General features: G+C 35.4%; 1 protein-coding gene and 1 non-coding gene across 3 annotated transcripts; both read right to left on the reverse strand.

Moving 5' to 3' along the window:
- Nucleotides 1-21,796: 21,796 nt before the first annotated feature.
- On the reverse strand, nucleotides 21,797-29,524 carry LOC132630654 (uncharacterized). Of its 2 annotated transcripts, XM_060346210.1 has the most exons (12): nucleotides 29,191-29,523; nucleotides 28,406-28,621; nucleotides 27,212-28,303; nucleotides 26,577-26,699; nucleotides 25,276-25,457; nucleotides 24,956-25,187; nucleotides 24,664-24,873; nucleotides 24,124-24,252; nucleotides 23,385-23,453; nucleotides 22,846-22,965; nucleotides 22,337-22,390; nucleotides 21,797-22,250 (listed from the first exon to the last, which is right to left on the reverse strand). In XM_060346210.1, exons 1-12 carry the CDS (start codon nucleotides 29,419-29,421, stop codon nucleotides 22,083-22,085), a joined length of 2,826 nt encoding a protein of 941 aa, XP_060202193.1. In that variant the 5' UTR covers nucleotides 29,422-29,523; the 3' UTR covers nucleotides 21,797-22,082. The 2 variants fall into 2 exon arrangements, with proteins under 2 accessions (XP_060202193.1, XP_060202194.1); XM_060346211.1 differs by lacking the exon at nucleotides 24,124-24,252 and having other exon boundaries at nucleotides 29,191-29,524.
- Nucleotides 29,525-50,298: 20,774 nt separating this feature from the next.
- LOC132634435 (small nucleolar RNA R71) lies at nucleotides 50,299-50,404 on the reverse strand. The gene has a single exon (XR_009580159.1). It is a non-coding gene; the product is annotated as a small nucleolar RNA R71 (small nucleolar RNA).
- Nucleotides 50,405-72,089: the final 21,685 nt, after the last annotated feature.

Here is a 72,089-nt window from a genome sequence, read left to right on the forward strand (position 1 = left end):
CTACAAAATGTAATTGTCGCAAAAGGTGTTATTATTAATAATTACCTCTTAAAAGAAGCTACACCAAGTAATTTTTCTTTTTCGTTTTTACTATCCTCTTTTTTCGTTGAGAAATGCTGAAAGTTACTCTACTTTACTCAGGTCTTTTTATTTTTTTATTTTCTTAGGCTTAATGCATATGTGGCCCCCTAAATTTGTCCTTTTTTCCATTTTGGCATCTCAATTAAATGTTGTTGCTATTGAACCCCTGAATTCGTCCTTTAGTGTGTCTATCAAACCCCCTAAATCTGATTTTTATTAGAAGCAGATATTAAATGAAGGTGGGTAATATTTTAGACATGTGGTAAGCTATTTTTTAGGTCATGGATGTATCAATTTCTGCTGGTTCTGCTCTTCCACTGCCATTAAGAACTATTCTTTTTTCCCTCTCAATTGCTGCTAGTCTTAACTAAAAGATGACATAATTAAATTAAAATATATATTAGCATGTTGCTACATTAAAGATGACATACTATGTAAGTTTTGATAGACATACTTGAGGATGAGTTCAGCAGTTCAATAGGAACAACACTTAATTAAGTTGCCAAAATGTAAAAAAGGTGCAAGTTTAGGAGGCCGCATATGTATTAAGCTTTTTATTTTTTAATATTGTAACTTTTCCTCGTAACACCAAAAGGCTTTTGGTTACTTTTTCCCCTGCTCAGTTGGCTATTTTGTTTTTTCCCGCTCAATGTTTTACTTTAATGGGTTTAATTTAGGATAATTTTAATAGTATACTATCCAGCATAAAATATTACATCAATATAACCATATTTTTTATATATAAGCATAGCCAATTTTTTTTTTTTTTTTGTAGTGTTTATACTCACGATATACAACATTATACACTTATTATAGACAATATATAAACCTGTATAATGATGTATAAAAGGGTCATTTCGGGTACAATTAGAAATATGACCATTTCGGATAAATATTTTCTCCAAATAGACATAGAGTGTTATTTTCCCATTTGAATTTTGTGTGCTGATATTAATATAAGAAATGAGGATATTTTAAAATTGATCTCATAAAACTGTCTGTGTTATTTATTGATTTCCTTTGAGGTGAAGGAAGCCACTCTTTCAAAAATTGAATATTGATGGATCATAGATGGAAAAAAGGAACTAATTTGCATTTGAAAGAGTAATAAATTACAAGAAATAATGTTGAAGACTTTTTTTTTAAATCTTTTGAAGTAAAATTTATATTGGTCAAAATTGTCATTTGATTTTTTTTTAATAATGAAAATTTAAAATTAATTAATATGTTGCTTATTAAAACTTTTATTGAACTATGTAGGAAATTCTAATATTTTGGATTTTAAAATCAAAATTAAAAGTTTACAGTATATAAATCTTCTAGATTATTTGATAATCTGAAGTCTGAACTACGTAACATAACTATAATTCTCTTCTTGTTACTTTTTCTAATGTTTGGCACCTGAAAAGCAATTAAAGTTCAGCTTACAAATTTTTTATGGAAACTATGTCGCAAGCCCTAATATATAAGACTTTAAATTTAACTTAATTTTATATAAATTATTTTATTCTGTGAACAAATTAATTATAACATTTTAAAATGTATCGTCAATTTCCTAACAACAAGATCTCTGGCGTTTGGGGCTCGAGGGTCAGGTTAGGAGGTACAGCCGTGTCGGTTATTTTGTTTCTCTTTGATAGTCCTAGTTCGTTGATCGACAGGCAGGGGAGGTAGAACAACTCTTTAGGAGCAATCTTTAAAAGTTGCATTTAAGATTTGTGTTATTTGATAGATTACTGAAGAATCGCGATAAAAGTATATACCGATTATTCAATCATTTTAGCTACAATATTAGGTCAAAGAAATAAGAACAATTCTCATAACATATTTTCAAAGGATATGCCCCTCTAGATCAGATCACACGAAATATATGTGCAACACACATATTAGTGACTCGTATTTTGAATAGGTCAGAGTTTGGACAATGTCCCAAATGTTTGGTTGAAATTGGAAAAAGCGATATTGAAGTTGAGGTTGAAAATAGTATTTGGAAGAGAATTATCAAAATCAAATAACTTACAATAAAATATGAGAGATACAAAGATTATTCACATCTAACAGAGTTGGGAAATGAACCAGAACAAAATATAGAGAAGTCACATAGTACTTGTAAAGAATTGAGCCAGGGGAAACATTATGTGTTCCACTAATATTGTACCAGTCATAATCTTTAGTTTGTTAGATAGTATATTAATTCCTACTTCTTCAAATATATTTGTTGCATCACAAAGACACTTTATAAGATCACTCAAATTGCAAGCTTTACCTGCTGATTTCACCTCATTTAACTAGTCAATCTGAATGAACTAGCAGGGTAACAAAAGTGTATCCGGTAGGCAATACAAACTGTATTCATCATGAATTGACTAGTTTTATTCTGGCTATTAGCCTACTACAACCGTTTTCCTTTATCCAGACCTGCAACCGGCAACACATAAACTAACAGAACAAATTTGGTATAGCCACCAAGCCAAGTGCTTTTGTAGTTTGTAGCATTTTAGTCCTTCTCTTGCTTCTGTGTTTTCAAGAAAGAGCTCAAGGCAAGTGTTAAAGCAGATGATGACCCGATTAAAGCCGACTGCAGCAAGCACCCTGCCTGTCATAGAAATCATGGTGTCATTTTTCGTTTCGATTAAAGCAATGCCTAATTAGCCGTTATGTTGAGTCAAGAAATTACCTCTGCCTTACCAATGGAGATTACTTGCTCTTCAATGTTAAGAAGGTTTTGTAACATCACCGGAGTTGCAATTTGTTTTCTGTATCAATTTCCTCTTTAGTTTTTACCCTTTATATTAGATTGGACATCTTAAACTGATTTTTCTTACCTTCAAGATTATCCTTCATCTGAAGGTGCTTTTACTCTCACTAGTTTCTGGACATATGCGTTGCACGTGTATCCCACGTTAATCAATACAAGCTTTTCAAATGAAATAAATGTAAACTAAATATATTTGTGAATATAACACACAATTTGAAGGAAAACATATAAACTCATATTAATGAATTATGAGCCTATACGACTAACTTGAAAACTGAACATGAAATGATCAGAAATAGTATAAAAGTGTGTAGCAAAACAACTATATTTTGTTAGATAAATATGATGTCGATGCGTAATGACAAAATATAAAATAAAAATGGAAAAGATCCAGAGCCCTTCACATACTCCAATTTAATCCAAACGTCTCCCCTTTTATGTGATCTTGCGTTTTTAAAGTTTTTAAAGCTAGCATGTTTAGTTTCAAATTATTTTGAAGCAAATCATGTACATATACAAAAAATAGAGAAGGAGAAACTTTTATCAATGAACTGGTCCCTTAAAACTCAAGGCAACAGAAGCCAATATGGCAATCTCCCAGTACACTTTATTACATTCTCACTCATGTAACATCACTTTAACCGATTAGCAATGAAGTTCTTATACCAGTTACACATGAATAACTTCTATATGGCCCAAGAAAGTGTAGGCTTCTCTGCTTAAAGCATAAGAAGGACAAGCAAATTTCAAGTTTTTTTTTTTTTTTTTTTTTTTTTTTTTGTGGAAACAACGGGTCTAGAAAATGAAATCAAGAAAATGTTAGATGACGTAATTGACAGCGTAAAATTCAGATTTAGTCATAAAATTCAAAGTATAACCAAAACAACCATGCTCATTATAAGAACCAAATAAGTTGTTTACTAACCAAACCTCTGCATATCTTATGGAACAAACATAAATATAATCAAAGAAAAACATTTCATTGAAAACTGATTACATTACAAAACAATTAAAAAATGAAACTTGTTGTAACCTCAACCTGATTAATTAATATCAGATTCTTAACATTTTAGGAGGAAAGAAAGATCCTATTCTCGTGAACATACTCTTGTGGCTTCTAATTAGTCCCAGGCTTGTCTGGCTTTCTGCTGCACATGCTATCTTTCTGAGAATTGGAGAGAAGAAGTTCAAAGTTATGCAATGGATACCAATGCGGGCACAATCACCAAATCCTTCCTTCTGTAACTGAAGATTTATGCAAATTTTTTGTAGAATCGATCTTAAATAGAAGGAAGACAATTAAGATGGAAAATTGTAACTGAAAACTTTATGTAAGAACATAAAGTGAATTGAATGGAAAAAGGGAATGAGGAAAAGTATTCCTTCAAACCGTTATGCATGGATATGCTCTCCAAAGTCCAAACGTCTAAAACTTGAACAAGATAACTGTCTCCAGATTTTCATTATGTATCAGCATTTAATAGATGAATTGGTCCATGAATTAGATTAGTTAAATGAATTTAGTGTATTAATTATTCAGTTCAACTCCTCAACTTCTTAAGATTTTCTACGGCTGCTCAATGCACAAGTTCTTTTAGGGAGGTAATATATGTATTTTTTATGGGCATTATGGTAATCTAACTTTGCACTAAGAGGCTTTCCACTTTTATAATAACTAATAATAATTTCTAAACACATGCAATGCAAGTGTACCCTTTATCATTGTCACAAAATATATCAAAATAATTTATATTCAAATATTCTTTTAATAAAAAATTTGAGCTAGAAATATAAACTAAACTATATAAAACGTTACCGTTCATCATTTTTATCATGTCATCTCAGTTTACTTTATCATAACCACAACACTTGTAGTTAACATTAATATCCCTTTATAGTGCAATATATAGCTGTTTGTCCCGAATTACGGGTAACAATTAGATTTGTATGTGGTGAAATAGGATATGTGGATGAACTTTAATCTTTTAAGTTGGTATGAAATGTCTATGGATATGTATATGGTTATATTTATATACATGTGTATAAGTAATATATCGTAAATTATATGTGCCAACTTTGCTTAAATAATGAAAGATGGATTAGATCAGTTGTGGATGAATAACACAAATCCGGACCAAAATACTTTGAAGGCAGCTTTTATATTTCAGATGGTTACAATATTGTGATATGAGAAAAAAGCTAACCTAAAAAGAGGGAGAGAGAGGGGGGGGGGGGGGGGGGGGGGCGGGGTTGCCCCCTATTTATAGGTATTCCTCATGGGCCCTTAGTACAATGCGAAAAGCCTTTATGAATAAACCCTAAAAAGGATAAGGTTGATCCGTACGGCCTGACACCTGTACGGTTGTCAGCGCGAATAGCGGAACGGTTTTATGACGCGTAGCAGCCTCACAACTGGTTATCCGGACCAACGGACACGCTTATTTTGTCTCGGGCCAGTTGTATCTGGTACAACACCCTTGGTGTGGAGCAAGATTGAACATGTTCGTGTCCATTTGCACCTGTCTTTAGCTCCGGTCTCATCGGTCATATGTTGACCCGGTTTTTACCGTATACAGATAGTCCCCACACTTTCCGGATCAGAGTTTCACCAAAGTGGCGGGAAGTGGAAGAGTCTCAAACCAGTGGTCTCATAAGTCCATTCTTATCTTCAAAATAGGCGGGAACTGCAATGTCATGTCCTTCTGACTTTGGCCACGTGTCCCATTTCGAATGGCCAACTTCGGAAACTGCCTTAAGCCATGTCGCTTCAAATCACGTCTCATTAATTCTTGAACACGTGTCATCTCTCGATTGGCTGGCCTCGGTAACCGCCATGGTGAATTGTCTATATAAGAGTTACAGTCGCATTTTCACCTATCACTTTTCACTTTCAACTTCTCTGATCTTCGATTCCTTGGTTAATATTCAACTTGTTCACTCTTTAAATCTTTATCTTTTTCTAAACCGTAACCTTCATATCTTCAACCCGAAATTTCAATCATTCAAACCTTCAAGCTCATTCTTTCATCTTCGCCTTCAAATCTTCATCTCGATCTTCAAATCTTCTTCAAACCTTCAAATCTTCATACTAACTTCTTCGTAAATTCATAACTGACAGAGATGTCAACTAACACCGACTCTGCTTCCCAGAATATACCCTCAGTTTCATCTCCGGGTACCGCACCTGCTCCCAAACCCGGGGGTAAGACACTTCCTCAACCGACGGCCACAGATATAATACCGATAAAGCCCAATTATAACCACGAATTTGCAGTCGAAAAGGCGGTGCAAGCATCAGATAGGGGTTTCGACGTGAGACGTTATCCCTCATCAATTAAGGAAGATCGCTTCCCTCGGGTTCGGGCTGAGTGTAGATGGGACAAACGTCCAGTACAAGTGTTTTCTCCCGGTGATGACGAATCCATCACCGATTATAGGGAAGGGTTTCGGTACGTTTATACGTACCCGTTCACTCTCAAGCTCGACCCTTCTATTGATCCGGTCATTCTCGAGATGTGCCAGACGTATAATGTGTGCCTTGCCCAAATTGGGCTGATTATCTCGAGGATCATGGCCTGCACTATTTGCCATCTCTAAAGATAATTTAATCAAATATATCATACAACATAAAAAATATATTATTTTTTCACTAAAACACACACAAAAAAAAAATACAAAATCTTACCAAGTTCAAGTTCCTCAAGATGATCCAAACTTTCTTCCACACTAATAGATTTAGTCTCTTTCCTAAGCCAATCTTGAACACAAATAAGAGATTTCCCACATTTATGAGTCAATGAACTTCTAAACGAATCAAGTATACGACCACCAGTACTAAATGCACATTCCGATGCCACACTAGAAATCGGAATAGCCAATACATCACGAGCCAACTTTAAAAGAACAGGAAATCTAGGAGCATTAACTTTCCACCAACCTAAGATACTAAACTCAATAGCGGTTTCACTTTCATCTATTGGCTCTTGTTCTTCACCAATGTATTTATCCAACTCGGATTTAGCGCACCCATTTCCAGAATCTTCCTTTTGTTTCTTCAAGTGAAGCTTAGTTCTCAAAGCATTTTATTTCACACTTGAAGAGGACGCAGACTAGAAGTTACATCAGATATATCATGAGATGAAGTAGATACAGATGGAAACGATTGATGATGAAATGCTCTTGAATAATTTTTTAGATACTCTCCAAACAAAGATTTCATGTAATCGTACACTCCTTTGCTTACTTTATTTCCAACTTCCTCCCCAAATAGATCTTCAAGCGCAAAGCTAACATACATAAACTTATTGTAAGGATCCAATACAGAAGAAATAAAAATCATTTTGTTCATCTTTTAAGGATCACCCCAATACTTCTTAAACTTTTCTCTCATCTGCTTAGCCATTTTACTCAAATTAAAATCTGCACTTGCTACACACACTTTCAAATATACATCAAGCTCACATATATCCTCAAAATGAATATTAGAAGTAACATAATGTGAACCTGAAGCCTTTACGGTGAGCTCGTGAAATCTTTCAAGAAACTTTACCACATTCCTTACATTCACCCAATCATCACGTTCAAGTGTAGCTGCAACACTTCTATCTTCACAAACATGAGTAGCAAGATAAGTTTTAATATTCTCATAAAAAAATCAATTCTATCAAAGGCCTTCTCAAAATTTTGTGTCGTATTCAACATCGAGTAGGTGGAATTCCACCTAGTAGGCACATCTATGTCACGACCCGACTAGGGGCCGTGACGAGTACCCGATACTTGTACCGAGCACCCCTTACTTATCCTTTTACTTTTTCCTCTTAGCAGGCCGTATGAACTGTGCCATATTTTTGTTTTTGAACATTAGCAACATCATTATGAGCATAGACTAGTCAACTTCATTATCACTTTCTACAACAACATTAACATGCTAGAACACCATATATCTAACTGTACCTGACTGACTGTACATATCTGTCTACGAGCCTCTAGACATAGTACACTTATACATAGAAAGGGTCGAGTACTGTCGTGCCCGAAAATACATACACAAAATAGTACCACGAAAGTGGGGCTCCGGAACAACTGGAGCGCTGTCAACACTGCTGGTAAGGCTTTTAAGGATCAAATCCGCCTGTCTGCTGACCTGCGCGACATGAAACGCAGCGTCCACAAGAAGGGACGTCAGTACGAATAGTGTACCGAGTATGTAAGGCATGAATAGTAGCACACGGAAAGTATAAAACGGAAATAACGACATAAGAGGATAATAGCACATGTCCTGAGGTAAAAACATAACCTGTATATATATATACCCTTGGCAGGTGCTATGCGTACTTAGCTTTCCTTTAAGAATCTTTCCTTGTTCATATACATATACATATAAAATAGGACATCTCATATTGCCGAGGCGTCGGCAGCCGATCCATTTAACCATAAATATACACATCCCGCGTCCGGGCATCCCGCGTCCGGGACGATATCATATCATGTAATGCCAACTGATCAGGTGGATATGCGTTCATAACGCTCTGCCCTTACCTCCATTTCCCCCGTATACATATGCATATATCATGTACATATATCAACGTCTATAGCGCTCTAGCTCTTTTATCATATACATATACGTGTGTCATGTGCATGTATCAGCGTCTATAGCGCTCTAGCTCTTTTATCATATACATATACGTGTGTCATGTGCATGTATCAGCGTCTATAGCGCTCTAGCTCTTTCGTCATGTGCATATTTTAAAAATATATACACATATCTTACATACATTTACATGTCTTATATGCATTTACGTATCCTATATACATATGTCTCATAGGCACGCAGGAAAGCCCAAAGAAGAATCATGTAGTCATCAGAGTGACGTAAGGTCGGTGACCTCCAATTATATTATAGAACACTCGTGATCGCTTTGTCTCACCTTGAAGGAACGAGTATTTTAAGGTGAGACTATCAACGGGGAATAATATTAAAGTAAACGTAGAATGAAATCGGGGCATCATAGATGACAGTTCATAGACTTTGAAATCTTTTAGAAAATAAAGCCATAGCTAGGAAATATAAATAATATTCAAAAATTAGTTTATCATTTTCATGTTTACATAAGATACTTAGCTTAGTCATCTTAGTCATAGAGTCGTTCCGGTAGTACGTATCATAGACATATTCTCTTATCTAACATCATTGTTATCATTATCGTCATGGAAGTGCCCTCGTTAGAGGAGTCATAGTATTTATCATTTGGTAACGAAATCGGGATCAAAGGTTCCCTTTGGATTCACTTCAAGTAAGTCAAGCAAGACTGTAAGGAAAAATCCGAGAGTAGCGGGCCCACCTCGGGCCGGATGAGGTAGCGTATACGATTTACGTATGTTACGTGTCATAGCGTTACTTGTGAGGGTCTTAGGGTAATCGGGTCCCATTTATACAAGTTCTAAGGGTGTAGGAGGTTTTTCCAACAATTGGCACACTTTCTAGTTCAATTCTATTGAACAAAAAGTGGAAACCTTTAGGTGCGGATTCCGGGGAACCGAATTGTCCCCGAGGCTCGTACCCAACTTATTTCAACTAAGACATGCCATAGAAAGAAGGGTGAAGCCTTACATACCTCTTTCTGCTTCTTTTGCTATTCTGAATTCAAGCTGCAAATCCGCCAAAATCTGCGATTTGGTCACATTTACCCAAACTTTCATTAGGGTACTTAGAGTTAGAATCTTAAGGAAACACTTGGCTACCGAAATTTCGGCAGCATTTCCTCTGTAAATACACCATCCTCAACATTTACCTAGCAAGTTTTCAATCAACAACAACCCGGGAATTCAAACCCGGCCAAACTATTAACATAACTCAACCACACTAACAATTTCCATATTCAATCCAAGATATATTATAACAACTTAATCAACTTACTACTTCTTTCAAAACCTTCCAACTCCAATGAAAACAATAACAACCTTATAATATATATTCCAACAACACCATACTAATATCATTATCTTCCATACATGTAAGAACATAATATTCAATTTACATAATCTTCCAAGACAAGCCTCTAACTACTAATACTTCACTAAGCTCATTAGGCTTTTGTTTGCAATATAAAATCCACAACACAACAACCAACATACTAAATAAAACTTGCTCACCATGCATTCATGATTCACCAAATATACACGGCTATACATGTGATATACAACTCACCGCCACACAACTATATTCTTGCTATTCATGAATTTCACTCACTTTTGCACACTACAACATGCAAAAATATCCATAACATGTAAAGAATAAGTTCTTACCTTCTTCCTTGATCTTTCACTTAGCTAAGTCTTGCAACTTGCTAGAATATGAATTTTTCTTGCTCCAAAGACCACTCCACCTTGCTAGGAATCCTTTAATTGGTAGAAAATAATTTTTGAAGAAATGTTTGTCAATTTTCTTGTCAATTTTTGCACTTGGCCGAAATGGCCTTGGAGATTTCTCCTTCTTTCCTTTTTCTCAAGTGTTCTTGAAGTTTCTAATGAGATATGACTCATTAATTGATCCTTTATATTAATTATCACATGGATAATTAATAAAATCATGGGCTTGGGCCATGTTGGCCGGCCATCCCTCACAAATTTGGGCCTTATTATTATTTTTTGATTTTTTTGGGCCAACCCGGTTGGTCCCGAGTTGGGCCTAGCCCACTGACCTTTCGACCTTAAAACGTCCATATCTCCTTGTACCGACGTCACCTAGGGACCCACGACCTATGGTTGGAAAGCGAATTCAATTATCTACAACTTCTATATCTTGGTACTCTTCCAAATTCCAAACTTATAATATCGTTTTTGCCCCTTGAAGTCAGATCACCCGAAAACGTTTTCTTAAAAATATTCGTTTGGAGGACTTCCACTTTGATTTGGCCCAAGGGTCCTTCTTGAGTCGTGTTTAACTTCTCATATGTGATTCATATGAATTTTTTTAGATGTCCCAAAAAAAATCTCGATGTGTGGGTCCCACCTCAGCAAATAATCTGACGTTCAAAAATACGGGATATAACATTCTAGAAGTAATGTTTTAGCACATTCCACCTTTTGAACTTCACAACATTTCTTAAAGCTTCTTGTTTTTGCCGAAGATCCTCTAACATATCTCACCATTTGCCTAACACGTTTGACAGAAGCATCAATTTCCTTCAAACCTTCTTGCACAACTAGATTAATTATGTGAGCCATACACCTCACGTGAAGATACTTACCATCTATTATATTAGTTCTCCACATATTTAACCGTTTAGACAATTCTCTAACTGTAACATCATTTGAAGAAGAATTATCAACAGTAACAGTAAATACCTTGTCCAAGTTCCAATGAAGCAAGCAATTACTAATACTCTCTGTCAAGTGCTCACCCTTATGACTAGTGACAGGGCAAAAATTCAGTATTCTTTTATGCAACTTCCAATCTCTATCAATAAAGTGAGCAGTCAAACACATATAATTAATTTTTTTCAATGATGTCCATGTGTCTGTGGTAAGGCAAACTTTTGATTGTGCTTCTCCAAAAGACTTCTTCAAATTTTGTCTCAGTTCATTGTAACGTTCATAACAATCCCTTGTTATTGTTCTATGGGAAGGAATTTGAAACAGAGGTTGGGCTGGACTCATAAACTTCTTGAAGCCTTCCTTTTCTACAAAGCTAAATGGTAGTTCATCAATAATTATCATCTCAACTAAAGCCCTCCTAATTAATTGTTGATCAAATTCCCAATGCTCCTCTAGCTCATGCTTATCCTTAGATGAAAAATTTATTTTTTTCTGAGTGGGAGGTTTAATAAGGGATTTATGTACAACGCACCTCCCTAAATGTTGTTTCAATCCCGTTGTCCCATTTGCAGTTGCACCAGCAAGATCTTTTTTACAATACTTACACTTCGCTCTATCAATACCCTTTACGACACCCTTCTCATAATGATCCCGAACAACAGATCTAGATTGCATTTCTTTTCTTTTCTTTGTTACCTAGGTTTCAAGTGAATTATCATTGCTATTAGTATCATCTGTATTAGGTATGCTATCAGTTGAATCAGCAACACTTAGCTTAGTTTCATCCGCCATCTACGAAAATTAAAGAGAACATATGAGGCATTGTAGGCCAGCATGTTAAAAACCAAAAGCTCAATGAAAAATAACAACAGAACAAGATAAAAGTCTTTTTCTTTTGTCCATATACATAGAGATCAAACAACTACCCATTTAATTACAACAAATTCACAACCACCAGATAATTATCATGTTACATCAATGAAAACAGTAGCAAGAAGGTCACATCAACAAGATAATAACACAAAACAGTGAAACACCATAAATTCACCATAGACGACATAACAAGCACCAACAAAAGATACCAAAAAGCACCATAAATTCACAATTAAAAGAGCAAAACAATAACGACCCAATTGACAACAAGTAGAGACTTAAAAAGCACAACCAAAACATATACCTTGCTAATACATCAAAACCAAAACACAACAACACAACAAGAAAGAACAGATAAAGTCGAACTCGAACTCGATGAAGTCGATTAGAAGAAGTGAGTGAGTGAGTGAGTGAGTGAGTGAGTGAGAGAGAGAGAGAGAAAGAGAGAGAGAAGTCGCTGCCGAATGCCTGGAAGTGAGCACTGAGGATTAGGAGAAGAGTGTGTGTGAGTGAGGGGGAGAGAGAGAGAGAGAGAGAGAGAGAGACTTACTCCGTTACCGGAGGTGAGAGGATTAGGAGATGAAGTCGCTGCCGAAAATTGGAAGAGATGAAATCGCTGCTATGAAGTGCGAAGTCTCTGCCAGTGCCTATGAAGTGTGAAGTTTGAAGTTGAACTCTCTGAACTGAAGTAGAAAATTAGGCATACAAAAGCAAAAGAGGGCTTGATTTTTTTTTGGGGGGCTTAAAGTTAATGGACTGGACTATTTTAAATTTTAATTTTTTTGGTAATGTATTAAATTTAGGTTTAAACCGAAATACCGAAGAACATAACTCTAAAAACCGAACACCGAACCAAACATCGAAATTTCTAAAAACATAAACCGAATCGAAAAATCAAAAACCCAAAAAACCAAATTAATTCGGTTCGGTTCGGTTCGGTCTGGTTTTTCGATTTTTGGTATTTATGCCCAGCCCTAATTTTAACCCCTTGTAACATTTTTTCAAAAAAGAAACCAACTCTTTTTCCTTAAAGAAATGTTTTTCCAAAAAGATGGAGTTATGATATTGATATGACAAATTTTGCAAGAAAGAAAACATTTTAGCAAATAATTACAATTAATCGCACATTGAAGCTCGAAAGTCAACCTATTCTATGGATCCTTAATACTAGGGTGCTTAAAACCTTCCCTAGGGGATGACCAGAACCCTTACCGCAAACTCTGGTTCTAAAAGGAATTTTTCTCTTGTTTAATAAACCCTTTTAAACTTGGTTTTCCTAATTTTCTTATAAATTAGGTGGCGACTCTAAAAAATATAAAATCCGAATAGAGTCCACAATCTCTTAGTAGCTTTTATGCACCCGTGTAAAAGTGAACTGTAACATGTATTAGAAGGGTATTAGAGACTTGAATTCAACCTAGAAACATCATAGAATTTACCCTGGAGGGTTCTTGAGGCTTGGGGGCCTGTTCTTTCTTTCCTTACGATGATTTTTCGTGATTAGGGGTATTAGGAAAATAAACCCAAACTTAAATATAAGAAAAATGCGAAAATATGAAGTTTTGACCCGAAACCCGGTCCATTCGCGTTAGGCCCGTGATGCAGGGCCACTGCGAGACACCTGCAGGTCAAATGTTCAGAGAAAATGATTTCTCGTGCTGGGCCCGCGATGTGGAGCCATCATACGCACCTCCACACGCGGCACATGGCCAACGCGGGTGGCCCGTGTCAGCTTCTATGCAGTCAGTAAAATGGGCTTAACCTTTTATACAGAGCTCCGTTCGGGCTCCACCATATACCATTGGAAAGTTATTTCAAAGATCTACAACTTTTATACTTTAAGTTTTCTCAAATTCTCAATGGATTTTCACGTAATGGGGCTGGAAGACAGACCTACCGTAAACTTAGCCGATTCTATAGAATCTTAAGCACCTCACTATTCGTCTTGATTTCAAAATAACTATTTCCACCCAAACTCATCCCGATAGAACTTCACATGACTAAAATGTCACATTATTATTTATTTAACACATCCACACCTAATCAAATTTACGGAGTGTTACACTTAACAACTAGTGGTATCTTAAACAAATAATGATTTCTTATAATAAACAACAAGAAATTGCTCAAGCAACTCCTGATTGCTTATACAATAGCTTCATATCTCGTAAAAAATAGGTAAAAATAGTGGTTGCTTAACAAATAATGATTTCTTATAATAAGCAACAAGAAGTTGTTCAAGCAACTCCTTATTGCTTATACAAGAACCTCAATTGGACATTAATTGATTGATCACAATTGAAAATTAACTAATGCAAGAACATTGTTTCTTGTAAAAACAAGTCGTTTGATGAGTGATTAAACCCAAGTTATTAATTTGTTCATAATTGATCATCAATTGATCGACTCTACTAATAGTTTAACAGTAACTTATTGATCTAGTGATAATGGAGTCAATGTTGTTTGATTATATGAATATTTGAAAATCAACTTATTGACTAGATAACAATTAAATATCAAACGAGTCGTTCAATGAGTAATTAAATCCAACTTATTAAATTGATCAGAATTGATCATCAATTAATTGACTCTACTAATAGTTTAGGAGTAACTTAAATGGAATCAATTTTGTTTGATTATATGAATATTTGAATATCAAATTATTGACTTGATAACAATTAAACATCAAACGAGTCGTTCAATGAGTAATTAAACCAACTTATTAATTTGATCACAATTGATCTTTTTTTTTTTTTTTGGAAATAATTTAATCACAATTGATTCACTCTACTACTAGTATAACAATAACTTATTGATCTAGTGATAATGGACTTAATGTTGTTTAATTATATGAATATTTGAACATTAACTTATTGACCTGAAACAATTGCACATCCAACGACCTGTTCAATAAGTTGTAATGTAAATAACCAACAGTTGCATAAACGTCATGTTGTTTAGCCTAAATAACTAATATTTTCTTAAGAAACAATTGACTGTTTGTTGAGTTTTAGCAAGAATTGGCGTTTTGTTGTAAGCAACCACGAGTTGTCGGAACAACTTCTTGTTGTTTATTGTAAGCAACCATTATTTTACGAGAAAATCACTGGTTGCTTACCTATTTTCTATGAGATATGAATTTTTAGTGTAGATAACCAAAAATTTCCTATAATAGCGTTTTTTTTAAACAACCACTGATTGTTTAAGTAACCACTAGTTGATTACTACTTATTACTAGAAATAAGTTTCTAGTGTAAATAACCAAGAAACTCTTAAACAACATCATGTTGTTTTAGTAAACAACCATATATAAACATCACAAGAAAGACGGCCAATATAGAAAGAATTTTTTATATGTCCATAGCATATTATAAATTATCCATATATAGACATCATACTTCCATATTCAGAAATAGTCCAACAAAAAGATCCACCTCAAAATTTTCCCAACATCAACATAACTTATCCCAACAAACACATCGATAGTTTATGGTTCCATTTTTTTTAGTTGTGATGCAAGTCGTTCCATGAAGTGTTGTTAAGTATCCTCCACAAGCTGATCGAATGTCATTCTTTGGGAGGCTAGGAACACGTTTATAATCCCAAATTTCTTTTATCATCACATTAGGATACTTTTCACTTTATTGGATGAATTTTGGAAACAACACGATGACGAGTAGTACACACTTCGCAAAAACATCATCTTCGAACTCTGTCACGTTGCAATCATACACTTCTATCCTTTGCTCATCAATCAGAAAAACAATAGTGACAAAATGCTTTTGATCCATGTTTAAAATAGTGAATACCCATTGTACTCCATCACACTTCCTCCCACCTAGGTAGAGAGATGCACTAGTAGCATACTTCATCAAATTCTCATCAAACTGATACAAAGCCAACATATCTAGTAATGAAGGTCTATCAGCAACTTTTGGAGCAGCAACATCACAACATCCCTCACAGCAACGAATCAAGTGCTGGGAAAAACTACAATTTAATATCAAATTAGTATTTGTGTAGTGTCTGGGAACTCTATATGTCGCAACCACATTAGTGTTAATACTCCATAAACATGCTGCAAATAAAATATTATATTAGAGTATTTACAGATACATTAAAAGATATAAGTAAGCAGTACAAACAACATTAGATTGTTTAAACCACCTGGAGTTGTTTAGCTAAAACATCATCGATTTGTTTAAACACTCTGATGTTGTTTTAGACAAATTAAAAATCAAAAGTACACACAAGCTGAGTTAATCTGTATATACCTTATCAACCATCCGCTGACGCATATCAATCACATTCTCAAAGTCCTCATAATTATATTCAACTCCTTCAAACATACTTCTTTCCTTGTCCTTCAGATCTAGGAAAGCTTGAAGGTTCTCTCTCTTATATTGGTCAAGAGGTTTGTAAATATCAACAGGCAGTAGATTTGTCACTCCTGTCCTCTTCTTCGTTTTACATGCACCAACAATTAGGGGTGTACATGGACCGGATTGGTTCGGGTTTTCAAACACCAAACCAAATCAACTATGTCAGATTTTTAAATCAATTAACCAAACCAAACCATTAAGAGTCGGATTTTTCGACCTCGGACTTTTTCATGTTTTTCGTGGTTTTTTAGATTTTTTTAATACAAAATATAATTTTTACTGCAAATATTTCTTTAGTCCTAGTAAGACACAACTATATAATTAAGGTGTCTCTTAAGAAAATAACAAAAAAGTGAAATGAGTGATGACATTGTAATAAAATAGTCAAATAAAAAGATAATGACATAGCATAAAATAAATATTGCTAACTAATAAGGCAAATGAAAATGGTCATCATCTAAAAATACTAAATCATGCTTAAATAAGTTCGGCTAATAAGTATTAATTACATGACAAAGAAAAAAAATGAAATTAAATTATGTATTTTCATTGTTTAAATTAACAATGCAAAACTAAAGTATAAATATCCAACATTATTGTCATTCTTATTGTTAGGATTAAATTAATTTTGTTAGCATTAATATTGATTTGGTTTTATTTGAGCTACTAGCATTTATGGGCTATAAAACTTATTGGAAAATTTTAAGCCCAAGCTTGAAATAATATGTTAAAAGACAAAAATGATGAAAAAACTTAAGAAATATTTATAAATTACATTATAAGTAAATCTTTTATGTATAAAATATTTTAGAAATTATACATGTAATGTCGGGTTGGTTTGGTTTGGTTCGGTTTTGATTTTTTTTTTTTAGTTAAAACAAACCAAACCAATTATGGTCGGTTTTTTTTTTCCATACCAAATCAAGTCAAACCAAACCACTAGTCATTTTTTTTTCTCGGTTTGATTTGAATTATCGATTTGGTGCGGTTTATCGATTTTCTTTGTAAACGCAACAGTAAATGGAGTTCTTATATGTATTTTGAATCCCTTAATATCCTCTTAGGCTCCAGTTTTTTTATTCAAAATAGATAGTTCTGCTACAAATATTTTGACAGTCTGTCCCATATTTTTGAGCTCCTTCTCCATATTAGAAATTTTCAATTCCAATTATCTTTGTTTATCCGCACAGGCGACCCATTCAGAGGCACACCAAAAGTTCCTCTACTAACACCTCCTTCACTATACTGACCACCAAAATCATAGTCCATCGGACTCCCAGCAATTATGTCATCATAATTTTTTAAAGGGCTCCGCGGGCTCCTTTCGTCACCGTGCCTCTTGGAGTGCTTCTTTTCGCACAATACCCCTTGGTGGGCTCGTTTCCTCACCCCTACTCCTTACGGGGATCCTGTCCTCACCACCAACCTCCCAAGCTCCTACTTCATCAGTTGTGATGGTTGTCACCCCACCAAATTCTATTTTTAACATATCAATTTTTTGTCCGCTTTCTCACTGGCAAATGGCTCAAAGTCTTTCATGTATTCTTCTCTCTTTTTTGCATTTGTAGGAACCAGGAAAGAGTGCAGTACTTGCATAGAAAGAACAAAAAAGTCAATATTGTGATTTTTCTTTATAAACAACATCATGTTTATTAAACAATTAAACATTATTTAGTTCAAACAATCTCAAGTTGTTTAAGCAAGTCTCCGGTTGTTTTTGACGTCTTTTAGATCCTTACTTTGTTATATTTATCTTTTTCGTCAATAGTATTGAATGGATTTGTAGATTTTTTTGAAGCCTCCATACGACATCCACCTGATCATCTGTGGCAATGTCCTCTCAGGGAGGACATTCTTAGCATTTTATTGAACTTTCGAAATAGCTTCAAAGGGCCAAGCCTGAATTGAGTAATAATTAAGTGCAATCAATATAAATATTAAAAGTAGAATAATATAAATAAAAAAATATTTATTTAGTTGCCAGGAATGCCCACAGGAAGTCATAGAGATTTTATTTAGATATTATTAGCTTCGCAAGATACTCAACAGTCAAAAGGTAGCTTTTGAGACCCCATATATATTCGTTGAAGGCAGAGGGATTGCAAGCTAGCTTGATCATGTCGGCATCAACACCTTTTGATAAATCTCTTGCACATAGAATGCAGTGATAGAACCAAACCAATGCAAGTGAAAACTTATAATCTTTTGGTGTGTTAGGTGATTTGATATTTTCAAGGAGGAAGTTAGCATTAACAGTTCTTCCTTTCTTGGAAACAAATTACCACGGTGATTTACCCTTCTTTAGCAGAGTAGCCAGTGTTATTCCAGAAGAACAGGGGTGACACCTCAATCCCATCATCAAGGCCAATTTCCTCTGGCCAAAACCAACTAATATATTTTCATGTTCAAACTGTTGTTCCATCTTTTCTCACAAATGATACGTCGGAGTAGAATAGCATGAACTATCAGCGACCCGAAATTTACTTGCTGCATTGAAATATAAAGGAAACGCCCAAAACAACTTTTTTTGAACCTCTCTGAAATACTCTGTTTTAACAAAACTTCTCTAAATTCGACAAATGTTTTTCCTCCTAGAGTTGACTATACATAAATCTTTCTCGGAAAATCACCGTGCTCGGAATGATGTGTCTTAAAGCGATACTTTATAAGAGCAATGGACTTGATGCATTCGGGGATCACACTATCAGAAGCATCAGCAAACTATATATGATTTAGAAAGTTGATTAATTAAAAGAAAGCATAAAAAGCCACAAACATCTATTGTTTGTTTACCATAAATAACTAGTTGATGCTTAAAGAACAACTGTTTGTTTACAACATACAACTAATAAGTGTTTAAGTATTATCACGTGTTTGAACTGGTAGTAGTTTCATAAAAAATACTAAGAGGATGCTGAAACACCTACACTTTATGTTCACTAATGATAGTTTAAAAAATACTTATATTTAAAAAGTACTTATATTTGATCTTGAAGGGGCAGCATTCTTATCATGTATAACTTTCCTTCTTTTTTCGGAAAGCACATCATCATTTGTTTCTTCTTTACTTTCTTCTCCCCTTCCATTTTCTTCTTCCTGGTCCACTGACATTTTATCTTCTGCACTTTCTTCTCCATTTTCATTTTCTTCCCGATCTATTGATTCCTCATATTCTACACTTTCTTCTTCTTAGCTGAACCATGAGCTGATGAGATTATTTCTTCTTTTTCTCACTCTCTTGATTTTCTTCTTCTAATAATTGATTTTACTTTTTTTCTTTCCGCGTTTCCCAGGAGCCTTTCTTCCTCTACCACTTCCTCAGTTGCTTGGTCGTTTAATATTTGATTTTCTTCTTCTATTACCTGAGCTGTTGGAAGCCTATCTGCATCTCTAGTCAGAGTAGACTCCTCTTCCGTTGTCCTAGCCTTTTTTCTAGGCCTTCTTTTATAAATTGTTTGATTTTTCTTTGCCATTTTATCTACATACATAAAACATCTCAAAATCGTCAATAATACAACAATGAATAATGTTCTCCAAGTTATAAATAACTGCAAATTGTTTAAAAAAATGTGATTGTTTACACATAGAACGTGTGTAGGTTCAGATTTCATATATAAACAACAATAGATTTTTATAAATTAAAAAAAACTAATACAACAAATTAATGTTTTTCTCAAAACTAAATAGGTTTACATAAACAACAACAGGTTTAGACATGAAACCTGTGCAAGTTCCTTCCCAATATGTAAACAACAACATGTTTACACATCAACTAGAAATTTCCAGGTTACTAATAAAGAAAAAGTTATTGGCAGAAGGAACCATCCCAGATACAAAATGACTAACATCTGAAGTTAAACTTCTTTAAACACATCTCAGGATAACACTAACATTCTTTGAAGTAATTAGTTTGCAAGATGTTGATACGTTGATCAGACCAAACCTAGGAGGTATAAGAATCTAGAAGCTTAATAGAAAACCAATTCTTTTTGGAAATTTATCAAACACCTTGGGCACAAATAGCTTCTCTTAAGGAGTTAACAATACTCAATTCTCATCTAATAACAATACTCAATTTTCATCTAACAAAAAATTGAATGCAGAAGAAATGAATTGAAAAGTGAGAAAAATCAATCATATATCCATCACAATCCAAGTACTTATATAAACAAGTCAACTTCCATTATTAATTCTAAGTACAGTTATGTCCCATAGTATACAATATTTCACTAATTAAAGAAGAGGAAAATAGAAAAAGAAACGAGATTATCTTGAAACTACAATTGTCTTCAAAGGTGAACTTGAAGGCTGACAAAATAATGTTGATCTACCTTCGATATTCGAACAAAGGAAGAAGAATATAGAAAAAAGAACAGAAGAGGAGAGATGAAGAGAGAGAAATCAAGAACAACATTTGAAAAATGGAGAAATGGGTAGGGCTTTTGGGTTTATTACAAGTTTTTGATCTTTTAATTTTTTTACTCTAAGTTGTTAAATATTTTAATTCAGCCCAACAACAACAACATACCAGTATAATCCCATCAGGTGGGGTCTGGGGAGTGTAGAGTGTATGCAGACTTTACCCCTACCTTTTGACGGGTAGGTAGGTTGTTTCCGATAGACCCCCAGCTCAAGCAGAGATGAAAAAACATCATTAACAATAACTAGTAATAATAAGCAGTAAAAGCAACAAGATAATAGGACAATGTATCAAATGAAACAATCAAATAGTGTTAGAGGTAAGAGCAAGCAATCCAAAGCAGTATAGTAAGGCATAGCAAAATACTATCGAAAGACAAGGACCTATAAGAGTAATAGACTACTAGTATGCAAGGATGAGACAACCCTCAAATACTTACTAATCCTCTACCCTAATTCGTGTTTTCCATAACCTCCTATCTAAGATCATGTTCCCGGTAAGACGAACCTATGTCATGTCCTGTCTAATTACCTCTTCCCATAGCCAGCCTCTCACACCTTTGTGATGAGGCATCCAAGCATCTCCTCTACACGTGCCCGAACAATCTCAATCTCGCTTAACCGCATCTTTTCTTCAATAGAGGTCACTCCCACCTTGCCCCGAATATCTTCATATCTGACCCTATTTCTCCTAATATGCCCATACATCCTAATTCAGCCCCATCTATTCATAATTAAATGATTGTAACCAAAAAAAAAAAAAAAGAGAGATGAAAATTCTTATCCTTCATTCCACCTCTAAGAGCCCTTTTAGCTCATTTTCCCACCAGGTTGTACCCTTGGGGACAACTACTGAAAGAATGAATCACATTGAACCACAAAAAGACAATTCTAAAATTTGGCAGTGAAGAAGAAATATGCTCCAGCAATAGAAAAAAGAATTCTGAAGAAAACGGTAGAAGTTGCCTAATTGGAAATCACAGAATCTCAGAAAATAAACTAGAAGTTTTTCACAATTATGAAACGAGAACATGTAATGGACTTCAAAAATCACAGGTGGCTGCTGAGAATCCAAATTTCTCTTCTAAACCTTACCATTTGAATGTTCTATTATCAGTACAAAGCTCTTGTCATTTAAGAATTCAACACCATCACAGCTGCGATTCATAGTTAGGGCTACAAAAGTCTTTACAACTCAACAACCAAAATTAGATACAAATTTTAAATACAAGTTTAGTTGAGGTTATAATAAGTTATGACCAAACATGTCCTCCGTCAATCTTCTTCTGTTTCTTCTTTCTCTTCTTTTCTTGTCTTGTGTCTGCCCTTGCTTCAATACCTTTTGTGTTGCATGAGCGTATCTCCCATAATTTAGTCATTGCATTTCCAAATGGAGCATCCGACCGTGAAGACATCAATTGCTGAGGACATCAGAAATATAGTCTATTCACACCTCATGAACTTGGAAAAGAGTCTCGACACAAAATCAAAATCGCAAAAGACCTACCGTGCGATGATGATCCATTGCAGCAGAGTTGACACCGAGGATATCTTTGCGTTCCTGTGATAGTCAGACGATTCATATCAAAAATAGAATCCCCCATGAGGACAGTGGTTCTCCATTTACAAACTTAATTTATAAAATGGAAAAGGGTCAAAATGCCCCTAAAGTATGCGAAATTCACATCCCTTCATTAATAGTTAGCCCAACCATGTCCCTGTCATTACTTATTTGGGCAAAAAATGCCCTTATTGCACATAAAACTTAACTGAGCATAATTAGAAGAATAATAGGGGCATATTTGGTCCACTTTAGTCCCTAACTGAATTATGCAACCACTTGTGAAGTCAAAATCTTTATAAAATGATAACATAATGGGATGATGTGTGCAGGTAGTGGAAGTCATGGACATGGTTGAATAGTTTCAGTGTTTAGAGAAGAAAAAAACAAGGAACATTTTCAACTTTGCTAAAATCTCTCAAGAAAGGCATAGCAAATGTGGTCATCGAACTTACCTTAACTTTTGCACGAATGTCTTTTAGTTTGGTCAAGAGGGGTCTAGCAGAGACAGTTGAAACCAGTTGGTGGTGATAAAGTTGCGATAGCAGTGTTGCTATCCTAATAACAAGCTCCACCTGCAAAAACAGTATAAGGATAACTACCGTGAAATTCAAGATTTGACAAAGCGTGTAAACAGCAGAAGACAGGAACTTCATTCAAGCAAAGCATACTTTCTAGTTTCTACATTTACAAGTCCGAAGACATAATATTACCTAGTTGATGTTAACAACAACAACCCAGTGAAATCCCACACCGTGGGGAGTTGATGTTGACGTGCAAAAATTTGCTGATTGCTACTTATCTTACTTTGTACAGACACATAAGAAAAAACAATTGTTGATTGCTACTGAAATTACCCATTCTCCACTCTTTTGGAGATTGACCTTAATATCAGAAGATCCTATTCAATTATTTTGTTTTACAAAAAAGCACAATATTTGCGTCATAAATATAAATGCAACAAATTCAACATCTCCTTGAAAGAAAATAACACCTTATCTGGTATAGAGGCCCAATTCTCCAGGTATGACATGAGCTCCAAAGCATCAGAAAAGGGTAAAGGCTGCAACGATTATTTAAAATATAATCAAATATTTAAGACAAAATCAAAATCGACAGGATACAAACCATTTAAACTCAATTGAAAAGCCAAACTCAGAGAGATCCAAATGTTAATCTATCTAAAGCTTGGAAAGTTGAATTATGGATTCTGTGAGATTGAGAGGATAACACGCTATTGGAGTCATTAGAGACATTAGAATAAACTAAAGCTTGGTTTTCCAATGATGTCATTCTACAAGATGCTAACACAAGCTAGATGATATAATTTAGGAAAAACATAAGTATGGAAAAGTTATAAGACCCTCTTTGAGATTGAACTTAAGATTTCCATTTTGGGCTAGTTTCAAATTAATTTCACTACCCTCAGAAGAAAGTTTTATATCTTATTACGCACCATCAGAAGTTAAATGGGACGGACCAATAAGCTTCCCATTATAAAAAATAAACCTAATCTGGGCCCCACATTTAGGCACAGTGTCTCCAAGTAGCAATTTGCAAACTTAAGCTCAATAGAATATACATGGTAAAAGCTATAACCTCAAGCGCATGGAATCGCCAAGATGACATTTGAATTGAAACAGTTGAATAACATTTCAGGTCAGGAAATACTAACTGAGAAAAACTGATTTTCCTAACTAAAATGATATCATTACTTCAAAATAATCAGTTACCAGGAAAGCTTGCTCCAGATCATTAGTATGAACACTAGATAATGTACGAAGAAGATAATCAGACGGAGAAAGCCCAAGCATGAGAATATTCGGCCTAAATTCTGAAACTCTGCCCTTTGATTTATCCTCCTACATGTAAAAGTAGTATTCAGCATTCATCAAATTACCAAGTCAAAATTCATGATGACAGTTTCCTTTCCAAAAAAAAAAAAAAAAAACTAGCCACTTATTACTCTCCACATCCAATCACGCAGTTTCAAAGAAAAAGGAGAGCAAGGAAAAGACACATATTTTAGATAACCACCTCTTTTGACAACCTTTATTCAGCATTTTCTCTATAAAAATCTTGTTCATCAGTTACACTAAAAATATTTGGATAATTCAATTTTTTTTTTATGAATGTTGTATCAAGTAGGTCTCAGTCTATACAAATAGATTACATCAAACTAAAACTACTCTACTTTATTTTCATTCTTTTAACTCTTTTTCCAGTAAAGGTAGAACAATCAGAATATGCCTCCAGGTAAGCAGAAACGAAACCTGATGTTCAGCAATTCGCTTCCGCTCTGCATGTGCCATGTCCAGTGCTTCTATGATAGAATCTGTAGCAGTAAGAGTTTCTTGAGTCTTTTTCCCCACTAATGCCACAGCTCCCTCCTCTGGAAGTTCTTCCTTTGGTCCATACTTATTCTCAAATCCATTGTCAATGTCTGATTCAAACATCTCTTCCAATCTCTTCTCTTTCTCTTCCTGCAATCCAAGTAGCAAGTAAAAACTTTGCTAAAACTGTCTAAAGCTGATGCAGTATTTCAGCAATTAAAACACAGAATACCTCAAGAAAAAAAAATTCTTCAATACGATCCCAACGACGTATGGACCGATCATGAGATCCTGTGACAATAAAATCACCAAGGTTGCTCATAGCAAGACAGCAAACTTCAGCATGGTGACCTTCAAGGTTTAAAAGCAACTCAAACTTGTCAGCATCCCAGTACTTCACCAAGCGATCTCTCCCCACAGTAAAAAAGTAATGGGTGTTGGGCACAAACTTAACTCCCGTAACACTGCCACAAAAACAGAGTATCAGCATTTGTTATTTGTAAAACGTCACCTAGTTGAATACTAGATTACTTAATACTGTAATCAAAGCACCTATCAGCATGCGCAAAAAGTGACTTATGACAATCCCCGAAGTCTAGACCCCAAATCTTCACATTTTTGTCTGCAGAGCCACTGACAAGCAGATCCCCATCTGAAGAAATATCCATACACAATACAGGCAGGTTGTGGCCGTAGAGTGAAATAAATAACTTGAGTGAATCCATATAGTAGACCTGAAAACATATGGACATAATAAGTATTAGGACTAAATAAGATCAGACAGAAACAGGAACCTTGACATGAACTATAACACAAATTTATTCAGTAGACTACAAACAACAATGATGCAACAGAAAAACAACTGATTTAAAAGATTTAACAGTGTAATGAAAACAAGCTAGACAGAAAATTTGGAACCTGATTATAGGATCTTGTCTCAGTCACAAACCTTTTCAAGACTGTTCAAATGGGTCTAAGTTTGGGAACAAGATATTTTAGGAAGTAGGTTGACTTTTAATAAGGACCTTAAGGCTAAATATCAGGTTTCTCTAGTCAGCTTACTATCATATCACTTTAACCGGAGAAAAACATTGTTTGATTTTGCTTGAGAAGTTCGGTCTTTAATTATTTTCACATCCTACTTCAATGCATAATAGTTTCCTGCTTTCAGCATCACCAACAAACGTAGCTCACACCAATAATGAGCTCTGCGATAAAACATCAAATATATCCTTTATCAAGATGAAAGGCTAAAACATTGGGAAAATACTGGGTGTAATGATGAAAATTGCTTTTTTCTATGCCATAAAGCATAGATGTAGCTGGTAAAGCATAAAAAATAAACATATATTACTAAACAAGAAGCAATGAGTAAGCCAATGATTAAAATTAAACTCAGAATTGAACAGAAATATATATGGTGAACAACGCGCAAAGCCTTAAAAACTGATACGACAAGCAGCATTTGTTTCTCAAAACATAAACATAGGTACCAAATAATGTTTCCACCCACCATCTTAAGGAAACTGAAAATGGAAAATGTAGTTGACTGTTGTAGGTAACATTGCTATCAACGTCAAAGAAATTACTGAACAAGAGCTTAACTTATAATGTTACACAATACCTTTTTTTTTTTTTTTTTTTTTTTGTGGGGGTGTGTTGGTTGGGGGGGGGGGGGGGGGGGGGGGTTGGAAGGGGATAAAACAAAATGTTACACCAAGATATTTGATCAGATAATTTCACAAATACTTTCATAAAGAATACTTCCATGTCCTAAGAGATGAGGATTTCCAACTGTAAAGCTGTTCTTCAGAAATCATAACATGGACAATTCAAATAATTTAGACTCTTACCTTTACTATGTTATCCAACAAGGCAGCAGCAATAAATTTACCATCAGGGCTCGCAGCAACCACTAGAACATCATCATGCATTTTTAAGCTCCTTGTAGGAGAAACAGTTAAATGCTTAGACCCCTGTATGTCGATAAATAGAACCCATCATTATTCACCAGCAGGAATACAGGTTCTTTTATCCAATCAGAAACTAGTGCATGTCAAAAACAAGAACGTGGTTGTAAGAATCCAATCCAATTTTGTATCAAGGACTTGACATATTTATATTAGATTAATCCCTATTCGGCTGAGAACCTCAGTATGCTGATCACTTCACAGAAGTACTAAAATACAGCAATCAATTATCCTATGCTACTATTTCTTTTGTTTAAAGGCACTATTATAGCCTACTTTTTAAACAAGTATAAGAGCACCATTATAGCAGTTGAGCAATTATACTAATATGTGGTGAAGTGTAAATAATCTTTTTCATAGGAATCCAAGGGTCTCTCTCCTAAACCAACCAACATGAAATCCCAACATTTGGAATCATAGTGCAGATAACAGCACTACCCTATGCAGAGTAATTTAGCATGAGTTATCCGTGTATTGACAATTTGGTATCTGTTTCTATATAGAGAAAGATTACGTACTTTACCAGCCTTTTGCACCGTTTGACATTCCCAGAGTTTAATGTCGTGATCGGCACTGCTGGTGAGAAAACCTGTTCCATCTGGAGTTAAACTGGTGAGAAAACCTGTTTCATCTGGAATTAAAGCAATTGACTGAACAGCACCGCCATGGGCTTCCACTACTTCCACACAAGTACCGCTTCTAACATCAATAAATTCCAGGGTCCCACCTTTTGTACCAACAACCGCATACTTGTTACCTCGAAGAAATAGTCCACAGAGACCGTATCCTGAATCAATTGTGTGGAGGCAAGAACCAGTCGTAGGGTTCCATATTTTAATTGCACTGTGACTAGTCGACATCAAAAGAGTGTTATCTGAGCTGAGAGTAACACTTCTGACAACAGCACGATGCCCCAGAAGCTCAATAGCATTCAATTTAGTAGTTGAACTGCTTTCTATAGCATGAAATTCCAATAAATTATTGTTCAACGACAATGCTAAGGTAGCCAGTGAATTCTTTGAAGTTACTGGGGAGAAAGAAATTGAGGAGATCTTCTTTCCAGCCCGTAGAGTTTGATGAAGCTTGAAGATATCCAGAACTGTAACAACAGGATTGCTGCCTCCTTCAGCTCCAATATCTGCCTCTCCTTTTTCTGTTGCCTCGAGGCCTTCTTTGGCAGCTTTCTTCTGCTTCTTTCTACTGACTCTTCTTTTCGCTTTGTGTTTAGATTCAGACTCGTCCAGCACTCGGAATATTTCCACTATCTTCCCTGCAACTTGACAAGCCAGCAGGTTTCCAGACTTGTTAAACCTCACTGTTGCAACTCTATCCTTGCTTTGGCGTTGAATTTCACCAAATGACTTCAGTACTTCCCATTTGTTTTCTGTAGGCAAGTCCTTATTTATAGTGTAAAAGCGAAGATCGGGGTCAGCAGAACCAGTGACTAGATATCTTTCCTCAGGGTCAATATCTATGGACCAAATTTCAGTATGGTGGCCAATTATAATCTGCATGCAATGTTGAGTATCAAGATCCCATACCCTTAAAAATTTGTCCTTAGAAGCCGTTACCAGTTTTTTGCCAGAATCTAAGAAAACGAGATCAGTAACCTGCAACATATAGCAATGGAACAAAATTAGAATTTCATAAGTAACACAAGATGAAGTCAGAAATGAAAAATACGTTATGCCTAGATTGAAGATAGTATGAACCTGATCACGATGTCCCCGAAGGCGAAACAGGCCAGTCTCACCCACCACATCCCATAAAATAACGTCATTATCTTTGCTTCCAGATGCTAGTAATGATCCAAGCTTATTGTATCGAAGGGCCGTCACAGCCCCTTTATGCCCATTCAGTGTGGTTTCACATATCCCTTTCTCGGAATCCCAGATTCTAATGCTTCCTTCAGCATAACCACTTGCTATCTGCAATTAAGTCCAATTTTATCGCTACTAAAAACATGAAAACAAATCATAAGTTTGACAACCTTTTCCTATGAAATAACCACTTTAAGAAACAAATATATTGAATCTGACCCACAAACAGAGCACAACAAAACATTGACCTCAGAAGACATCTTGATATTTAGCTTTACCGCTTCCCTACACCCAAATTATTTTCTATAATACCTTACATTTTAGATATAACTATATTTTAGACAAAGGAGTAACGTGACTACAGAACCTCTATCACTACAAAATAAATCATACATGAAAACTATTTTAATAATAAAGAAGTTCATTGTTTTCAGTTTTGAAACTCAATGGATAATGTAATTTCTCATGTACGCTTCTCCACGTATATATTCTTCATAACAGCATTCGTTATAGCAGCCAAAAAACTATCAAAACAAACGAAGCTATAGAGAGGTCTAACTGTATCAAACAAAGCACTATTGCAATGACAAATACAACTGAAATTTCGAAACTATATCTAACACTTTAAATAACAGTTACAAAAAAATGCAGAAAAAGGGAAGGAAAGAGAGACTTACATGGGATGATGTAGAAGAGGAAGCAATTGCTGTAACTGCAAGGAAAGGTCCTTTTTTCGAGTTAGATGGAGCTAGGATTTTGGTACAAACACCTTGCCTCACATGCCATAAACATATTTTCTCTAAAGCTGCAGCTAGCAAGTGTTTCCCTGACCTGTCATACTCAATAACTCCTGATGTTATCACTCCAAACGACAGCGCCGGCTCGTACCTCAAGTAATTCTTCACCATTGATTAAATATACTCTGTTTTCCCCTCTTCTCCACTTTGTGTGATTTCACTCTCTTCTTCACTTTGTGTGATTTGACTGAGTATGTTAAATTGGCTAGGGTTTTAATTCTAATTGGGCTTTCTTTATATGCTTTTATTTTCTTTTATTTAAATTACATTTTTGAATTTTAGGCTAAAATTATCCCTTATTTATAAGAGTTGGTTCAATTTGGTCCCTTAAATATAACTCTGAGCATATTTAACCTCTTATTTATTAGAGTGGATTCATTTTGATCCCTCAAATATAATGCTTAGTATATTTGATCCTTTAACTATACTAAAGTGGAGCATTTTTTATTTCTCTAACAGAACCTGTTTAAAAAATAATGGCGCTAAAAGAGGCTAAACCCATCAGACAGTAATACTAAACTCATTCGCTTTCCCCTCGTTTAATATGAAGAAACACGTCACTGGAAAAAGTCCTAACCTCTTTGTAGAAAGCTTCAATTGGCTGGAAGAAGAAGAAACTGCAAAAATTTTATCAAATCTATACTATATTAAAAACACGAATGGCCTTAGAAATGTTGATTGAACTTTTTGCCCTTCATTTTAAAAAACTCTAGACAAAATCGTCATTTACTATTTTTCTCAAATTATTATTTAATTATTTTACCTTATAAATTAATGACAATTAATAGGTTAATAGGAACCAATTGTCGTACGTTAAGTTAAAAAAGGAAAAAGAAGAACAAGTAGGTTACTGGGAATACAATTGCGTAGGTTAAGGGAAAAAAGGGAATAAATGGGAGAACAAGTAGGAAACTTATTACTACTATTTAGTATCCCTATTAAAGTAGAAGTGAGATTGGCGTAGGTTCAAAAGGAAAAAGAACAATAAGAAGGAAACTTATTAGTATTTAGTATCCCTATTAAAGAGGGTTTAAAACTTTCATTAATACCCAATTTTTATTCTCCATGGATATGATTGCTCCTCAAGAGGTAATTTCTTTAAGCTATATTTATGTCATTCTATAGCATTTGATAATTTTTTTCTTGGTTTAGTTCGTCATTACTTCTGTTTTTAATTCTTTTATATGGTTTTAGAAGAATTGTTTTTCGTTTGTCTTTTTCCTTTCTTATTGACCATCCAATTCAATTTCTTTTAGTAATAAAAGACTGTGATGTTTACTCTCTTTAGGTTAAAAGAGGATTCACGTTTGACAAGATATCTTAACATCAGCTTAGTATTATAATTTTTGTTGTGGGTCAAACATAATATGAGTATGGAATTATATATCACAAATATTCATGTTCTCTTTCGTAGCCAATAGCTTGTTTCAAATATTTGAGGCTGTCGTCAAATAATACTAGAACACTTTAAACATAAAGGTATATAATGTTTTGTTTTAACTTTTATTGTAATTTTATTCAATACCAAATAATCTTTATTTAATAAGCAACTTAATTTTGTAGGGTATAAATTTCGCTCAATGTTTGGGGATATTTCTATCGGTCAACATTTAATAAAAGCGTAAAGCCCTTTCACGAAATGTTGATCGACTATTATAATTTTTTAAAATAAATTTCACATTATACAAAATTATAATTTAATTATTTTTCAAAGATTTAAAACTTAGAAATTAACTAAAATAATAATTATTAGATCTTTGCTTTAAATAATTGATAGGCTACACGTGCAGGTTAATGGACTTTATTTTGCACGTAATTCTGAAATTTGACATTGTATTAAGGAATTCTTTTTTTGCGTGAATTGTTTCCTTGGTCAAAATCTTTCTACAAAACTTAATAATATTTTTACATAATTGGAATGAATTCACAGCAGTTTTAATCTTTGTTTGGCCTTGACATAATAAATAAGGGGTTTTAGACTTATAGTCTATTTGGCCAAATTTTTAGGAAGTTAAAAATTGTTTTTTTAAGAAAAAAAAAAACTTATTTAATAGAGTTGATGTATTTGGTCAAAGCTTTTATGAAGAAAATAAGTGTATTTGAGTAGTAACTTAAGATAAAAGAGTAGTTTTTTCCCGATATCACCTTTAGAACCTTGACCAAGCATAAGTTACTGCTTTAATATTAGCAAATGTGCATTTCAAATTAATAACCAAACACAAATTGCTACTCTCCAAAAATACTTTTTTGAAGAACACATTTCCGAATAAGCAGATTTTGAAAACTTGATCAAACAAGCTTTTAGACCAATAAATATTAAGGATGGCCATCTATACAACATAACACATTGGTATCTCATATGGTCCAATAGGTCGACTTATAATTAATGTACAACTAATTTAACCATTTTCATCATTATTGCATGTTTATAAATATTGAGCTCATTTATTGGGTCAGTGTAATAAATTTTATTTTCACCATTTTAAGCAAATATTATACAAACATCAATTTCTATTCTTCAATAATTTGTTCCATTTTATAAATATATGCGTTATACACGTGCAATGCACGTACGCTAAAACTACTATATTGAAATTTGCATTCACATGGTTCCAAAAAGAAAATTAGAGCGGCTCCACCAATTAAGATAATTTCTAACAATCGTTATTTTTTTTTTATTTTTTTTTTTGTAATATTTAACAAAAAAAAAGAAAACATTATATTCATATGCTTCAAAAATAAGTAGAACGGTTCCATATGTGCTGCCAGATTACCGTTTAAGAGTTGGTTACCAACCATATGATTCAAATATTATGAGTTGTTTTGCCAATATCTTATATGAGTTGCATTTTTTAGAGAAATACCATTACTCTGCTTTGCTTTTTGTCCAATGAATTTGGCCTCATATAATTTTTTAGAAGATATTGATTTTCTTAAAAAAAAAAATATTTTTAATTATGTGTCTCAAAAAAATAGAAATATATATTAAAAGTTAAGGCCTCTCGTTAGAATTTGACCTTAGGCCCCTGATATAGTTGAGTCGCCCCTGTATCCTATCTAATCACTTCTCCCTAATATTAATTTTTATTGCTGTATAGTTTATTACTGTAATTCCTAATATTAATTTTTATTTGTATATCCATTAAAGCAAAAAAAATCAACTTTTATGTTACATGCACTCAATAAGAATTTAAATACTTGTATCCTTATCAATAAAATTAATATTGGAAGCATCTTAGCTTCTACCTGTACGAATTTTCTAAATTTTGATGTTAGATTATATTATTTAACTTTTTCTTAATTTAAACTTCAAACCTTGAACCGTAAAACCAACTAATATATGTATTTTTTGTGTTTTTTTTCTCGAATGTTCCTCGCTTATTTAGTTTTTAGTTTTGTGGCTTCTTCCTTTACTCTTCGAATATATTTTACTCTTATTTTTGGCAATTTACATTTGCTTTTCTTGTTTCCTTTTTAACCTCTCTATTATTATTATTTTTGTGGTACACTCCCATTTAACAGTCTAACATAAATATAGTAGAAAAATAGTTTTCTCCCTTGTATCTTGTATTTTCTTTAAAAAGCGTAAGTCACAGTTATAATATGAAAAAATATTAATGAACTCAAATTACTTTTATTTCATGAAATACCTCTTTTGTCCCAAAAGGAGTTGAGTTTATAGAAGTTGAGTTGGTCTCTACTGCTGCATGGCTGTGTCAGCGTGTACACATTATATGGCCAAACAAAATTCAGTAGTCTTTTGGAATCGGACGTCCTGTTTGGTGCAGGTATGTGCTATCCTGATTTATGTATTGTCTTCTAAACTTTTATGTATTTGGTGATTTCATCATGCGTATGCAATGTTTACATATGTCACGCCCCAAACTAGGGTGGAACGTGATTGACCTCTAGCCCTTACTACCTATTGAGCGAACCCTATCCTATCTAACTGAATGTTACATATGAACTCAACCTTTACTGAAAAAGCCAACAAACTATTTATTTAATGGTATTTGAAAACTAATAATAAACTCAATTAAATATTGTCTAAAAACGTAACCCAATAGCAGTCATGAGCCTCTAAGAAACCGATATCTAACATAGTACATAGCCAACGGGGCATTCTACGGGAATAATATGAAATGTCTAAAATAGGTGAAAGACTGAGAAGGATCCCCCACCCACTGGGATGAATCAACAGAGCCTGCTAGCTGATTCTAGAGCGTCTACCTCTAGCCACGGGTTTCGTCATCTGTACATTCAAAACCTGCCGCACGACGTGGCAGGCCCAAACGGGCTAAGTATGACCAAGGGCACTGTAAGATGAACATATAAGCAGATAACTGAAACTTGAAACTTAATGTAATAGTTAAATTGTAACAGAACCTGAATTACACATAGTGGTCGTGTGGTCTGGAAACAAGCACAGGGAAGTGTCGGCCCATCTCCCCAGCAAACAATAGCCACTACGAGCGCGTGGGTAGCTAACCCTTGCCTTCATGGCACTCTCGCAAGAGGAGGTTGGCTAGCTCTCCTGTCTGTATGTGATCGCATTAATGCATGAATGAATGCTAAAACTGAACGTAAGTATCACAAAAAAGTCGTGATACACATAAGCATATAATACCATCACAATTTCATGTAAAGTTGTATTGAATAAGAATAGCGTGAACTTAGTACTGGAACAGAAGAAGACATGACTTAGGGATTTATCAAACACATGAAGCACGTGGGTTCTAATGAAATTTCGTATTAGAAGAGTAAGTCTTAGCTTACATCAAAAGTATAAATCAATCCCAAGTCAAATATCCCTTAAAATCAGAAATTGCCCATCAACATTACTACCTGTGATTAACGCCACTTGATAATTCTTCTTGAACAGTAAATAAAATCAATGAGTTTAGAAGATTGCATATTCATGAAATCTAATTCAATAAGCAATATATAAAATATTGCTCGTATAGTGGAGGTCTAAAACATACCAAAATGAGATGGAGGATCACTGATTATATGAACTCAAGACCAGCTTTTTTATATCTCTATTTCACATTGCAGCCTTAAAATTCCATTGAAGCATCTTGGTCCTTTGCACTTTGTCGTCTTAATTACCAAGGAATTACTTGGTTTCCCAATTCATAACTTTACTCCTAAAACTCCATTGCCTTTTTTCTTTAAATTTTCATGTTTTTCTTACATTTTTGGTAGCTTTTAATAAAGCTATTTTATGCCTCTAATTAGCTAATGTTGATAGCCTTAGATGACACCTCATCTTGAAGCCTAAGCATTTGTTTGTCATGAATTGTTTACAATTCTTTTGTCTAGTTGCTAGTCATGTAAAGCCACCTTTGTTGCGATCTAGAAGACTCATGCATGGATATGGAGTCTTCCATGTATGAGATAACCTAGTTGACTTACAATAGGTTAGCCTAGCTTAAGTATATATGCAACTGGTATACGTGATATACAAGGTGTATTAGGAGTGTACTTCCTAGTTGTTTAATACTTAGGACTCTACAATTACTATGTGTATAAATAGAGGTAATTGTACATGATCAATTCATCAACAATACTCAACCTTCTCTCATCTCTACAGCTTTGTAATTTCTACATGATATCAGAGCTTTAAACACACACAACTATGCTGCAAAAGTCTGTTATCAGTAATCACAACAATGGCCTCAAACTTTGCCTCCTCTTCCTTGTCCCTCTCTGCTTCCTCGCTGCATCACTTTATGGTTGCTTGCCCTATTAGGCTAAAGCCTACCGATTACCTTCTTTGGAGAACACATATCATGCAGTTGATGCAAGTCATCAAAGTGACAAAAATAGTCCAAGAACATAAGCCTGAGATAGGTCCATCTGAGGACAAAGAAGATAATGGAAAGGCTACTGATGGAAAGGAGAAGGAGAAGATTTTTTAGAGCAGTTGGGATGAACAAAATGTTCTTGTAAGGACTTGGATATCAGGAACAATGACTGAGGAAAGTATATACCTCATTGTTGGATGCAACACTACCAAAGAGATGTGGGAGTGCTTGGAGGAAGCTTACCTTCAAGCAACAAAGTATAAAGAGTTCCAACTTAGGCAACAACTTCAAAGCATTAAGTTAGGGACAAGGAAACTTGATGAGTATTTGAAAGAATTCAAGGGCATATGTGATGGTCTTGCTGCTATACACAAGCCAGTTGATGAAGATAGCAAAGTCATTAACTTTGCTACAGGTCTAGGTTCAAAGTATAAGACCTTTAGGACTGTCATGTTGGGCAAAGCTCCATACCCCACTCTGAATGAATTTGTCAACTCTCTTAGAGGTTTTGACATGAGGGAAGAAGAGGAGGAGATGCCACAACAGAACTACAATATGGCTTTCACTACACAAAGAGGTAGGGGAAGAGGAAACTATAATCAGAGAAGAGGAAACTCCAACTACAATTCAAGAGGAAGGGGTTTCAGACCTGCAGGTCAATCTACCACAAACCAAAACACTCAGAATAACCAAGGCAAGCAGGGTTCAAATAATGGAAAAGGAAGAACTAGTACTGAGGCCTGTCAAATTTGTGGAAGAAACAATCATTCAGCCTTAAAGTGCTTTTACAGATGGGACTATTCTTATCAGCCTAAAGAAGATCTTCCTCAGGCCTTAGCTGTTGTCAATTTGTAGAATTCTACAGGTGAGGATGAAGCCATGTATATGAACTCAGGTGCCATTACACACATAACAAATACAACAAGTAATCTGTCTGATCTCCACACTTATAAAGGAACTGATAAAATAATTATTGGGAATGGTGCACAGTTAGATATTACACATGTTGGCAATACAAAGAAATCAGGATTGCATATTAAGGATATACTTGTAGTTCCTAACATTACAAAGAAGCTTCTGTCAGTTAGTAAAGTTGCAAAGGATAATTATGCAAAACTGGAGTTTGATGAGTTTGGTTTTTTTGTTAAGGACAAATAGTCAGGGACACTACTGGACAAGGGACCTAATACAAAAGGACTATATCAACTGAAAGATAACAACCTCTATGCCTTAGCAGTAACAGAGGATTGGAAGAAGCCAGAGAGTATTTGGCACTCTAGATTAGGTCATCTTAGTTTGAAGTCTTGAAAATTATTAAGTAGTAGCTAGAATATTGATGTTAGAAGTTGGAACGAAGTGCCTACTATCTGTACTAGCTGTCAGTTAGGGAAAAGTTGTAAACTTCCTTTTGATTCAAGAAATAAAATTGAGCAGTTTCCTTTGCATAAGATACATTGTGATCTCTGAGGTCCAGCACCAGTTGTGTCCTCTCAATATATGAAGTACTATGTGGTTTTTGTGGATGATCATACAAGATATACATGACTTTATCCCTTAAGAAAGAAATCTGAGTTTTATGAAGTGTTTCTTAAATTCCAAAAGATGGTTGAAAAACAGTTTTCTAACACTATTAAGATATTCCAATGTGATGGAGGTGGTGAATTCATTTAGGCTGAGTTTGTCAAGTACTTGGAAAACTGTGGTATTATCAGGCATATATCTTTTCCACACACCCCAGAACAAAATGGCATGTCTAAAAGAAAGCACAGGCATATAATAGAGATTGGATTGACACTTTTGTTTCATGCTAGATTGCCTCAATTCCTGTGGGTTGAAGCTTTCTTGACGGTTGTGTTTTTGATAAATAGGATGCCATCTTCAGTTCTAAAGAATGAAGTTCCTTTTGTGAAGTTGCATGGTATTGAATCGGACTATAATAGCCTAAAAGTCTTTGGTTGTAGGTGTTATCCTTATATGAAGGGACAAAACAAATTTTCACCTAAAATATACCCTTGTGTGTTCATTGGCTATAGCAGTCTACACAAGGGATATAGATGCTACCATCCTCAGAATAGGAAAGTCTATGTGTCTAGACATGTTATTTTTGATAAGCTTACTCTACCCTATGTTCAAACAGATCAACCAAGTTCCGCAATGTCCTCACCTCACGCCTAGCTACTTTCCATGAGTTCTTTTCTAATATGCAGGAACAGGCTAAGCTTTTAGGTGACAGTAACATCTCAGGGGAAGTGTTGCCAGAATCTAATAACAATGCTGAGACAAATGCTGAGGTAAGAGATGATAATCCTAATGTGGAAGAACTGCAGAAGACTAACACAAACACTGAGTTTATGCATGAACCTATTCAAGCTGCTGCTCATGACGTGAAAGGAACTGTGACACAATATGATGATCCTAACAGCAGTGAAGATGACACGAACAGTGTCACAAGTGATGACAATGTTCATGCAGGTGATGTTCATACACGTGATGATAATGCTCATACATAAGCAGATGGTGGAATTCAAGGTCCTAATAGTGTTGCAGTACAGGGTCCACAATGCATACAATTGGAGGTTTGTTAACACCCAATTTTGTCCCTCCTTTATTTAATTTTATTCACTCGGGCGTCTAAATTTACTGACGAGCTAAATACTTTATTTTCACTACTATTATTTTCGCTACTTTTATTTTCAACATTACGAGCATTACTTTATCACAAATTTTAAATGTTGGTCATCGTTTCATTTTCGGGTTTGGAATCGTTAAATTAATTACAAGACAACACTTTGTGAAATCTTTTTTTTTCTACATATTAATTATTAATTGTCTTTACAAGGTATATATTGTACTAGTTGTTAAATTAGAAGCCTAAAAAATAATTAAAATAAAGAAAGAAGAACCCATATTTTCGGACCAACATTTGAGCCAAATCAGTCCACCACACGGCCATCCCATTTGTTCTACTCGGTCCAGCCCATATCCTAAATTACCCGGCCCAATTTTTATTTCCCTAAAACCTAATCCCTTCAACCGGCCTCCCTCTTTCTCTCTTTACCCTACATTCTCTCTTTCTCCCTCTTCTCACAGTCGCCGCTCCCCTTCCCTTTTCTCCCTCCTCTCACGCTCTCTCCCACTCACCCCTGTCCCCCACGTTCTCTGCCACCTCCACACTCACCTGTCCCCCACGCCTCTCTCATACGCTCCTCTCTCTCTTTTCTTAATCAAACGAAACCCTATAAATCTGGTGGAATTGAATCTTGAAAGAAAAAAAAAGGGGAGAGATCGAAAAAGGTGGAAGATATGGAAATAAAAAATCTCCCCACAAAACATAAGTTTTAATCACCTCAAATTTCCGAGAAAACGGACAGTTTTCATCAATTGGGTTTAAAAATATTTTCTTGAAATTCAGCCGAAGGGGGGATTTTTCAGTATTTTTAGAGGATTTTATTGAGTGTTTTGAGGGAATGATTCAGTGTTTTAAGGGATACAATCAATCTTAAAACTCGATTTTCCCTTTTCCGGTAAACTTTAACTGCGACCAAGGGGTTCGACTCACCCAACGCTAGTTTCGAAGTCGCTCATACGAGAGAGTAGATTCGAGACTTCGTCGCCTAGTTCACTGTACCAACAAAAGGTAATAACCGAGACTATTGCATTTCTTTTAGTTCCTGAAATATATAGAAGTGATGCTTATTTAGATTGTTGAAAGCCATTGTTTAGAATTTTGTTTCATCAGGTTTAGGTTTGTTGGGTTCTTTGTTTTGTTTAGTCAGTCTTTTATGGCCAAATATTATGTCGAAGTTCGGTTCAGAGTCATTTTCATATAACCATGATATTAGGATCTAGGTAATAGCTCGTTTGTGCTTAGTTTATGATAGTTCATACATGATAGGTTGTTATCTGGTTTGTTCTTAAGTGTCGTTTGAACCGCTTTATACTGGTTTTGACTCTTTGATAACTCACTTGGGACTGAACATCGAAGTTTTATGTGCTAGTAAACTCATTTGAAATATGTAATGGTCTGTGGTGCATTGTACTGACCATAGTTGTTTAGTTTATATATGTGTTTGTTTGAGCATGTTCTGTATGGCATTTTGACCACTTTACCATTTACAACTTGGTCTAAACTTGTGCATCTGCTGTTTTAGTATGTTTAAATAGGTTCAAAATTAATATGGATCAATCTCATTACTTGTTTGGCATGGTAATCATGTCCTGATTAGCACAGTCATTATGTTCAGTCGAGTTTCAGTTTGTTTATCCCCTCTATGTGGTTGACAGTATCCCTTAACACATCTCGCATTACCTACGACTGTTTAAAAAGGACGAATATCCCCTGCCTCATCATATGACTATTTGCTTATTCAAAACAATGACGAACTTGATTTAGCTTCAACTGTTATGTTCATGGACTGTTTTGTGATAAGGTTTGTTGGGGTTGTCTATATGATACAGCTTACTTGTATTAGTTTAATCTGTATATTTTAACATAAAACTCAGCATGTTAACTGTGCATGTTTAGTCTACTTGATTCCTTTCTAGTTCAAGCTACTTATATGTCGGTTTTCGTAAACATGTTCACGTTAGGTTGAACTAGTCAAACATGGAAATTAGCTCATTTAGGTGTACTTAAATGATAGTCCAATTTAGTTAACCAAACCACTGCATATCCGGCTTGTCCCCTGTATTGAGTTTGTCTGGTTCAGTTGAGCATGTTCACGTATTAATTTAGTTTTCTAAGTTGAGGCTACTTTGCAAAAAAGTTTAGGCAGTTGGTTTGAAATAATCAAGACATAGACATTTCCAAATCTTGTAGTTTTAAGACTAGTTTCCTTTGTTCCTTAAGTCACCTGGGCGTGTCATTTACTTTCTATTTGTTAGATGTGTTTTCTGGTCAGTTCAAGATAGGATAATGACATTGGATGGTCTGAACAAGAGATTATGGTTGCTGTTAAAAAAAAATAAAAAAAAATCAGTAGTTCCTCTAAATAATACGCTGTGAAAGCAAAGACATATGCATACCTTGTATAAGTATACCAGTGTATATCTTCTGTATAACAAGCGATACTTAGTATATATATTGGGCTGATTTAGTATGCATGAGCAAGCGATGAAGTATTACACTTTAGTCGTTGCTGCTTTAAATACAATCACGAATTGTTGTGATATTCAGCCACGCTTTTTTTTTTTTTACTTCTGGGCCATGAGCTACTGCCCTTTTTGAATTGAATTCCTGCCACAACTTGAGTTAAATTTCAGTTTCATTCTAAGCTGCATTATTATTGCATTTCGAGGTCGAAAACACTGCCTTTAGATTAGTGTTGCTTTTGGATTAAGTTGGCTGCTGCAAGTTTGCAGCAAGTGTTTGCTATAATCAGCTAGACTGATTCTTTGTTTTAGTGCAAATTTTGAGACGAGATTGCTGTTGGTGTTTGCTACACTGTTTTGAGGGTATATTTTACGTGTTTAGTCTTATTCGTCGATTATATACTAATCCTTTTCTTTTCATTTTTTATGCATGACATCTCGCATCCGAGTCCAAGCGACTCGTCATCTCCTTCCGCATTTAGCGTTGGGCTAAAAGCCCAACATGACTCCTCTCGTGTCCAGCCCCTGTCTGCAGCAATACATAAAAAATCTGGGCTGAAGCCCAATAGCATGAACAGTTCGCAGCAGTTGGCCTTAATAAATGGGCCAAACCCATTTACTCTTTTACTCTCTTTATTTTTATTGTTGTGTATTTTATTTGCTTTGTATGACTAACATCTTATCTTATTTTATTTTTCTAACTTAGATGAATTTTAACAAAATAGTGGGGCTTAGTTTAATAATGGGTAATTAATTTAAGGAAAAACCAATCAATCCCATAAGATTCACTTGTTTTCTTGTTATTGATTTTCAAGAGCATGTCTTTATAATATTTCAAGAAAAAATTAAAATGTATGTTCTATGTCCGTTCTCGCTCTATAGTTCACGTTACAAACAATTTTCTAGAACTCACATTGTAATGCAATATATTTTCCGATATATGTAAATATAAATTCAAGTATATTTTATGAATACATTTTCAAGAATTATGCATATTTTAGTTAAATAAAGCTAATAAAAGAGAAAGAACACTCACTTCTTTTTGCGTCCTATTTATAAAAACAAGTATAGATTTTTCTACATTACAATATAACTTTTTATCTAAAGCTCACGTTTATTGAATCTCGTCTATAAGTATTATTTTAAACAACACTATTATACTTTCGTTTAAAACCTTAACAACATTTATAAGTCGTATTTTAAAATAGCATTAGAAGTACTTTTTATACAAATATTATTTTCTAGAAGTTCTATTTTTCTTACATGTCTATCTATAATTTTAGCCATATTCACAAAGTTACGTTATTTTTCTATAATACTATATTTATACTTATCCTAACTAATCGTAAGTCCGGTCGGTTAACCATTGTTAATGGGTCTTAAAGGGTGCCTAATACCTTCCCATTAGACTAATTGAACCCTTACCTAGAATCTTAAGTTTCGTAGACTTAAAACGGAGTCAACTTTAAAAATAACTTTAATAAACTTTAGGTGTCCTAATTCACCGTAAATAATTAGGTGGCGACTCCTTAACATAAACAAAAAATAGGAATCACCAATATGTCGTACTTCTACTTTAACCCGGTTAAAATGGGGTATGACAGCTTAGCGACTCTGCTGGGGACTAATTAGGTTCTAACCATAACAGACTTAGTTTAAATAGGTTTTGTGTGCTTATTTTAATTACTTTATTTATTTGTTAACTGTTATTTACATGCTATTAATTGTTTGTTTGATATAAACTGTTTGTTTGATATAAACTGTTTATGTGTTACGTGCTTTGATAAAACTGTCATTCCGTTCATACTTCCTTCACTCTTGGAAAATTCACAAAAATTCACACACTTAAAGCGGTTTCGCGGTTCGCGGCCGTGCACTACTAAATTACCCTTTAGTTGAATCGATCTTGTGGATTTAGTCGATCGGCGGTGCAGTCGACGGCCACGGACTTTCCACTCCCAAGTTGTCCACTTGGGGGAACCTTGCGTCATAGGAAACCAACTCTTAGTCAGCCTAAGATAGAGCTAAACCAACACCTTTATTAGGAGCATACATCTCATGACCTAGGAGGTTTAATACCCTCATTAGACGACTTTACCCAAATGTCCAAGCGGGTTCACGACCCCGAGTGACACCAATCATACTTTATATGCATGTTTGAAGGATAGTTGTGCCTAAATATTGACTATTTGCTCTAATTAATTAAACTTTAGGAGGGAGGGAATGACTAACGTTTCTATGACAGGTATGGATTTGCATTGGAGTACAATGAATGACGAAGATCAATGACATCAAAAAACGGAGCTGAAATTTAGACATAGGAAATTGTATTTACTTTACTTAGATTAGGAAACACTTTATGTTGTATTCATTTGACATGTAATAAATATTACACTACTTTTGTACTTTATTTTGGGGAAATAGAATTTGTTTAAATTAATCAAAGCAACGGGATGACGTATTATGACACACTTTACCCTTCAAACAAACGTTAGGCCTACCTCTGGCACAAAGAGGTCACATGCATATTAGGACGCGTTATTATTATAATCATTTACATTTGTTTGACAACTTGTTTGACTTTATTTGACGAATTATTTGCTACATGACTTACTTGACATTACATGATCATGACTTTACCTAGATATGTTGTGAGACTGACACCATTTACACTATTGTGTTTCTTTTTATTTTTATTCCCAACAAAAGAGTTGATTCGTGTTGATTCTCGATGGCCAACCGTCCTTACATCACAAGGTTAAAGACGTCATCGTTACCTGAACGTAGTTGGGCTGTTCAAGGAAATGAAATTACTATGTCTGATCCGACCGCACCTATTTCAACTGGTGTGGAAAACATCGTGATCTCTAGTGATCCCCCCGAGACTTCCGAACATAGAACTACTATTCAACATGATGAACATATCGCCCGCCTGACTTAAGAAATTGAGAATCTACGTGGAGAACTAAATCGGGTTAGGGACTTGACCAATTTATCCATCACACTCCAAAGTTCACCCCCTGAACCTAGAAATACTGCACCAAACCCACCTCGTTTTCCATCACTCGAATCTCCAGTTCCTGAACATTTTCTCCACAAAACAATGCACCTACCAACAACTTACCTCCAATCACCTTCGTCAACCCACCAAATCAATCACTAGGTCATACTCCTTACATTCCTTTACCCACCAACACTAACCCACCACCTACAACTACTCCCCTAAACCCACCAAACCAAGCCATTACATACTTTAACCATCCACTACAGCCTTTCTACCCTTACCACTACGCTGAACTCTATCAAGCTCCACTAACTGCTTACCCTGTCTACAATGCCCGACCAAATTACTACCAACCCCGAGCACCTCACTATCAAAACCCACGTCCATACCAAACTGTTCAAGTTCCCACTTACCAAAATCGACCACATACCGCACATAAAGCCCGTCCAAACCATGACACCAAAAACACCCGTAATTACACTCGGTTCGCTGAACCCTTGGCTCAATTGTTTGAAAGAATGAAAGTAGCAGGCGTGATACAACCTATTGAAGGGAAAATTCTCAATCCTATTCCAAAATGGTTTAACGGTTCCAAGCGCTGTGCATACCATTCTGGAGTTGTTGGGCACGACACTGAAGATTGTTATGGGCTCAAAAACAAAATTGAATCCTTGATAAGCAGATAAACCAAACAAGCATAAGACAATATAATCAATTTCAAGTATCTGTCATCGCCTAGGTAAAGCATCAAATCCCAATATGTCAAGTCCGAATATATCAGATCCCAAACCAACATCACAATACAATCACTGAATATCTCAATCAATCATAATGCAGTGCAATGCAATAATGTTATGAATGCAATGCAATGCCATGCAAATACGGTGTACACATATGCTCCGAATGGGAATATTGATATCCCAGTAACACAAATCAGCGTGATTCGTGGAATCTAAGTGCTACCGCTCTCGAATCTTCGCCCAACAGACAGATGGGACCCCGAATCTTTGCCCAAGGGGGGATTCTCACTGGCACCACTATGAGGGACCCGCAAAGTTCATGCACTAACAATGATTTCAGAATAACATCAGATATCGGGCATGCAATTCATAATTCCGGGATGATTATCAAACATCGAACTCTCACATCACTCAAGTAAAAAGGTTTTCTGAAATGTCAATTTCACTCAGTCAACGATTTCGGGATGAACATCGGACATCGGCCTCTCACGTCACTCACGTAAAACTGAGTCCAGCTCATCAAGTATTTCATAAAGTATCATCAATATCTCAACAGTGTATCATGAAAATGAGAGTGCGTGCAATGTATGAATCACATCAATAATCATGCTCAATATCATCGGTACCAATAAATCACAATACCAATGGTGGGTACGCCAACAATATATCTGAATCACAATACCAACTGTGAGTATGCCAATAATACAACCGAATCACAAGTACCAACAGTGGATACACCAACAATATCTCTAAGTATAATACCAATAATGGGTATGCCAACTATATCATAATCAAGGTAATAAAACATAATTCAATATCTACCAATAACCCATGGCATCAAGCCAGCATAATAAAACAATCAAATCACATATAACGGGGTGGCTGGTACCAACACGCAACAAGGCCCAACCTAAGGCAATATCCAACCCAACTTCGTACCCGAAGGTCCACATGTTGTCTCCGACAATATAATCTAAATATATGATTCGCTATACGAAATCTCACCAAGGGTAATCCATAACCTACCTGGATGGCCGAACCGCAACACCAACAACTCACTCCTTTGCCTTACCCTTCCGCTGAACCTCAGAACCAAAATAGTCTAAGCATAATCAAAATCTAGATTTGAAATCATGAAGAATGATACTAATATTGTCACTATTCATTTTAGGTCAATTTCAACCCTAGAAATTGGAGAAACGGGCCCGCAAGGGCAAAACGGAAAATTCGGAAGCAAAATATCAAATTAAGCACTAAGTGATCACAACCCAATCTCTAATTACTAATTAACTCAAAGATTGGCCTAATTCTAATTACAAGTAAAACCCCCTTGGGTATAAACCCTAAGTCTTCAATGCCGAAATTCAACGCTAAAAGTGGAAGATATATGATTAATAAGCTTAGATTAGTCAATATCTAACATAAACATTATCAATTTCCTCATACATGAACCAAAGGAAAAGTTCATCAAAACCTTCCTTCAAATTCCATCACTAAGGGATTGTTAAAGGGAAAGAGAAAATCTAAGATGATTGTGATTAAGAAAGAGTAAGGGATTTGGCAAGATTTACCTTCAAGAATGTCTCCAAAATATCTCCAAGAACTGTTCCCCGAAGCTCTAATTTCGAAATGGGAAATGATGAGGGTCTAAGGCTTATTTAAATCACACTTAATGAAAATAACTAGTCTGTCACAGCCACAACGGTAGCGCGGCCACCACAACAATGCTGCTACAGTGCCCCAAAATGTCGCCATAGCAGTCTGGCCAGATATACGAGTCGCCGCCCCAGCAGCCAACACACCGAAACAGCGGTCCGCTAGGACGGTACTCGTCATTGCGGGCACCAAGTACTAGAATTCCCTAATTTTTTTAAGTCTTCAATCGAAATCCCGGGCCATTCCCGAGGCTATCTAATTACAATCCATACACACAGAACCACAGAAAAAATTTCGCTACGAACGCGTTTGTGGCCTCGAAATTTCCATCAGAGGCCTCATTGACCGAGTCAACCCCCAATTCCTTAATTCCAATTTCCCAACCCAGGTCCCAAAATGCATCCGAGTACATTCGGAAACCGAACCAATTACGCCCACAAGTTCTAAACGACTATCCGGACCTCTCGGAATCGACGGAGTTCCGAAAAAGGTTTGCTTACCCAAAATCAACTTTGGGTCAACTATTTTTCACTTTAAGCCTATATTTCACAAAAGTTTCCCAAATGCGATCTAGATACCTAGGGAAGCGTGCCAACGGTCCCCTTAGATCAAAAGTGAGCTAATCAATGCTCGAAAACGGGCGAAAATATCGCAGTGTCTATAATGACCAAACAGATCGTTACAAGCACCAAAATAAAGACCCAAGAAGCCCCTAGGAATCCTCAAAGATAGGAATTCGTGAAGGATGCAAGGATCGCTAAGCACCTAACTGGGGCAGAATTTATGAGAAAATCTCAAAAATTCATGCCATCAATCAACCACAAAGAGTCAGCCAACCTAGAATCTCAAACCGGAGAAGAAATTTTGAGAATATCTCAAAAATTTTGTATCTGTGAACTGGAGCAGCAATTTTAAGGGGACCTCAAAATTTCCCGCAATTCGAAAGATTCTGCACGAGAATTCGTCGATCAAGATTTAAAGTGGGGCAGAATTTTTGTAGAAATGGTCTCAAAAATAGATTCCATCTATAACTACTGGAGCCAAAGGAGTTTCGAGTCCAGAAAAACTGAAAATGCGACAGCGCCAATATGAATCAACTTTGAATAGGAAAAAATTAACCTATTTTGAGGCAGGTCTCCAGGACGTCTAGAGGACGACCCTTTTTTCTAACTTTGTTTCATGTGCAGGAAATGGTTTGCTAAAAGAAGGATCGGACAGCTGCGAAAATTAGGTTTCAAGACGAATATTTAGCCACAAGGGCTATAAGGGTTTATTGCCATTGGGGCAAATACCCAACCACGAGAGATATAAAGGATTTGAATGCCACAAGGACAAATACCCAACCACGAAGGCTATAAAGGATTTGAATGCCATAAGGGCAAACACCTGGCCATTACGGTCTACAAAGAACAAAAGGCCATAATGGTAAAATATCCGAATGAAGGGTTCGTAGTAAACAGCACCGCATATTTGACCACGAGGGCCACAGTCAGCATAAAAGATAAAAAAAAATACGATTTAGACAAAGGGACCATATCAGTCATTCGCACCACTTCTTCTTATTTGTCACGAAGGTCATTGCATATCTATTTTCCTGCAGAGGGCCATCACTTCTTCTTATTTTTCGTAAGGGCCATTATATGTCTATTTTTCTGTTGCCGAGAAGGCCATCACTTCTTCTTATTTGTCATGAGGGCCATTTCATAGCTATTTTTTTGCTGCCAAGAAGGCCATCACTTCTTCTTATTTGCCATGAGGGCTATTGCATGTCTATTTTTCTGTTGCTGAGAGGGCCATCACTTCTTCTTATTTGCCATGAAGGCTATTGCATATCTATTTTCCTGCTGCCAAAAGGGTCATTCATACAAACATGACAAGAGAGCCATTCATACAGATATGCCAAGAGGGTCATTCACACAAATATTGTCGTGAGGGCCGTTCATACAAACATGCCAAGAGGGTCATTCATACAAACACAGACGTGAGGGCCATTCATAGAAACATATTCATGAGTGTCATTCATACAAACACTGCCATGAAGGTCATTCATACAAAACACTACCATGGGGGCCATTTCATACAAACATTGCCGTGAATGCCATTCATATTTTTCTTATTTTCCGAGAGGGCCATATTCATACACACATGTCGAGAGGGCCATATTTATATAAACATATACCGTGAGGGCCATATTCATACAAAAATATGCCGTGAGGGCCATTTATACAAACTTGCCGAGAGGGCTACTCATAGAAATACGCCCGTGAGGGTCATTTCATACAACATGCCGAGAGGGCCATTCATACAAACACAACCATGAAGGACATTCGTATAAACTGCCGAGAAGGACATTCATACAAGCTACAAGATATAATCAAAGGATTAAAAGCGATGTCAAATCGTTCAGATGACTACAATATTTGCTCCAAGGGTCAAGGCGCTGTAAAATTGATCGCAAGACTGCAGTATTCACTACGAAAGTTAAGACGATGTAAATCCAGTCAGGTGGCCGCAGTATTCCTCAGCAAAATCAACCAACGTCACTCAGCAAGTGGAAGCACAGCTACAGCCGCTAGATGGAGCAGGCTAATCAAATCAAATCCAGCTATATGAGGAGCAAACATGGAACATTTTATTGCGCAGCTGATCGAAATAGGGTGCCCATGAGAGTCAATCTCTCCGGCCAGGACTTGGAAGACTGCTCCTTGATGTGCTTGGAAATTATGGCCAATCCAAGGCCTTTTTATGAGAAGCTTTACTGGTATGTGAGAAAGTTAGTGTCTATTTAATGTGTTTTTAGTGTTTTTCAGGTAATGGAACAGTTTTGGAATGAAAATAGTTAAAATGCAGAAGTTGGCCGTAATTTTAATATACGGACCGTATTCTCAAATGCGGGCCATATTCCATGGGCGTATTTAAAAATAAGCAGAACTAGAAAGGCATGCTAAGAATATGGTGAAATATGAACAACTTTTACGGACCGTATTCCACTTTACGGTCTGTATTTCAAAGCGTATTTAATCATTTAGACACTTGACAAAAAGTTGAAGTTTTGCAAGTTGAAAGACAATCAAGTAGAAGACGGACCGTAAAATAAAATACGGTTACGGTCCGTATTCCAGGAGGTTGCAGTTGCCCATATCTTGAAGGAAACCCTAGGCGTAAACTGGTTTACGGTCCGTATTGTGAAAAACCGGACCGTATTATGTACCGACGGGGAAAAAGTGTAAATCTGTAACTTTTACATTTTTAGAACCTATAAATAGCCCATTGTAGTGTTTTAATTATTATTGGTTGCTTTTTTTTTTTTCTCTTGACTTAGAATAACAAATACTCTCTAGTTTTTGGAGATTCAAACATTAATTCAAGTATTATCAATTCCTCTTTTCTTCCAAAGTAAGCAATTATGAATTCTTCAATTTCTTATTTCTTATTCTTTGTCATGAGTAGCTAAATTCTCTTACTAGGGTTGTGAACCCAATGATGGGTGTTTTGTGATTGGGTTTGTGATTGATATATGCATAATGGATTGTTAGAGTTTATTTATTATTCACTCTTCATTTATAATTAATGGTTGCAAACATTGATTAAAGCCATAAATCTTGATTTGTTTGGGAAAACAATTAGGGTTTGGTAAGAATAAATAACAAGAACTCAAAGCTTTAACTTTGTTTGATAAATTCACTTAGGAATAAGAAAATTTTACTTAGCATAGTTAACCATTCTTCATATCACTTTCTTATATTTGGGAAAATTATAGAAAGAAATAATCTTTATTTATTGAGAAATAGTAGAGATTCACATAGAGGTTAAGTGCATTCATATAGCAATCCATTAGAAGTATATCAAGATCAATATCCATGATCATACACTTTATCTAAAGGGGACACAACCTAGGTTTCTTTTACCCTAAATTACACTCCAAAGAAATTAGTTAGCCATTAGTCCTAAACAACCAACTTTTACCAAAATCATCGGATTAAGACATTAGACCTAAATTAAGCATTCTATGATTGTAGTAAACGTTTCACACCATATTTCATGTGGGATTCGACCCCAACCTAGTTGGGTTACTATATTTGAAATCATCCGCTTTACGCTAATAAAAGGTGTAATTTGAGATATAAAAATTTTGGCGTCGTTGCCGGGGAATACGGTTTTGAAATTACTAAATAGTGGTTGTTTTGATTGAAGTCTTTTTCTTATTCTATCACACCTTGTTTGCTATTCCTTATAAACCAAGTGAACATGAATCAGAATCGGCAAAACCAATGTGCTGGTAACCAGGGGAATTGATTGAATAATCAGGCGAATAAATCAGATGAAGAGAATGTTTTCGCTGATCTTATTCCAGAGGAGTACTATGTATCTACGATTGTTCATCCTCGAGTTGGAGCTGTAAGCGTAAAAATTGACTCCTCTTTATACCAGTTGTTGAAGCTGGAGGTCTACTTTCAGAACTCTACCGGGAATGACCCTCAATGTCATTTGTAGAATTTTGTGGATATATGTGCTAATCATGTCCAAAACAATATTTCACAAGATGCTATTCGGCTGAGGTTATTCAAATATTCCTTAGCTGGAGATGCAAGAGCATGGTTCGAGAAGCTGCCCCGAAATTCTATTACTACATGGGCAGAGATAGTAGCAGTCTTCCTCAAGAAATGGTACCCTCCTAGCAAGAAGGTTGGGATTCATGATAAGATCTATGAATTTAAGCAGCAACCGGGGGAACAATTATATGAAGCTTGGGAGAGATTTAATAAGTATTTGCAGAAAATTCCAAATCATGTTTTTTCGGAGAACATATTAATGGAGAAGTTCTATCGAGGGCTGGATCCAGTAACACAATCAATTGCAAATAATGCAGCTGATGGCTGTTTTATGAATAAATATTATCGCAAAGTGACCAACATACTTGATAGGCTGTCTACTCACAATCAGGCTTGGCACTCAAACAATGTTGATATTGTGCCTTATGGTAGTTTCATGATCCAGAATATGGTGAAGGAGAATCAAGATATCCAGCAGACATTAGTTGAGCTTGCAACCTATTTCCTTGCTAACTAGGAAGTTTGATGATACCCAGATCAAGAAGGTAAATGTCTGCGAAGATGAGTCAGGTGTGCCGAAAGGGATGTACCAGGTCCAAGAGGGTCCATTCCATGAGGGGCCTCCTAGGCAGGTTGAAGATGCAAACTATATGAACAATTATCAAGGGGGTTATCACAGGTAGAACTACCAAGGTGGTTACCAGAATCAGAATCAATGGAGACCTCAGCAGAGTCAAGATGCTTATAACAACAACTACTCAGGGAAATATAATAATAATTATGGTGGTACGAACCAAGGGAGCTACAACAATATCAATAATTTTGGGAACAAGAGTTTCAATCCTTATATACCACCGAAAGGGCAATCACCAGAGCAAGGTAGTTCGAGGGTTAAAGCAATGCTTGAGAAGATTCTAGAAAATCAATCAGAGGACTTTACCTAGGCAGACAGAGACAGTAGGTTCCCATACAATAGTTATTCAGAAGCTCAATTCACAGATAAGGGATATTTCTAGAGAGCAGCACCCTCCTAAAAAGGGAGGAATTCTGAGGAACAATGCTCCAACTTCGAAGAATGGCGGAGGCGGAGTAGACCGTGTGTTCGCCATCAGTACTAAGAGTGGTAAAATACTCCAAAGTGTTTATAAGAAGTTTGTTGAGCTTGAGCCGATAGATGAAGAAGAATACATGCAATTTGAAGCACCAGTCATTGTTGATGCGAATCTGACTGACGATAAGGTTGCTGATATTCCAAAGATTGTGAAGGAGGCTGATGACACGAGCAAGCAAACTGTGAAAGGGGATCCCCGGCCTTTGACTCAACTTTTCAAGTCTAAACCTCCCTTTCCTCAGAGGTTGGTAAAGAAGAAGGAAGATGCTAAGTTCGAGAAATTTTATGATCCGCTGAAGCAGTTATCTCTGAATTTTCCCTTCTTGGAAACTATCAAGGAGATGCCCGATTTTTCTAAATATTTGAAGGACCTGCTGACCAAGAAGAAAATGGTGCAACATGAAACCGTGAGTATGACTCATACTATGAGTTCCATCATTTCAACAACTAGTGTTTACAAAAAGAGAGATCCTGGGGCGTTCACCATTCCTTGTTCTATTGGGCACCATGATTTTACTCGTGCTTTGTGCGATAATAGGGCGAGTATTAATTTGATGCCACTTGCTATATACAAATAATCAGGTTTGGGGATGCTAAAGCTGACTACTATAAGGTTACAGATGGTTGATAGGTCTATTAAGAGGCCTGTTGGCATGGTTGATGATGTTTTTGTGCGGGTTGGTAAATTTATATTGCCCGCTTATTTTGTGATTGTTGACTGCATTGTTAATTGGGACATTTCTATTATTCTAGGGAGACCTTTTCTTGCTATAGGGAAAGCTCTGATAGATTCGAAGAAAATGAAATCAAGTTGCGAGTCAACAATGAGGAAGTTACTTTTCAGGCTAGCAAGGAGATGAAATTACCAAGTTCTTACGAGAGCATTTCGGTAATTGATTTGTTTTATGTTGTTGATGAAGCAGTGGAGTTCAAGATGAAAGAAGAAAGTTTGGGTGAAGCTCTAGCCGGTATTCTTGTGAAATTTGATGCTTAAGACATAAAGGGAGATAGTTAATTTGCTTGTTAGGTTGGGTTCATATTCTTACCACCCAAAGAAGCTAAATCTTCATCTGGAAAATAGAACAACTTCTCCAGCAAAGCCTTCAATCATTGAGCCACCTAAGTTGGAGCTTAAGCAGCTCCCATCACATCTAAAGTATGAGTTCCTTGGTCCGAACAATACATTGTCAGTGATTGTTTCAGTCTTACTGACTGAGGAGCAGATTCTGCAGTTTTTGGAGGTATTGCGTGAATATAGGCGTGCTAATAGTTAGACCATAGCAGACATTCGAGGAAATGCTTCTGGGATCTGTGAACATAAAATCCAGTTGGAGGAGGATAGAAAGCCGAGGTAGAGCATCAAAGGAGACTGAACAAGAATATGCAAGAGGTAGTCAAGAAAGAGACAATCAAATGGTTAGATGTTGGAGTAGTTTACTCGATTGCTGACAGTAAATAGGTGAGCCCTGTCCAATGTGTTCCTAAGAAGAGCGGCATCGCAGTGGTGCCCAATGCAATGAATGAGCTGATCCTGACAAGGACTGTAATCGGATGGAGAGTTTGCATGGACTATCGCAAGCTCAACACTGCCACTTGCAAAGATCACTTCCTTATGCCTTTTATTGATCAAATGCTTAATCGGCTAGCGCGGCGTTCTTATAATTGCTTCTTAGATGGATACTCTGGCTACAATCAGATCAACATTGCTTTAGAAGATCAAGAGAAGATGCCTTTTACTTGTCCTTATAGGTCGTTTGCGTTCAGCCGAATACCCTTTGGGTTGTGTAATGCACCAGCCACTTTTCGGAGGTGCATGATGTCGATCTTTTCTGATATGGTAAAAGACTTCTTGGAAGTGTTCATGGATAATTTCTCTGTTATGGGTGATTCGTTTAATGATTGTCTTGGCCATCTAGGTCAAGTGCTAAAAAGATGCGAGGAGACAACTCATGCTAAATTAGGAGAAGTGTCACTTTATGGTGAAGGAAGGAATCGTCCTCGATCATAAAATCTCTGAAAAGGGAATTGAGGTCGATCAAGTGCCTATCTCAGTCAAAGGTGTCCGAAGTTTCTTGGGATATGTTGGGTTTTACAGGCGCTTCATCAAAGATTTCTCCAAGATTGCTAACCCGATGTGCAAGCTTCTTAAAAAAGAGGCTATGTTTGTGCTTAATGACAAGTGCCGAAAGGCGTTTGATGAATTAAATGAGCGCCTCACTACGACTCCTGTTATTGATACTCCTGATAGGTCTTTGCCCTTTGAATTGATGTAGGATGCTAGTGGTTTCGCGATAGGTGCTATGCTTGGCCAGAGGCATAATAAAATTATGCACCCGATCTACTATACAAGTAGAACACTAAATGCTGCCTAGTTGAATTACACAGTGATGGAGCAAGAGCTACTTGCAATAGTTTTTGCTTTTGAGAAGTTTCGGGCCTATTTGTTGGGGTCCAAAGTCGCGGTATACACTGATCATGCAGCATTGAGATACCTTATGGAGAAGAAGCAAGCAAAGCCATGATTGATCCGATGGGTGCTATTACTGCAAGAGTTTGATTTTGAGGTAAAAGACCGCAAGGGAACTGAGAATCAGGTTGCTGACTATCTCTCTTGGCTTGAGGAAGCTGGGAGACCTTCTAATGAGCTAGATATAGATGATGCATCTCCAGATGAGCGGGTGTTGGCTGTGTCAATGGAGGTGGCGTCGTGGTATGCCGACATTGCTAATTATTTGGTGACAGAGATAGTTCCAGAAGATATCAAAGCATACCAAAAGTAGAAGTTCTGGCAGGAGTCTCGTCAATACTATTGGGACGAGCCTTACTTGTTCAGTTAATACGTTGACAACATCATTCAGCATTGTGTTCCCGAAAGTGAAGTGATGGCGATTCTAAAGGCATGCCATGACTCTCTTGTTGGGGGTCATCACAGTGGTAACTGGACTGCTGCGAAGGTTTTTGAATGCGGTTATTACTGGCCGACTATCTTTCATGATTCAAATTATTGGTGTGGTCTTGTGATCAATGTCAGAGGCAAGGGAATATAGGCAGAAGGCAAGAGATGCTTATGAATTTTGTGATGGGGGTAGAAGTGTTCGATGTCTTGGGGATTGACTTTATGGGACCCTTTATGAGTTCTGGTGGCATGAAATATATCTTGGTTGTTGTAGACTATGTGTCGAAATACGTAAAAGCAGTAGCTTTACCTTACAATGAGGCCAAGAGTGTCATGGGGTTCCTCAAGAAGAACATATTTACTTGATTTGGTACTCTGAGGGCTATAATCAGCGATGATGGTTCCCACTTTTGCAATAGATCTTTCGCGGGATTGATGGAGAAATGTGGCGTAAAATATAGGGTGGCAACACCTTATCATCCTCAGATAAATGGGCAAGTAGAAGTATCCAATCGGGAGATCAAGAGTATTCTAGCTAAAACGGTGAATACAAATAGGACTGATTGGGCCCACAAGCCCATGATGCTCTATGGGCATACCAGACTGCTTTCAAGACTCCGATTAGGACTTCACCCTTCAAGCTTGTTTTTGGAAAAGTTTGTCACTTCCCGGTTGAACTTGAACATAAGACTATGTGGGCTTTGAAAAAATTGAATATGGATTGGGAAGAACCGACCAAGCTAAGGTTGTTTCAACTCAATGAGATGGTTGAATTTCGGTACCAGGCATATGAGAGTGCAGCACTTTATAAAAAGAGGATGAAGCAGTATCATCACAAGAAAATCCTGAAGCGAGAATTCTATAAGGGTGATCCTGTATATATATATATATATATATATATATATATATATATATATAACTCTCGATTGAAGTTGCTATCGGGCAAGCTAAAATCAAGGTGGTCTGGTCCGTTTGAGGTGGTAGGTGTTTCACCCGATCGGGTGATTGAACTGAAGTCCGGAGATGGAACTCAGACATTTAAGGTGAATGGGCAGAGGGTGAAGCACTATCATGGGATGGTTGATGGGGATAAAATTGTTGACCAATACCGGTTGAAGCACCTCGGAAAGAACACTGACCGGTGTTTGCCGATAAGGAGTGAATGGGTACCACCGTCATATTGTGACGTTAACTCAAGCGCTTCTTGGGAGGCAACCCAAGTGTAATGTGTATTTTTTTTTTTGGTATATAGGGTAATGGTTTTTTTGGTGCAGGAATATATTGCAGAAAATATTGATGAATAGTAGGTAAGTTAAGTAATCTTTTGCAACATTGCAAAATACGCCTAGAGTTTACGGACCGTATTTCACAATACAGGTCGTAAAACAAGGCGTATTTAACAATGTCACAAAATAGTAGCACGTAGCACTGTTTTGTAACATGAAAATTTATGACTATGGAATACGGACCGTATTTCAAAATACGACCCGTAAACCTGGACGTAATCCTTCATGACATAATACAGTGCACTGTCCAAAGAAATATCTCTAAATATGGGCTGTAAATCACTTTACGGACCATATTTAGAGGAGAGAACAAAAAGAGGGGCAGTCATTTAAATCGCAGGCAGAGAGATAAGAGAATATATACCGCCCCTTTCATTTATTTCCCACCACTTCAAACATAACTCTCCCTCTTCCACCACACCCCCACGACCTCCCACTACATAACCTATCATCTTCCACCTCTTCATCTCCATAAATACACCATCCACACTCTCAAATTAATCTAACCTCACAGAATTTGAATAGCACTAATCTGTCAGCCTTAGGTTTAATTGTTTTGTGTTAATTTGTTCGCTCAAATCCTTCAAATTGTCATTTGTGGTTCATTATTACAGGTATAATTGACAGTCTCCACTCTTATTTTACTCAATTGGGTATGAACTAGTTGGTAGGTGTTGATTAGACCAGGGTTTTGTGCAAATTAGTCTTAGTTAATGATCTTGTGTGGGGATAATGATTTTGTAAGTTTTCAAATCTCTTGGAAAGTATGTCAATAGGACCCAAATGGGTTGGAGGGCATTCCACACCTTGAATTTCAAATTTGAGGTTTTGGTATACCCACCAATAGCATGACACATGAGTAATTGATGCGAATTCGGTAGGAAATTGGGTGAAGTCTGAGTAACCCGATCCCCAAAAGAATGTGAAACCAGGATTATTATTGTTTTCTTGAACAACCAAAACATGCTCTGTTTCTGTGACTGTGTGATGCGAAAAACGACCTGAGTTTATGGATCGTATTTCACTTTACGGTCCGTATTTAATCATTAATTTGACAAACAGTGAGGTCAAACAAAGAGATGGCACAATACGACCTGAGTTTACGGACCATATTTTAGTTTACGGTCCGTATTTTACATTTACAATCACAGACAGAACATAGTTTTTATGTACAGTTATTTTGTTTTCATTTTTGTTTGGTTGTTCCATTGTAGCTAATAAGATATGTCTTTTGCAGGAATGGGTCAGAAAAAGAATGCAAGGAAAGGGAGGGCCAATACAAAGGCACAAGAAGAAAGCAGCCCCGAAAAATAAGTTGAGAGATGAGCCTACAAGTTCCGAAGAGGAAAATTTCGGGTCCGAGCACCAAGAGGTTACACATCTACCCAAAGTCAGAGGGGCCCCCACAAAAGGCACATCCACGCCCCCAACCATGACACCGTCCAAGTCCGCGTCGGAAGCCTCTAAGTCTGAAGCGAGGGATCCTGATGTGGAAGTATCAAGCAGAAGGGAAACCTAACAAATGGAGCAGCAGAGTGGCTCAGAGGATCCAAGTGCTAGCCATGCTCCGGATGATGATACACCGCTAGAGGGTCGTAAATTAGTCGTCCAGACCAAACGACTGGAGGAAGAAAAGCTTCAATTCTCGATCAAATGGTCAAAGGAATTTTATGATCAATGGATCGCCGAGACAGAAACGGAGGGAAAGCCGCAGAGGAAAATATTCGAGGAGTGGCGACTGATTTTCGAGGGTGTTTCGGCACATCCATAGCTGGACGAGACTATGAAGATGTACAAGATGGATGCCTTAACTCACTAACCAGGAGAGTATGCTCCACATATCGTGAGGAATTCTATGCGTCATATGGGGCTGTGTTGATGTCTATGAAGAAGCCAAGTCGTGCTTGGCATCAAATACCTATGTTGAAAAATGTGACAGTCCGAAACTCCCATGTTGATATTTCCTCCAATACCATCAACAAAGTTCTATTTGGCAATGACAATGTGGCACCTACCGATCTGAGCTAGTACCTAGACAAGAGGGATAGGAAACACAACAAATCTGTAAGGGAATGGACTACCGCTACTATCACATCTGAGCCACATAAGCAAAAATGGACAAATGATGGAAAAGTAAAAATTGCTAAGAGTTGCTTGCCGGCGGAAGCTAAGTTTTTGTGGACGTTGCTTAGGTACCGGATCAATCCAACCCAAGCAGATAACACCCTCTTCACCAGTCAAGCAGTCACTATTGCCTCATTGATGTCACAGTATCTAATGAATATTAGAGAGCTCAGTGCAAAGGAGCTGCATGTGAGGGCACACAAGCCCAAGCAAACCATGGTATTTTCGTGTCTTATCACGGAATTGTGTAGACAGGCGAGGATATTTCAGCTTCCAAAATGGGACAACGCCAACAAAGCTGTCCATGTGGGAGATTGGAGGAAGAATAAGGTGCCGGGCAAGAATGACCAGGAGACGGATCAGTCCGGTTATGAAAACGACACTCAGTTAGAGTTAAGTTCGAGCCATGCTTATGGGACTAATCCAATATATCCTGACATTGGTGCTACTGCTACTGAGACTGTTGGTCCCACTATAGGTGTCCCAGATACTGTAGATACATCGGCTTCTGCAGCCAAGATAGGTGTTTCTGAGGTGAGGCCTCCACTACCACCTCCTGCTACACAGGGTCCTCCTTTGGGGTCTGCCACTGCAGCTAAGTTAGTTGAGCCCACTGATCCAGAGTTGGAGTTGCATCACTTCAGCCATGCTAATTACAGTTAGATTGCGTTCAAGGCAGTGAAGGCTGAAAGGAAAGTAGGGCAAATCTTGCAACAGTTCAAGCCAAAAATGGTGAAGATAGTGCAGGCATAGGTTACAGAGGCTAACACAGAGATTTGTGCGGAGTTCTAAAAGAAGCACGAGGTGTATTAGGCTAGATTAGATAGCTTTGAGTCTAGATTGGTGACTCGAGAGCAGACCACACCTGGTGGGGAGTTTGTTTCTTTGAAGATTGAGTTGGAGAGGCTGAAGAAGGAGCTTGAGGCGCTTAAAGCACAAGGTACAGTAGCCGCACTAGTTCCAGCACCACGTGCCACTTTGCCAAGTACAATTAAGGTGTTGGATCTGCTGGAATCTGAGGAGCAGGCGGAGGATGCCGCGCCCCTTGTGTGGGACACAGGCAAGAGGGTCTGTAAGACATCTGAGGACCCTGAAGATCTGGCCAAGATGTTGAAGAAGACGAAGGAAAAGGAGATGCAGCAGGCCATCCTTCAGTCCTTAGTTGAGCCACATTGCCGATCAGGCGAATCCAGTAGCAAGCCGTCTGATGAGGCAGGCCAGTCTTGAGAAGCGCACAGCGCCTAGGGCGCCCAGGTACAACCTCCTTCCCTTGTTCTTATAATTGATGCAGTGGGGAGAGTGTTTGATTTTTCTATTGGGGGTGGGATTGTTGGAAATTTGATGTATTGTAAATATGTGTTTAGGAAACCCCCCCCTCCCCGGCTTTTCTTTGCCAGAGTTCTTTTCCTGAGAGGTTTTTATTATCAAAACGGGCATGTTAGGTTATTTACGTGCGTAGAGTAGTTTTGGCTTATATAGTAGTACGTTAGTTACTTACGGCATGTAAATCTATGATTTGAAAAGAAAGAAAAAAACAGAATTGGAATCCCTCAAATTTTGATGAATATTTAGGAATAGCTATTAATTGACATGATTGGTTCTATTCATTATATGATAATTATGAGAGTATTAAGTACGATAAATGATTGCTTGGGATGCTATGTTAAGCTGATTTCCATTGCCACTGTGTGTTGTGAGTTTTAGTTTTGTTCACTTATTGTGCGTGCAATCTAGAAGTTGCCTGAGGAGTCGTGTTCTCATTCTAAGGATGTATTGGTTGTAAAATGATCCTAGGCCATCTTTGTTAATTGGAAACCCTTCCAAAACGCTTTTGAACTAAACCTGTTTGAAAAATGATCCCTAGTTACCCATTTTGAGCCTATGTGACCTATCTTTTTTTGACTAGCCGTTAACGAGCCTTGACCCTTTCTTTGAATAACCCCATTTTTTACACCAAAGTCCCTCATTGGCATTATGAATGTGAAAAAAAAAATGAATAAGTTGGGGATGTTGGGTGAATTATGCGGCGAATGAGGCTGAAAGCCTAAGTTGAGGGTGGAAGCGAAGTTATATGGTGTAGGGTTCGGTGTGATAAGCAAAGTAAAAAGAAAAAGAAAAAAAGAGAAAAAATAGTGTTTAGCCTGTTATTAGCTCTTGAGTTATTTTGTGTTAGTTTACAAACAGGAAGATTAATCCTTTTCAAAGATTTTTTTGTTTACCATATCACAAGAAAATATATTTCAAAGGGATACACAAAGATCTACTTCATTGTAATTCATGAAATGAAGCGTCTAACGGAGAATACATCAAAAATCTATTAGGAAAGCTCTATGAAGATTATCATTACTACCTCGAAGATGAGTTGAACAAAATGTACATTACACTCACAATTCTAACAGCTGGTCTATTGCTGTCTAAATTTAGCCTCTGTCATACATCTGGCTTCTGAGCAGTATCCAGAAGCGCGACCATCTAATAGATCTCTTTTCTACGGAAGTCGCTGAAAATTAAACATCCCACATAGAAAGAACAAAGTGATAGAGAATTAAGAAATTTACTCAGCATATACGTACATATAAATCTTAATATTACTAAGAAATAACTTTTAAAGGAGATATTGACAAAATAATAATAAATTAAAAGAGCATTATCTTAGGGAGGGCAAAGCAGTCAAGATATCTTATTTTCTTCATTAGTAATAAATAGAATAAATTAGTTGTTACAAAAAAAATTAAAAAGGGGACGTAGCCTTAATATTGCAAACGTGAGGGGAGGTGATCAGTGAAACAAAGCAAAGCTTGATGGGGGGTCTTTGAAATTTTCCCAATTAATTATGAAAAAAATCTCGACATATTCGAAATAAAGTAATGTCTTGACTAAATAATAAAATGCTTAAATCAAAACCATATAAAATAAAACACTTAAACCTAAAGATAACAAGTTTCCAAACAAACTAGCAAGTTTCCAAACAAACAAAATTTACTTCTGAGCACTTTACAGCCCCTAAAACGATGATCCAAACGTTTACGTAAACTTGATGTATTGAGTCTGCATTATTGTTCGCTGAAAAGATATCAGGTTCTATATAAAATATTAATATTCTGGCATTTTGAAACATGACTAATCTTTTATCAAAGTATGGAAAAAACGTAAAATTTCGAAAGTTTGAAATTACACACGTGGGCATTTTATTAAGGACCTTTTGCGTAGTATTTTAGTGCACAATAGGACTTTACTAAAAAGTTACAGTTTAGTCCTATTGCGCACTAATTTAGTGAGCAAAGACTAGTTATCAAACTTTTTTTTTAATTGCATTATATTGATAGCGAAACCCACTTTTTGGGTCATTTAAACTCTATCTCAGTGGGTCTTTGCTTTGCTTGCTCAGTCAGCACTAGTCTGTTTTTCTTTTCTGGTTGGTTACCTCATTAACAAGAAAAGTTTTGCAACATCAATTTGACTTCATTTTTTTTTTTTTTGTTATTCAGGGCCGGCTTAATAAAATCGGGGCCTAAAGCTAAATTTCACAGAGAGGCCCTAATTTTTTTTATTTTTTTTTTAAGAAAGGAAAAATTGTCATATATATTTTTATTTAAAGTATATTTTTCTAGATTTTTAGATGTGAAGTCATTATCTACTGTTTTATAATCCCTTTGTTCTAACAAATCCTTTATAATCGATATAGCTATCAAGGGCTCCTCTTTGGGATTTAATTAATTCTTCAAGAAAATCTCTTTTGAAATTAGAATATTTACAACAATATACCCAATATAATTCTACAAGTGGGTTTGGGGAGGATAGTATATACACAGACCTTACCCTTACCTTGGGAGGAAGACATGTTGTTTCTTACAGATCCTTGACGCAAAGAAAAGAATTAATATAGTACGGAATTAGAATATTTAATAATAAGAATAGTAAAAGTGGGGAATATATATATATATATATATATATATATATATATATATATATATATATATATATATATATATATATATATATATATATATATATATATATATATATATTTGTGTGTGTGTGTGTGTGTGCGTGATAATTTTTTAGGGAAAATGAGGCCCTCAAAAAGTTGGGTCCCCAAACCATTGCTTTACTTTATGGTCCCTTGCTGAGATTATATTGGTTTAATTCAAAAGTTCAATTTACTTCCTAGTTTTAGCTTGGTTATCCTAAAATAATTGTCACGTTAGAAATTCAAGATTAAATTTGACGTTTTTTCAATTATATCTTTAGCAATAAAGAAGTAGTTCTTTTTAATAATATTAAATTCACAAAACAAAATCTAATAAATGGTGGTAATAACTTAGTAAATTATATCTTGTATTTATACTATTTTTTTTTTAGAGATAATGGTCAAAAACAGAATCCAGAAACAAAGTACCCCTAAAAAAGTGGGGTTGAACCAAAATACCCCAGCAAAAAAACTGTGACAAAAGTACTTTTAAGACTTAACCTTAATGGCGTGGTTAAACTGCGTTAAAGAATATTTTTCTATAACACAGTAATTCAGTATTTTACTGCGTTATAGAACCTAGTTAAAAAAAAAATGGTCAACTTTTTTTTAATGTTTTTTTTCATACTTTGAGCAACGATTAGTCGTGTGTCAAGATTCTGAAACGCCAATATTTTATATAGAACTTGATATTTTTTTTTTAGTACGATAATGTAGGCTCAATACATCAAGAATACGTAAACATTCGGATCGTCATTTTTGGGGTTGAAAAGGTGTCCAAAGTAAGTTTTGTTTGAAAACTTTAGGTTTAAGTGTTCTTTATACGTAGACGTCCATTTTTGTTTGAAGACTTGTTGTCATTAGCTTCAAGTTTTTTATTTTTAGGGTTTACATTTAAGTGTGTTATTTTTTAATGCGTAACTTTATTTCGAATATACGCGATTTTTTGGGCTTGGACGTCCGATTTACACGATTTTTTTTATTGCAACATATTCAAAATAAAGTTACGCATTAGAAAATAACACACTTAAGGAATACTTAGTGTTTTTTTCCATAAAAAGATCGCAACATCTTATAAAAGAAAGATTTGCAACACTTAGTGTTTTTTTTTTCATACTTTGACCAACGATTAGTCGTGTGTCAAGACTCCGAAACGTCAATATTTATATAGAACCTAATTTTTTTTCTACGTACTATAATGTAGGCTCAATACATCAAGGATACGTAAATATTCGGATCGTCGTTTTAGGGATTGAGAAGGTGCCCGAAGTAAGTTTTATTTGAAAAATTTAGGTTTAAGTGTTTTATTTTTTAAGGTTTTGATTTAAGCATGTTATTTTTTAATCAAGACATGACTTTATTTTGAATATAAATCTAATTCAATTAGATAAAAACGTATACGTATTTAAAAAATGTAGGGAGAAAAGCTAGTTGTAAAGTGGTCAAAATTTAGATGGTCATAACTTTGCGCTCGAATGTCCGTTTTACGCGATTTTTTCTTTTTTGATTATCCGTATTTTTTCGAGATCTATGCAAACAAACACCGCAAGGCGGTTTGGCCGAGCTGATTTTAAAAAAAAAAAAAAACCTGTTATTCTATTCAATTTCAATTTTTCCCCAAACTGGCGTGAAGTTTTTAGTTTTCTTTACTTATAATATGATGATACGAGATTTCAACGTAAAAATCCCGGGGTTATGTAGTTGTGAATGTCAATTTTGCTTTTGTGGTTTCAATTTTCGAAAATAAAGCTGACTAATTTTCTCGACATATAAAGTTGACTAAAATAACCTTACAAAAATAGAACACTTAAACCTAATGTTTTCAAACAAAACTTACTTCGGGTACCTTCTCAACCCCTAAAATGACTATCCGAATGTTAACGTATCCTTGATGTATTGAGCCTCTATTATTGTAGCAGAAACAAATATCAGCTTCTATATAAAATATTGACGTTTTGGAGTCTTGACACACGACTAATCGTTGGTCAAAGTATAGAAAAAACACTAAGTGTTGCAAAAAAAAAAAAAAAAACGTTGACCAAATTTATTTATTTTTACTGAGTTTTGTAACGCAGTATTTTACTGCGTTACAGAAAAAAAAAACTCTTTAACACAATATTTTACTGCGTTAAAGGACTTAACCGCGCCGTTACGGTTAAGTCCTTTAACGCAGTAGTACTTTTGTCACAGTTTTTTTTCTTGGGTATTTTGGTTCAACCCCACTTTTTTAGGGATATTTTGGTTCTGGACTCTCAAAAACATAGCTGAATTATATATTTTTTTCATGAGTTTCTACTGGAACTATAACTATTTATCATCAGTGGCGGAGCCACATGTGCTTAAGGGGTGTCAACCGCCAGAAAATTGCACTGTGCAGTTAGGTAAAAATATTTTTTATGTATATATATTACATATTAACACCTCTTGACTTCTTCGTGGATTTAATTTTTATATTTTGATGACACTCCTTAATAAAAATTCTGGCTCTATCACTGTTTATTAGAACACACCTCAACTATCCGTTCAATTTTCCTAACTAATGCTTGAGGTAGAAAAAATAAATAACTGATAGTTGAAGTGTATTTTCATAAATAGATGGTGATAGTTCAAGTACAAAACTCAAGAAAAAAAAAATTGATAATTCAGATGTGTTCTGGTCATTCACTCTATGTTTGTAATGAGAGAACTAAAAGGGCAGTCAAAATGGAATGGAGGGAGTATGTGAGTTTCATTTTATTCATTTTTTTTTATTACATAGTCTGCTCAAAAAATTAAAGCAGACGAACTTTCACTAGCAAAGTTTAAATGGTTGCTCATGTCTGAATCATTAGGTCATCCTTATGGAAGTACAGTCGGTCTCAAATATTGATGATGAAAAAAGTATAAAAAAATAATTTAATAAGATAAATCTCCCTAGTAAATATTAAAGATTCAAGCTAATGCTAAAAATGTTGTAACTGGATCTTAGTTAATTGATTAAAATACTGACTAATAAATCTAAAAAAAAAAAGTGTTATAAATATTATTTATTATTGTGGGTATCTATCTTTAAGAGAAATATTAGGGTTAGTGACTTTGGGATCAAGTCACTTTTTCTCTATAAATATAGAAGTTCTCCTTCATTGTAAATAAATTCCTAACAAGAGAAATAAAAGAATTTCTCTCTTCTCTCTTTCTCCACTATATTCTTATTTTTGTTTTATTATTTTATAACACGTTATTTAAAAAGATCAAAAACAAATGGTTCAAAGATCCGCACGGTGAGATTACAGTTCTCAGACCAATTTCCAAGTAAGTACGTAATTATTGCCGGATTTGAATGGTATTCCATAAGGCTTATACAGCAGGTACGATTTATCCACTATTTGTTACCAAGGCTTTAAGTTAGTCAGGTTGTTGCATCTTTCAATAGTTTTGGTGATTTTTGTATCACATCACTAACTGTTCTTTATTATAACCATATCCCTTGAAGTGATTATTTTTATATCGTCTCGTTATTACAGATCTAGTTTTATGACAGTAGATGTCGTATGAAGTTTATTTTGGTAGAGTTTTATTCCTAAATATTAGTAAGGAACATAATTGTTAGTCTAAACCCCAAAAAACAAAAAACAAAAACAAATAAAGTGAGAATCTTAAAAGTTTGTTTAGTGGCTTTGTACTACTGCCTATCGGAAGTTTTTCACATAGATTAGTATGTGTATGTGTATATATATAGATATATGGAATTGGCAATTTCATTTTTCCTTTACCAGTAAGCACTAAATTTCAGAACTTTAAGTTTTGATGATTATGTGAAAGAAATTGAACCAAGTTACACATTGAAGAATACTATTAAATATATAAATTACAATAGTATTGAGAACAATGGTTACTGATACGTTGGAATATTACAAACATAGGATCATATATATTAACTTTCTTTTTATATGGATCCATGCTAAACTTGCCTCTAGCAGTTTCTTCTGCGTAAATCCAGGTATGGATTATACACTGACAAACTTATTGTATTTCATAAATTTTGTAATTAAATTTATTTGTGTCTATGACCACCGGAAGTGTAATATTATCATAGGCTTATAGTCATTACAATTGAAAATATGTTAGAGAAAAGTTCTCTACATTATATATATGCCTCGATTTGCTCCTGAAGTAGCAATATCTTAAAAGAGGCTTTAAACTATTATAATTTGATATGATTAAGACACGTCACATGATTATGCATGTTTCATTCTCTAAGAATGGAAACTTTTGATAAATCTCACAAATACAAACTCATTACCCGAAGTGAATGTGAGAACATGTAATAAAGCTTATAACTACGGACATGTGTTTGGTTGTCATGATGTCATAACGACTCATCTCCAGAAGAGATCAAATAATTGAGAAAAATAATAAGCTATTGAAAGTTGTATATAAAGCGCATCTAAATGACCAAGTTTCATTCCCGGAAGTGAATGAAGAAATACAGCAATACTGCCCCCTATCGTACATGAGTATTGGTCTTTCAATTAGTATTAATTAGATCTATATCTAATCATATTGTTTTTGCTAGTTCTTAATAAACATATAGTTATTCCCTTTTGATTAGATAATGTTTTAATATTGGTGTTGGTTTGCTTGTTTACTAAATAAAAGAAGGGAAAAGGGTCAAAAATACCCCCTCTACTTTGGAAAAAGGGTTAAAAATATTCTCTGAATTCATTTTGGGTCAAAAATACCCCTCCCATCCTTAAAGTTTTCAAATATACCCCTATCTTGACGGAAATTATCCCCCAAAATAACCCGAAATTATTTTTTAAACTCGCTCCATCATTTAAACCTTATCCAATTAAATAATTACCCATAAGATCCCCTTATTCCCCCAATACGTAGGTTTGAAGTTTGAGGGAATTGGGGGAATAAGGGGATTTTATGGGTTATTATTTAGTTGGGCCGGGTTTAAATGATGGAGCGAGTTTAAAAAATGATTTCGGGTTATTTTGGGAGATAATTTCCGTCAAGACAGGGGTATATTTGAAAACTTTAAGGATGAGAGGGGTATTTTTGATCTAAAATAAGTTCAAAGTATATTTTTAGCCCTCCAAAGTAGAGGGGTATTTTTGATCCTTTTCCCATAAAAGAATATAGATATGTTTCTGGAGTGTGCATAAAACCACCATATGGACATTAGATATATTAATCTGAGAAGTGAACGATTCCACATTGAGTGGTGTCCGCTGCCAATTTTTTTAATTTTTTTCACATAGTTTCTTTTATGAAGAAAAAAAAAGGAGCAGTGAATGTTCATTGCAAATTTATGATATGATAATTTTCTTGTTGGTGTGACGATGTAATGCTAAGTGGATTAAAATCATTGAATAGTCATATAACGAATATGGCAATTGATTACAACAGCATTATCTGTTTTCATTAATTAACATTGTCATATTAACTCTTGGATAAGTGTGAAAAGTATTGTGTGTATACAAAACTTTTAAAATATGAAAGATAAGCTGTTGTATCCTAATAATACTTATCAATTTATTGTTCTTATCATATTGTTATCTATTTTGACCAAGACGGGTATTCTTTCTGAAGAAGATATTTATCATAGAAGTTGATGACAGAAATATCAAAAGATTGTATAACTTTATGTTTATTTTTTTGTCATTTATGAATTTAGAACGTCTTTATAATACTTGTTTGGTTGTAATTTTTCTTTGTCATGATACCAGTGATGTCATGGTAATATTTAATAGTACAAAATCAATTAAGGGCTCCAGAAGAGCTAACTATTTATCTAGAAGATTATGACAATAGTAGTGTCCAAACAATATGTGATTATAGAGAACAAATTAAAGGCTCCTGAGGAGCTTATATACTATTATGTAATTCATTCTAGATTGTAATATACGAAGTTGTTACGAACGAAACACAAATTGTAGTAAACCCGAAGTTTACTAAAATAAATGGCTATTATATTGAAGTTATAAATGATTGGAGGATTAAATATCTTGAAAATCATAGTAGGTAAGAAATATGTTTGTGAATGGTTACCTCTTTATTCTCCAAATTGTACTGCACAAATATAACCATGATGAAATCACATGTTACGGCAAACCAGAAGTTTATTGGTATAAAATAATAATTCATGTCACAGTAAACCAGAAGTTTACAGCACATGGCATGGTAAACTTGAAATTTACTAGTATAAATAATTTTATTAGTCGGCATGAGCGGTTCGGCCATCCCGATTCAAAAATATGATGTGCAAATTGAGTATTTGACATATATTGAAGAAATAGGAGATTCTTTAAGAATTTATCTTTGTTGCTTGTTCACCTGTTATGTGATGTCTTAAATAGATGTATTGATAAAACTGTCACATGTGTGTTTATTGTCAACCCGCAGTTTGACATATGCAAAGTTAATTGATCGAAATAATTGAGTTGAGAGCACAATTTTCAGATTATGCAATCAAGATAATTCATCTTGTTAATTCTGGTTTATACCAAGCTGGTTTGGCGTTGAATGCCTCTGATAAATAGCTAAACCATTACTTATGAGAACAAAGCTTCATGTGTTGGTTTGAGATATGATATATTGTATACAACATCATTTGTATGCTTCAGACCAATAAATTATGATAATTCTCCCTTCACAATTGGTTCATGGTTCCAGATATTTCCATCTAACAGTTTTTTATGTGTGATATATGATTAATTAATCTATCATGATGCACAAAGATGGATTCCCCCAAAGAAGATGAGATATATGTTAGTTTTTCTAACATAAGGGGGAGAGAATAAGCAGCTGACGAATATGTTATGAATTATCATTAGTATGATCCTCATTCAAAAGGTAATTCAACTCAAATGCTAGAAGCATTTGCTGACTCAAAATTAATTTCTAATTTCAGCTGCAAATGCTCCTATTAAATTCATGTCCCTGAAGGATAGAGTCTACAACATGCATGAAACGTGGTAGACTAATCGATTCCAAACGCAATAATCATTGAAAAGAAAGAGCAGCAAATGATTAATGATCATTATAAGGAGGCAACGTGCTCTTGAAGAGCCTATGACATAACACTTCATGAAACCTCAAGAGAGGTTTAGGTACCTAAAAATAATGGAAGTAATGAGATCTCAATAAGTTATGTCACATTTCGAACCGATACAAATAATATATATCGTTGACGATATCTCTGGTATAATATAGCACAATATTGTAAAAGATTGTGAGGATCTAAATTTTACGTCTATTAAAGCATGCTAACGTAGAAATTATTATCAAGTGAAATGACGCATCTTGGTAAGCGTAAAGGTTGTTGGACCTGCTGTCCATATACCAGAAGATGTCACATATTTAAATAGAAATAGATGTTGTCACAACCTATATGAATTATTTGACAAAATTATATGAAAATTCTTGAAGAATTTTAAATGCCTGAAGCATATACAAGATGTAGAAATTTGTTCATAATTCTTATATTAATTAAGTGAAGAAGGTGAACGCGATTTTAGCAGCTAAATGAATATTTACTGACTAAGGGCACAAATGACTCTATTTATCCTTATGTCTTCGTGAAAATCAAAATCTGTCGTATTGTTGGTTCAAGTTGATTACTTAAATATTATTAAAACTCTTGAAGAGTTCTCAAAAGCAGTTTATTATCTATTGAAAGAAGTTGAAATGAGAAACTTGTAGAATTTTTTGGTCCTGAAGTGTCATATCTTTATGCAACTGATGCATTTATATATTTTGCTATGACTATGAGGGATTATAGTCATACGATGTTGTTCTACATGACAGTCAAATCATATAAAGATAACATCTGTTTATAAAGCAAGTCAGGAATGCACTTGGAGTGATTTCAATAATATTATATACCAATGCAACTCTGTCCAAAGACTGAAGATGCAGCAGCATACATAGCCCAACTAAAGAGAGGATTCATAAAAGCACAAGGCATGTTTCACCAAAGTTGTTCTTCACACACGAGCCCCAGAAGAATGATGATATCAACATGCAAGAGATTTGTTCGAGCAATAATATAACTGATTTATTCAGCAAGTCTCTACCAACTACAACTTTCGAGAATATGGTGCACAAGATTGAGATGTGAAGATTCAAGTTTTTGGATTGAAGTTCTCATCAGGGGGAGTTAATACGCATTGCCTCTTTTTTCCTTTCAAGGTTTTTGTCCTACTGGGTTTTTTCTTGTAAGGTCTTTAATGAGTCAACTAAATGGTGTATTATTAGAAATGTGTACTCTTTTTCCTTCACTAGAATTTTTCTCACTGGGTTTTTTCTACTAAGGTTTTAACGAGGCACATTATCTATCAAATAGACATCCAAGGGGGAGTGTTATAATTATTATTTATTATTGTGGATGTCTATCTTTAAGAGAAATATTAGGGTTAGTAACTTTAGGATCAAGTCACTTTTCCCCTATAAATATAGAGGTTCTCCTTCATTGTAAATGAATCCCTAACAAGAAAAATTAAAAAAAATCCTCTCTTCTCTCTTTCTCTACTATATTCTTGTTCTTGCTTTATTATTTTATAACAAAAGTACTTTTAGTTTTAGTTTTTGAAGAAGGGGAAGGGGAAATCCAAGTTAAGAAATTGATGAGAGTGTGGAATTCGAGCTTCCTGTAATATGTAAGATTGAAGCTACTCAGAATGCTGAATAAACGCAATATATTTGCAACTATAGATCAAAAGCGTCCACTCAACCATGTGTTTTGACCTAATTATTATATTAATTGTTAGAGTTTAGAATAATGAATAAAGCACTTTATTAGATAATCATGATTCGCTGGAGCTTGCACATATGCTGATTTGATCCTCATCCATGATCCTTAACATTTTATTAGGAACGCATAAACGTTAATTTTTCCTGCTGAATATACGGCTTGTCACACCACCAAAGGTTATAATGCAGTGGACAGAATTTACGTGCCTTTAATCATAGATTTCTAATAAAACGTCTCTTTAATAATTCTTTCCCTTTTATCTTTTTATACTCTAGATTGTTAAGGTTATACGAAAATCCTACTTGCAATGCCGGAAAGTAGTTGTTCTTCGACAAGGAAGTGTCATTGTCGTGAAATTGCCCGAAATTTCACTTCAAAGGCCCCTTCTAACCCCGAAATGAATATTTCATTTCTAGTGGGTTACATTGCAAGTTGGGTGGGGTTTTTTGCTGAATGGGTCGGGTTAAAATAAGGGGTTATTTTGGCTGAATTTAATTTGTGGGAATAAATATCTACGTAGGTGACAGTAAGCGCCACATAGGATAATAAAGGTGAGGACAAGGGAATTAACAATTCAGGGGCAATTATGGCCCTAAAGTTGAATGGGAAGACTAAATATATATAAAAAAAAAAAAAAAAATATATATATATATATATATATATAACGAAGGGTAAATATAGCTCTTTCCTGTGAGTACAGGGGCAAATATAACCCTTTACCGTAAAAAAAAATAGAGAGAGGATCAAAATTTTAAAACATTACAACCCATAAGCACATTGAAAAAAATGAGAATATCCCAAATATATGAAATTCACAATCATTTTAGAAGGTCAAAAGATTCAATTTTATCAATTTTTATTTTCACAATTTTCACAACTATTATTTTATATTTTATTTTCAAAACGAGGACAAAGTAATCTTTTTTCCATGTAATCATTGACATGTTATTTTTGGAGTACAGTGCCCCTTCAAAAATTTCAGGGAATCACTTGTATCTTGATAACAGAAAACTCTTCTTTTATACATTTCAAGACGCATGAAAATTACAGAACATAGAATTGAAGATTATATGTCGACACATCACACAGTTCTTTTGAATTATCTTTAAATTACAATACGTATGATAACTAGTACACCATTCTTACGTGGCTAGTAACTTTTTAGGTACACTGAGTCATTGACATTAACTACATCGAAAGTGCAGCATTGCTAGGTAACTCATATATGATCAATTTTCAAGAAAGTTAGCCTCTTCCCTTTTTTATTTTTATTTTTTAAATTACACTAATTCCCTCTTTGGCAAGTCACTTTAGATACAAGACGGAATCAGCAAAAATCACTCACACAATTGTTCCAGGTAAGAGAGCAATTGGGGAGGAGGGGATGCACATCAACCTTTTCCAAATAATCTTTTCAAAATGCAAGTAACTTGAAATACCTTCAGTTAAAACTCAACAAGGAACCACCAAGTTGAATAATTAGGAGCCCGTCACCCTTATCCAGAGATGATGGGTTTGAGACCAATACATCCATGATTAAGGATGTGTTCGGTATGAAGGAAAATATTTTCCAGATAAACAAGTAGTTTTTATGCTTATTTCTTCTGTTCGGTACATACACAAAAAACATTAGCCTAAAAGCACTTGTATATATACTAGACAAACACTATGAGAGGTGGTGGTGGAGGTAGGGGTGGGAGCGGTGGGGATGGGGATGGGGATGGGGATGGGGATGGATGCTACGGGAATTGGGGTGAAGATGAGGTGTATTGGAAGATTAGCAAAATCATTTTCCTCA

The sequence above is a fragment of the Lycium barbarum genome, chromosome 3 (assembly GCF_019175385.1).
Source record: "Lycium barbarum isolate Lr01 chromosome 3, ASM1917538v2, whole genome shotgun sequence".
Classification (NCBI taxonomy): domain Eukaryota; kingdom Viridiplantae; phylum Streptophyta; class Magnoliopsida; order Solanales; family Solanaceae; genus Lycium; species Lycium barbarum.

Excerpts from the sequence above, each read along its gene's own strand:
- LOC132630654 (XM_060346210.1), bottom strand. The coding sequence starts at position 29,421 with ATGGTGAAGAATTACTTGAGGTACGAGCCGGCGCTGTCGTTTGGAGTG. Across the intron at positions 26,700-27,211 it reads CGGTGCAAAAGGCTGGTAAA|GGGTCTAAGCATTTAACTGT; the intron begins GTACGTAATCTT and ends ATCGACATACAG. Across the intron at positions 24,253-24,663 it reads AGCGAATTGCTGAACATCAG|GAGGATAAATCAAAGGGCAG; the intron begins GTTTCGTTTCTG and ends TTTTACATGTAG.